The sequence below is a fragment of the Homo sapiens genome, chromosome 10 (genome assembly GCF_000001405.40).
Source record: "Homo sapiens chromosome 10, GRCh38.p14 Primary Assembly".
NCBI lineage: Eukaryota > Metazoa > Chordata > Mammalia > Primates > Hominidae > Homo > Homo sapiens.
Window position 1 is genome coordinate 27,496,629 of NC_000010.11, and position 72,089 is coordinate 27,568,717.

Below are 72,089 nucleotides of genomic sequence, written 5' to 3' on the forward strand. Positions count from 1 at the left end.
TGTAATGTACAAGACAGCCATAACAGAAGAGGGGGAAGTTACAGGAATCTATGAAATAAATGAAAATATATCATATTTAAATTTGTAGGCTGCAGCTACATCAGTGCTTAGTGGAAATTTTCTGCCATTAGATACTTTATTAGAAGAAAGATCTCAAATCAATAACCAAACTTCCTTATGTAAAACTAGAAGAACAAGAACAAAAAGCAAGCAGTAAGAAGGAACTAAGAAAGATAAGAATAGATATCAATGAAATTGAAAACAGAAAAGAGAAAAATCAATAAAAGTTGGTTCTTTGAAAAGATCAATAGGATAAATCTCTATCTAGCAAGAGTGACACACAAAAAAAGTGTGAAGTCCAAATTACCAATATCAGGAAAGAAATAGGGGAAATCACTACATACCCTGCATACTTTAAAAAGATAATAAACAGCTTCACTCACATAAATTTGACAGCTTAGTTGAACAAGAATAATTTCTAAAACACACAAACTGCCAAAACTGAGCAAGATAAAATAGATAATTCAATAGTCTTGTGACTATTGTAAATCATTAATTCTCCGTTGAAAATTTTCTGAAAAAGAAATCTCCAGGCTCAAATAGTTTTGCTGGTAAATTCTACCAAACATATAAAGAAGGAATAAAACCAATTCCATGCAACTTCTAAAGAAATTAAATCAATAACAAATAACCTTTCAAAAAATAAAGCACCAGGCCCAGATGCCTTCACTGGTAAATTTTACAAACACTTAAGGAAGAGTTAAGTTTGAATTTAGGTCAATTTTCCAAAATCTCTTTTAGAAAATAGTAAAGAAAAGACTTCCCAACTAATTTTATGAGGTCAGCATAAAATATCAAAATTAGACAAAGACAATAGACAGTAGGCCAGGCACTGTGACTCACCCCTGTAATCCCAGCACTTTGGGAGGCTGAGGCGGGTGGACCACAAGGTCAGGAGATCGAGACCATCCTGGCTAACACGGTGAAACCCCGTCTCTACTAAAAATACACACACACACACACAAACATTAGCCAGGCGTGGTGGCGGGTGCCTGTAGTCCCAGCTACTCAGGAGGCCGAGGCAGGAGAATGGCATGAACCCGGGAGGTGGAGCTTGCAGTGAGCTGAGATCACGCCACTGCACTCCAGCCTGGGTGACAGAGCGAGACTCCATCTCAAATAAAAAAAAAAACTCCTTCCCCCTCAGAGTGTTATATTTGTTACAATTTATGGAGCTACACTGACACATCATTATCACCAAAGAACATAGTATATATTAGGGCTTACTCTTGCTGTTGTACATTTTATGGGTTTGAATAAATGTATATGGTATGTATCCACTATTACAGTATCATGGAAAGTGGTTTCACTGACCTAAAAAATCCTTTATTCTATGCCTATTCATCCCTTCCTCCCTACTAACTTCTAGCAACCACTGATCTTTTTACTGTGTCTATAGTTGTACCTTTTCCAGAATGTAATATATTTGGGATTATATAATATGCAGACTTTTTAGATTGGCTTCTTTCACTGAGTAATATGCATTTAAGTTTCCTCCATGTCTTTTTATGACTTGTTAGTTCATTTCTTTTCCATGCTGAATAATATTCCATTCTCTGGCTCGAACACAGTTCACATATCCATTTTCCTACTGAAGGATATCGTGGTTGCTTCCAAGTTTTGGCAATTGTGAATAAAACTGCTATAAACATATGAGGGCAGGTTTCTGTGTTAAAAAAGTTAAAACATAAATTTTAAACTTCTTTCGGCAAATACCAAGGAGAACTGAATTGCATGCTGAATTACATGGTAAGAGTCTGTATATGTAGTAGTATAAGGAACCATCAAACTGACTTCCAAAGTTGCTGTACCATTCTGCATTTCCACCAGCAATGAATCAGAGTTCCTGTTGCTCCATATCCTACTCAGCATTTGGTGTTGTCAGTGTTCTGGATGTTGGCCATCCTAATAGGTGTATAGTGGTATCTCATTGTTTTCTTTTTATTTCCCCAATGACATATGATTTGGAGCATCTTTTCATATGCTTTTTTGCCATCTGTATATCTTTTTTGGTGAGGTATCTCTTAAGGTCTTTGGTCCAGTTTTTGGTCGGATTGTTAGTATTCATATTATTGAGTTTTAAGGTTTTTTTGTACATTTGGATAGCAGTCTTTTGGCAGAGGTGTCTTCTCATTCTTTTAACATTGTCTTTCTCAGAGAAAATTTTTAAAGTTTTAATTATGTCCAGCTTATCAGTTTCTTTCACGGATCATGAAACGTCTTCAGTGTTGTATCTAAAATGTCATTGCCATACTCAAGGTTATCTAGATTTTCTCCTATGATACCTTCTAGGAGCTTTATAGTTTTGTGTCACACATTAGGTCTGTAATCCATTTTGAGTTCATTTTTGTGAAAAGCGTAAGGTCTGTTTCTAGATGCATTTTTTCATATGTGGCTCTCCAGTTTTTCCAGCACCATTTGTTGAGAAGATTATTTTTTATCCATTGTATCGCCTTTGCCCCTTGTCAAAGATCAGTTGACTATTTATGTGGGTGCCAGGCTTTTATCATATCGACTCTGCCATCTTTTCCTCCTGCTCATGCTATCATGGATTGATGCCTTTTGCCCACAAAGCCTCTTAAAGTTGTGTAATCAGAGTTGGGTATGGTGGCATGCACCTACAGTCCCAGCTCCTGGGGAGGCTAAGGTGGGAGGATCCTTTGAGCCCAGGAATTAGAGGCTGCAGTGCTTTATGATCATACCTGTGAAGAGCCACTGCACTCCAGCCTGGGAATTAGCGAGAAACCGCCTCTTAAAAAAGTTTCACTGGCTGGGCCCGGTGGCTCACGCCTGTAATCCCAGCACTTTGGGAGGCCAAGACGGGCGGATCATGAGGTCAGGAGATTGAGACCATCCTGGCTAACATGGTGAAACCCCATCTCTACTAAAAATACAAAAAATTAGCTGGGCATGGTGGCGGATGCCTGTAGTCCTAGCTACCCGGGAGGCTGAGGCAGGAGAATGGCGAGAACCCGGGAGGTGGAGCTTGCAGTAAGCCAAGATGGTGCCACTGAACTCCAGCCTGGGTGACAGAGCGAGACTGTCTCAAAAAAAAAAAAAAGTTTCATCATCATTGCTGATGGTAACTTTCCTGAAAACACTAATATTTGTGCCAAAGATGCTATCTCTTAATTCTTCCAAGGAAGTGAGCTTTAGGTGCTCAGGTCAATGAATAAATGAATAGAATGGTTAGTCAGGGTCCCAGCAAGAAAGAAAATCTAACTCAGATATCTCAAGAGAGTATAACCAAAAGACTATTTACAGCAGCATGGCCAGGTTAGGGCCACCAAAAAGTGAGGAACCCAGAAATTAACTTCAGTAGGCAGCCTTTTCCACCCTAGATCTGAGGAAGCAAAGGCAGAAAATAATGTTACCATAGCCCACTAAGTGCTAGGGCCAGGGTGGGAGTCACATAAGAGAAACATGTAATGATCCAGGAGGTCAGATGCTCCTCATTGACTGTGAATTTTATTAGGAAAACAGCATCATTTGTAGGTTGCAGGTTTAAAGTTTTTACTACATCCTATAGAGCAGCAGTGCAACCTTACAGAATATTATCTCCCTGCTGCCACCTTAACTGAGTGGGCAATGGGCCATCCCATTGTCTATCATACTAGCTGCTTCCTGAAGTGGGGTCTGGTGACAACACCAGTGAAGTCCAAGGGCATGCCTGAGCCCACAGCCACACTTCTGCTGTAAAATAAGTTCCTTGGTAGAAGGTGATATTATATAGATTGTAACAGAGAAGGTTGGAAAAGGGTCTTGGGTCAAATGGAAAAAATAGTGCAATGACCTTCTTCTCAGCCCCAGCTATCCTGTCCCACGGGCCCTCAGACAGAGTTGCTTGTGTCAGGCTGCAAGCCTAAAGTAGCTACTCCAGCTCTTGACCCTGACCCCTCTAATCATAGGGCTAAAACCCCACCCAAGTGGTCAAAATGACATTTCAGCTACCTTTTCCACAGAATTTACTTCTAACCCTTCTCTCAAATCCCCAAGCCTTCACCCAAATAATTAAACAACGAAATGAACTCCTCTTTAAACCAGGCATGGTATAATGTGCCTGTAGTCCCAGCCACTTGGGAGGCTAAGGAAAGAGGATCTTTTGAGCCCAGGAGTTTGAGTCCAGCCTGGGAAACATAGTGAAACCCTATCTCTAACGACAACAACAACAACAACAAAAAGTAATCTCTTCCTTGACTGCATACCAAAGCTCCTGTGCATATCAACCGAGGCAAGGAGAAGCAGTACCTGGAGAGGGTGGGGGTTGTTTCGGAACCTCAGCTCAGCCAGGGGCAATGGAGCTGGGGGCGGAGGTGGCAATGCTGTATGACTTCTCTCACTACCAACTCCTAAACTCTAGCCACAGACGCCTGTTACACTTGGACCCAAGCAGTCCTACATAAGCCATGAGTCACAGTGCTCATGTTGGTACCTGTTCACAGAATGTGAGTTCTGCAAGCAGCATTTCTCTTATCTTCATTACTGATGCCGAAGGATGGAGAAAAGTCAAAGGCCTGAATCTGTTTTTTTCTCTCATCTGTTGTCTATCTCTGGGGCTGCCCACTGTAGGCATGTTACTGACAGCAACATGGGATGGGCCTTCTCCATCACATCTCCAAGTGGTTTCGCCATTTCAATTTCTTCCTACATACTGGGCTTGCTCATTGCTCATCCCAAACTTCAGGTATTAAGAATATTGCCATAGACATTCCTTTATGAGGTGATCATATATTTGGATATGGTAAAAATAATTAATACTAGAAGATGGATCCACAGGGAAAAGGGCAGTCAGTTATGTCTGAAACCTAAGAAAGGATTTGGCTGTGTTTTCCAGGGATGTAAGGATAATAGTATATAGAAGAGAACACCTAGGCCAAATTGTTGGTTAGAACACCTAGGCCATCTCCTTGGTTCATTTTTTTAGTGTCTTGCTATCTGTCCTGAATCTTGGAACCACTGCTCTAAAAGAGGTCTGAAAAATTTTGCCTTCAAGGCTCACCTTTACATAAAATTCACTATGGCTGAAACGAAACTCATATTCCTTCTTGTTTCTGTCTTGGGTTTTCTCTCAGATTGGTAGTGCCGAGGCTTGAAACATTAGAGAAATGTTCGATGTTTTTCTTTCCCTTTTCTTTCCCCTCTTCTTCACTAAGCATGGGACAGTTATTCATTGTGTCTTTTAAGTACATCTCTTTATTGCCAGCCCCCATGTGGGGATGTCTTGGCAGTTGTGTATGTTGGCCTGAACCTCAGGAGAAAAATCTCAGCCAGAGATGTAAATTCGGGAGGCCGAGGCAGGGGGATTGCTTGAGCCCAGCAGTTTGAGACCAGCAACATAGCAAGACCCCATCTCTAAAAAAATGTTTTAAAAATTAGTTAGGCGTGGTGATGCATGCCTGCAGTTCCAGCTACTCAAAGGCTGAGGTAGGAGGATTACTTCTTGAGCTCAGAAGTTAGAGACCACCCTGGGCAGCATAGCAATATCCCATCTCTTAAAAAAAAAGAAAAGAAAAGAAAAGAAAAAGAAAGAGAGGAAATGGCCAAGAGATGGAGGAAATCCAAGAGAAAATGATATTGCCAAAGTACGTCAACAGTATTACAGGTTGCAAGAGATAGCCCTGGATTTATTGATGAAGTTTTTGTTTTTGTATTTATCTTGGTGTGAATAGCACAGTGCAATGGTTCTCACACTTTTTGGTTGTACAAATTATAGTATACTCTTAAAAATCATTGAGGACCTGAAAGAGCTTTTGATTGTAAGAACCCCAAAGAGATTACATCTCTTATTTATCCTACTAGAAATTAAAACTGAGAAAATTTCAAACATGTTAATTTACTTAAAAACAATAATAAACCTATTACCAGTTAATAGAAATGTTTATGAAAATAACTACTTTAAAACAGAACAAAATTGAGAACAGTGGCAATGTTTTACATTTTAGGAAATCCCTTTAATATCTGGCTTAATATCATAGAAAACCAGTAAGTTCACATATCTTGTTCTGCCTTCAATCTGTTTTGCTATTACATGTTATTAATATATAGCCTCTGGAAAACTCCATTATATTATCATCAGAGAATGTGCATGAAAAAATAACATATTAACTATGAAAATAGTTTGATCTTGCAACCCCCCTGAAAGGTTTTCAGGGATTTCTAGGGATCTCGGGACCCCAGGGCAGGAGAGCTTGACAATACTGTGAACCTCATAAATAAGATCTTTTTGTCATAATGAAAAGTAAGCTAGATAGACTTGACTGAAGTTTCAAGGGCTATCTGATGAGAAGTGGAGGTTGTTTCATTGACATTATTCTCTAAGGTTAGGAATGGACTCTACAACATTCATTCAATTAATTCATTCAGCATACATTTATTTAGCACATATTATGTGCCATGAAGTACTCTAGATACTGAAGACATACCAGTAGACAAAACAAAATATCCTTGCCTTCATGAGACTTCTAATAAAGTAGTAAAATATATAGTGTATCAGAGAGTGGTTAAATCCTATGCAGAAAAACAATGTAAAGAGGTCTAGAGAATGCTGGAGGGATTTGCATATTTCAGTAGAATGGACAGGGAAGGCCTCTTTAAGAATGCAACATTTGAGCGAAGACCTGAAGGAGGAGAAGCCATTGGGATATCTTTTGAAAGGGCTTTTCCAGCTATTTAACAAATTAATTTCTTAACATTTGAAATTTTATTTATATGTAGTCTTTAATCAAATATCCATTGTATATGACATTAGCTGCAGGTATAAGGAAATAAGACAAGAGAACTGAGGTTTATTGAGTGCCTGCCATGTACCAGGCACTGTGCTAAGTATTATGAATGAGGTTTGGTACCTTCACTAAGATTTACAACTTAATGCAGGAGGCAAGGTGTAGACATACACTTCCTGCAGTATGGGTGTAGCAGTTCTTATGAGGAAGGAGAGTTGACTTGAAGTTGCACCGCCAGAAGTAATGCACCTGACCTACCTGAAGTCTACGCCTCCCTTTCAAGATGAATTAGGGTGCAGAGGGTGCTCTCCACTATAACAGAGGGGAAGCCAGCAAGATAATACCTGATCACACCTTTTATAGAGCACTTTGGTTAACAACATGTCTTCACAAATTAACTCACTTAACCTTCATAACAATAAGAAGCAGATGTTCTAAGAAGTGTTACTGTGTCTCTCAGAGATGGAGAAAGGCTAAGAAAGCTGGGTAGTATGACAAGGCAGTTATAAGGTAGAGCTGGACCTAAATTTAAGATAATCTGCTTCAAGCACAGTGCTTTTCCCACCGCAGTGCAGCTGTTATGAGCAGCTGCCGAAATAAAACAGCTTGATATTCTCCTGACTGAGTCCTCCCACTGACTCAAAAGGAGGGTTAGGTTGAGGCTGGGGCGGAGCTAGACCTCAAGAAGAAGCCAACAAAGTCACACACAGCGCTCCCCACCTGCGCTTGCGCAGGGGAGGAACACGCAGTCCGGAAAAACGCCGGGGATTCTGGGTCGCGCAGCCGTGGAGCTACCTCAAGGCGGAACTGGGGAGTCCAGGGCTTCGGCAGCCTGAACACCCGGTGTGAAAGGAAGGTGGCAGACGTGGAGCGGCGCGCATGCGCAGCAGCTCACTCTGCTGAAGGGCTGAGAGGCGCACCCGGGCGGCCAGCTGGGCTCGGAGCGGAACGGGGTCAGGATGGACGAGGACGTGCTAACCACCCTGAAGATCCTCATCATCGGCGAGAGTGGGGTGGGCAAGTCCAGGTGAGGCGGAGGTGCGGGTCGTGACGAGGGTGGCTGGGCTCTTTCTGCCCCGGTGGCTGCTGTCTCCTGGGCCGCGACGGGAACTGTAAACTGCAGCGGCGGGCTCGGGCCGGCTCCGCTCGCGCCCTCCTCGGCCTCTGGGCCGCGCTCTCCCGCGACGTTTGCTTTCCTCTCCCCACCCGCGCCTGCCTGGTTCCCGGCCTTTGCCAGGCCCAAGTTCTCTGGGTCGCTCTCCCTCCTGTAGCGCCGAGAAAACACCATTCCGAGGGCCGCCGCTCGGCCGGCAGGTTTGCTGCGCGGAGCTCAGGGCGTGGCGGGCTGGTTTGGGCCCGAATCCGGCCGGGGGCGCCTTGCCTCGAACCTCTCGGGGTTCAGGCTGCCTGCCACCCCGAGACCCGGGAGACATAGCTTTCCCACTTGAGGGTTTCTGTGGGGCCTTCTCTAAATACATAATGTCCTCGGGAAGTTTCGTGACGCCTTAGGTCCCATTCCTGGCCTGTTTGGGCGCAGCTTAATGTCGATTCTTTTACTTTTTTATTAGTCGGCTGTGAAAGAACTGGATCTTGTGACTGCTGGAAAATTTCGCTTTAGTGTAAGGTCCGAGTGCTTCAGCCGTGGGCCACCTTTGAAAATAAAATGTAATTGTTATTTCTCATTTTGCCACATCCTGTGGAGACAGAAGATTAGTGTTGTGCTTTCATTTTTTACTTTTTCCTTGGGGAAAATAATATTGACAGTGGAGTTGAGTATAAGGTAAGACATGGATCTAGGTGGATGTTGCTAGAGGGCTGTGATTTCATCCAGGTCTTGGAAGAGAGTTCTCCAGCTGATGTCATTCTTGCCATCTGATTATGAGTAGGTTATGTTCAAGGCCGTCCTGATCCTTAAACCACATTTGCACTCCAGGGGCTGTAATCAGTTTCATATTTTAGCTATACCTTCTGATACACGTATCTTTCAAATAATTTTTTGTATTTCATAAATTGAAATAGCCTTAATTCTACAAACTAGAATGAAAGCTCTCCTCAAATAACTTGTAAAAGTCACTTCATAAAGTCTTACTTTTTAAAAGCTTCTTCAGAATTTGAAAGCTTATGTAATATATTCTGATATTATTTACTTATTTATTTATTTATTTTTTGAGACGGAGTCTCGCTCTGTTGCCAGGCTGGAGTGCAGTGGCGCGATCTCGGGTCACTGCAACCTCCGCCTCCCGGGTTCAAGCGATTCTCCTGCTTCAGCCTCCCGAGTAGCTGGGACTACAGGCGCGCACTATCATGCCCAGCTAACTTTTGTACTGTTAGTAGAGATGGGGTTTCACCATGTTGGCCAGGATGGTCTCCATCTTTTGACCTCGTGACCCGCCCACCTCGGCCTCCCAAAGTGCTAGGATTACAGGCGTGAGCCACCAGTTTGACAACACATTTTCATAGTGTTCCTCATGTAATGTCCTCTGTGTCTACTGGAATGAAGGATTTGCACATACCAAGGAATAGAATAATGAAATACTATGAGTTAGCAAACCAGCATGATTTGTCTGTGTGTGTGTAAAAGGCATGAGTAAAATTATTTACATGATCATCTATTATTGCACATACATATTTGAGTGTTAAAAAGTTAAACGTTGTCTTAATAGGAATTTCACAGCCTTGTGATCTTTCTTTTTCTTTTCTCCTTTTTTCCTTGAGATATCGTTCTCATTTAAGTTCAGGCATATGAAATTAGTGTTTTTGAAGTCAAGAATGGTTGGTTGTCATTTCATGTAGTTCAACCCAATACATGGTTGGTTAGCACTTTTTCTAAATGTATTGCATGGATGACAAGTTAGGGTATGTTAAAATTTTCTGGAAGGTTAACTGGAGTATATAAACAAAATTCCTCTGCTCTACCCGCTGTTTTTTTGAGACAGGGTCTTATTCTGTCACCCAGACTGGAGTGCAGTGGCATGATCATAGCTCACTGCAGTCTCAATCTCCTGGGCTCAAGTGATCCTCCCACCTCAGCCTTTTGAGTAGCTGGACTATAGGCACGAGTCACCATGTCTGACTAGTGTTTTTTTATTTTTTATAGAGAGGAGGACTCACTGTGTTGCCCAGGCTGTCTCGAACTCCTGAGCTCAACAGATCCTCCTGCCTTGACCTCCCAAAGTGCTAGGAACATAAGCATGAGCCACCACAACCGGCCCTACTTCTAAAATTTTTTTCATAGATGGGATTTTCCTATGTTGCCCAGGTGGTCTCCAACACACAGGCTCAAGCCAAACTCCTGCCTCATACTCCTAAAGTGCTGGGATTACAGACACAAGGCATGACACCCAACCGAGGTTCTCCTTGTAGAGTAAGGCCTGTTAAGTGGATTTATCAGTCTCCCTAGTTCATGCCACCGAAACAAAGAAACAAATTTACCGTGGGCCTAATCTGTTTTAAACTTTTTCCTCAATACGTAGCAATGGATTATCAACTGCTCGATGCAGGATTTTGTCACTTTATTTCTTTTGTGAAAGGATTACATATAGTGAGAAAGTTGTCTTATTTGTCTAGCTAGATATACATTATTGGCCTGTGTGATATGCTGTGGAAAACAATCTTAAACACTCTGGATAAGATGAGAATAAATGACTCCACTGAAATAGAAGTCTATGCCTTTTAAAGTGAATTAGTACAAAAACATTTGCTGTGGATATGATCTTAAAGGATTGTTTTAACCAAGTTTGTTTCTATTTCATTACAGAGCTGGAGCTAGTGGAAGTGAGATAGCACTTGTGCTGTTGGGGAAAACAAAGGATATGTTTAATCCGAATTAGTGGATTACTTTCTAGTGATTTCATAGTGTTAGAGTCTAAAGGGTATGTGATAGTAGTCAGGAGATCAGGATTATGAAACTGGGGCTGCCACTTGTGTGACCTTGTGTGTGATACTTGAATGCTGTAGGCCTTCATTTCAAAAGCGAGGGGGTTGGAATAGAAACCTCTCAGACCCTAAATGTGTAAGACTCCAATTCTGTGGCTAGGCCTGGTAAGGTAAAGAGTAGCAGAATATATCAAGAACTGGAAGGGATTAGAGAGACCTATTATCTAAATTGCTGTCCCTCCTTTGCCCCTTGCCTTCCCTTTTTTTTTTTTTTTTGGTGAATTTCATATGTAAATTTAAAAAATGCAGATTAGTTATAATCACACTCTGTTTATTATAAATTTGGTCACATCTAAGTGCCATGGTGGTAGTTACTCCTTCCATCTCTACTTCTGCATGGGAAACATTTTGCTCCTTTAACTTTGAAAATATGAGGGTGTAAATATACAATACTATAAGAATGGTGCTTCTGCCAGGTGCAGTGGCTCATCCTGTAATCCTAGCTACTCGGGAGGCTGAGACAGGAGGATCTCTTGAGGCCAGGAGTCCGAGACCAGCTTGGGCAACATAACGAGACCATGCCTCTAAAAAAATAAAAATAAAAAAATTAGCCGGCCATGGTGATGCACACCTGTCATGCCAGTTACTTGGGGGGCTAAGGTGGGAGGATTAGTGAGCTGTGATTCTGCCACTGCATTCCAGCCTGGGTGACAGAGTGAGACCCTCTCTCTTAAAAAAAAAAAAAAAAAAGTGTGCTTCTTAATTATTTTGAGATTGTCAGTTCTTTTCAAAATCTAATAGAGAAATGGACTCTCTGTCCCTTTCAAAGTCTAATAGAGAAATGGACTCTCTGCCTAGAAAAATGCACACATAGAATTTAGAATACTTTTTGGGCTACCAGGGTACCCCTGTCTAAGATCTGATGTATACCCAGAGCCTGTATTAAAATTTGTTGCTTCACACCATGCCACCAATTCCCTGCCTCTCCTTACAAAGTACTGTTAATAACAAAGGCCATTTAAGGATTAGCAATTATGAGAGAAAAACCTCTGGCTTTGTGTCTGCACATTGCCATATGTTCAATAAATAATACCCAATATCATCATTATTGTATTATTATTATGATATTATTACAACTAGTCTACAAGGTAATCTTATGTTTTTGTAGTAATATTTTCTGTGGTGACCACGTGTAGATATTATGTATCTTTTCTTAAATTATGGGTAACTGAGTATGTTGGGAGAGAAGAAAAATTTTATAGGTAGTCTTTAAGAGTCTTACTAGTATTGTTACCTATGTTCCAAGTAACTAAATATAGTCAAGATGTTAAGTAGATAAATCTAGAATTTGACTCTTCTTTTTTACTTTGATTTTATGATGCTGGTTTTATGGTAAACACAAGAAAACAAAACCAAGTAAGGGAGAGTTAATCGTTCAAATATATTTAATGACACTGGGTTTGGAAACTACCAGGAGGCCATTATGTTTTGCAGAAACTCTATGGACAAAACATACCTCTACCAGCAATAATCACAACCTATAGAAAGAGTCATAAGATTTTTCTATAATTTAGATATCTGATGGCTGTTTCTTTGATTTTATTCATGCAAACAGGTCAATTAGGAGAGTCTTATACTTCAGAAGTTAACATGAGGGAAGATTGAATGACTTTAAAATCAAGGGCTTTAACAAAAGCTTAGATTTTATTTTTGAAGAGTTTCTAATAACTGACACTTCTGCTTCATAGTAAGTAAAATAATTCTGGAAGATGTAAAATCTTAGAGTACCCTTCTAATCTGGTGTCTTTTGCTTTTATCCTTTCTTTCTAGTTTCTTACCATTTCCTAGGTTTAGTCCTTTGTTCTCTCTTGCCATAACCATGGCGGTTGTCTTCCATTGATTTTCTTCCATTTTTTGTTAGTATTAACTTTTCAAAACAAAGAGCAGTACTTGTCTTAACTTTCTTTAAAAGCCTCCAGTAGCCTCCAGTTGCCTACTTGGTTTTACACACTCTACCTAGTGTTTGCCCGAGTCTATCTACTCTGTCCTGTGATCTTTCTTTTAACCTCTCTTTTTACTGTATCTTCTCTTAGGTAGTAGCCGTACTGCGTGTTACAGAATGCTCGGCTTTGATATATTTCTGGTTTTGCTTGAATTCAGAGTGGATTACACAATCAGATTTTTTAAAGCTAGTTTGTTGCATTCTAAGAGACTTTATTTTTTCCCTTTTCATCTATGTCAGTTAAAGCATGACATGCTGCTAATATCATTTTCTCAGAAGGACATACCAGAACAGTTAAAAAACAACTACAACAAAAACCCCCACCTTTTGTACTTGGGGGATTGTGTAGGAGAGCACGGGGAATATATTTCATAGTAAACTACTTTGCTCTTGGGATTTTTAAATTGCCTTTCTGGTAATTTAATTTTTCTGTGTATACCTGCTCTGAGGCAGTATTCCTAGGAACAGGCCTACATCAGTTATTTTTATCTGCATCTAATAATTTGTGACCAAATAATCATGAACACATTTATCATATGATTAGAAAATTCAAGTTCCCAACCTGTCTTTTTAATATCTCTTTCAGCCTGCTCTTGAGGTTCACAGATGATACGTTTGATCCAGAACTTGCAGCAACAATAGGTAAGCCTGTGTTTAAAAATTCTATAGAAATGGCCAGTATTTTCTTGCCTTTGGCCTTTTTAATCTAAATCCTTCTACCTTCCTCTCACCACCCCACTGCCTCCATGTCTGTTGAAATCTTATTTGTCCTTCAAGACTTAATTTTGGTATCATTAAATCTTTGAAGCCTTTCTAGATCTTACCAAGAGAAAATAACTTCCTTATCTGTTGTCTCATGATACTTTATTAAAACTGCTAATGTGATTATCTGTACACACATTTCTCTCCTATACTATGGATTGTCTTTTATTTTGTAATATACAACAGTTATTTGAATACTTATTGTATGCCAGGGACTGCTACTAAGAGGAGGGGTTATAATAGTGAATAACAAACTTGGTCTCTGTCATCGTGGACCTAACAGAGTGTGTTAATTTTGTATGTTCAGCATTTGCTACAGTGTTTGACGTGTATTCTTATCTTCACATATGTATTGATACTAGTTATTAAGGATTGTTAGGAGCAATGATACTTAAATGCCTTTTAAGGATAAGATTTAGATCGCCTGAAAGTGGTTAGTCACACTAACTTATGAGAATATATGAGAAGATAGAGGTAAGTATTTTGGTATCATGTGTTTAGACTGCAGACAACGTAAAGGGATGAAGAGACCACTTGGAATAGTTGAAAGGTAGCTGAGCTGAGTCAGAGCTAGATAATAGTCTTGGTTGACTTTGCCTTGAATTACATGTAATCTTGATGAAGTCACTTAACTTACTAACTTCATCTGTAAATTGGGAGGTTTTGTTAAAATTTCATGATCTGATGAGGAGAATATAGTAAAGATGATCCTAGCATTATTGTTAGGGAAAATAAAGAGTTTCTGTTAACTGGCTTTATTTGTTTTCATTGATTGTATGTCTATTTTTAAAATTTTATTGTGAAACAATTTCAGACTCAAAGATTTGTAAAAATAGCACAAATAATTCTTATGTATCCTATTAAATTACTCCAGATGTTAATGTTTGTCACATTTGCTTTATCATTCTCTCTCTACACACAGTATTCTTTTTTAAAAAAATGAGAGTAGATTGTAGACATGATGTCTTCAACGTCTGCATACTTTAATGTGTATTTCTTAAATGAACATAGATACATTTTATTGTCTATACACAGATTTTATCAGTTGTCCCATTAATGTCCCATATAGCAAAAGACAAATAATTGTTTCGGGTCCAGGATCATACACTGATTTTAGTTATTTCTCTTTAGCCTCTTTTATTTCATTTAATTAATGAATTAATTTATTTTCGAGACAGAGTCTAGCTCTGTCGCTCAGGCTGAGTGCAGTGGCACCAACTCAGCTCAGTGCAACCTCCACTTTTCAGGTTCAAGTGATCCTCCTGCCTCAGCCACCCAAGTAGCTGGGACTACAGGCACATGCCACTGCGCCTGGCTAATTTTTTTTTGTATTTTTGATAGAGACGGGGTTTACCATGTTGGCCAGGCTGGTCTTGAGCTCCTGACCTCAAGTGATCTACCCACCTCGGCCTCCCAAAGTACTGGGATTGCAGGTGTGAGCCACCGCGTCGAGCCTCTTCAGCCTCTTTTAATCAGCAATTCTTCAGTCTTTATTTGCCTTTTCAGGGCCTTGACATTTTTGAAGAGTAAATAATTATTTTGTAGAATGTCTCTCAATTTGTGTATGTCCAGTATGTCCTTAACGGTTAGATTCAGGTTATGCAGTTTTGGCAGCAATTCCACAGAAGTGTTTTTCAGAACATAGTGTCAGTGAAGTTATTATTTTTCCCTTCATAACTAATATATTTCTTGTAGAGAGATACATTGAGACTGTATAGGTATCCTCCTTCTTACACTTTTTGCCCTCCTGTTGTAGCATCCATTGATAATTCTTGCCTGTGACAAGTGATAAGGACAGTATATGATCTTTTCATTCCAACTGTGATGGTTATCAAATGGGGATTTTTTTAAAATGCCATCACTCTGTCTATGTATCTTGTTTGGAATTCTGTAAGTAAGAGCTCTTTTTTTTTCTTTTTTTGTGAGGCAGTGTCTCACTGTGTTGCCCAGGCTGGCCTGAGACTCCTGGGCTCAAGTGATCCTCCTGCCTCAGCCTCCCAAGTAGCTGGAACTACAGCCATGTACCACCATGCCCAGCTCAGGAGGAGCTCATGTTTGTTTGTTTCTTTTTCTTCATATGAACTCATGGTGCCTCTAAATTTTCAATAAATTAGGCATTACTTAGCTTTTGCATGATATTAAGATTTACAGATTTACTCTTATTTGTGTCATAGGAAAGGGAATCATTTAAAACACGAATTCAAAATCCATTGTAATTTGGCTTTGTTGTATTATAATAATAATTATTATTATTTAATTTTATTTATTTATTTTTAGACACAGTCTTGCTCTGTTGCCCAGGCTGGAGTGAAGTGGCACAACCTTGGCTCACTGCAGCCTCCACCTCCCCATTCAAGTGATTCTGGTGCCTCAGCCTCCTGTGTAGCTGGGACTACAGGCATGCACCACCACACCTGGCTAATTTTTGTATTTTTAGTAGAGATGGGTTTTGCTATGTTGGCCAGTCTGGTCTTGAACTCCTGGCCTCAAGTGATCCACCCACCTTGGGCCTCCCAAAGTGTTGAGATTATAGGTGTGAGCCACTGTGCCCATACTGGTGTATTATTTACTCCTATAAAAAATTACTTAGTAGTAAAACCTTATTTTGGTCAGAACCTGCCTGAGTACGTATTGGTATTGGCTAGCCAGGAGGAGAGCAGTAGCAACTGGCAGGAAAATAAACTTGCCTAAAGTTAAAATTTTACTGAAGGAATGAACATACATATAATATTAACTGTCTTCATTACAAACCCAAATGGAATTTGGGGACTTGTGGCATGACAAATCGTGGGTTGTCTTTATTACTAAAAAGGCTTTGTCTTCTGCAAAGACAAATACTAAGATTATAGTATGCTGGTGAAAATATATGTAATTTGTTCCCCAAATAGGCCCTAGATCTTGAATATGTTGAACAAAATATCTTTTACATTGAAGCATCAGATTACTTTCAGCCTTAGGTAATAACATATATATATATATATATTTTTTTTTTTTTTTTGGAGACAAGAGTCTCGCTGTGTTGCCCAGGCCGGAGTGCAGTGGTGCATGATCTCAGCTCACTGCAATCTCCGCCTCCCAGGTTCAAGTGATTCTTCTGCCTCAGCCTCCCAAGAAGCTGGGATTGCAGGTGTGTGCCACCATGCCTTGCTAATTTTTATGTTTTTAGTAGAGATGGGGTTTTACTATATTGGCCAGGCTGGTCTTGAACTCCTGACCTCAAGTGATCCACCCGCCTCAGCCTCCCAAAGTGCTAGGATTACAGGTGTGAGCCACCACGCCCAGCCCACACATGAGTTTTAAACATAAAAACAATTACTTAATGGCCTTGTGAAAATTAGTGTTTTATGAAAATTGGTATTTTACCCCACAGTAAAATAGTAGTAAGGAAAGTGTATTGTTACCTTTTAGTAACTTAGTGAGACACTTAAGTTTCTGTCTTGCATAAAATACTCTTTTAAGATAATTGTTGGATTTGGGATTTGCAGATGGTACTATAAAGTTAGCATTCTTCTTTCTTGGCAATTAGCTAAAAACAACAAAGAGAGGGAAAAACTGACACACAAACCCAGCATTCCACTAAACTAGAAGACAGTTAAAAACCCCAAGCCACAAAATAGGTGGAAATGTTGCCAGGAGCAGTGGCCATCAGGCTGGCTGCATGTGGGAAGAAGTAGGTAGGATGCCGTGGCTGTGGAGCTCAGAGACAACAAGAAACACCCATGAAACTGCAAGGCCCCCCTGAGGTATAAAACCTAAACCCCTTGTTTACAAAAGTGAAGTGGGTTTCTTCAGCTCAAGGCAGGAGCTTTCCTGCACCTGGTTTAATTCTAAGAAGTCGGGGAAATGAAGCCAAACAAGGAGTCACATAAACAAGCCATTTTTGCAGGAAGTAATATGTGTCTATCTCTATAGCAGTTGGGGAGGAGATGACTGCATTGTGAAAAACCTCCAGACTGCCTGTCTGCATTGGCTGTTGAGAAGTAAAATGCTAAACTGTCTCTTAGGTAAATCTCTGAATCACGAAAAAGTTGTCAGTCCAGAACTGGAGGCACTCTGGCCTTCTGCATAAACCTCCTACAAATATCAGGTTCTGGACAACCAGCACTTCTTCAGAGATGAATAATCAAAAGGAATTCATTAAGCTTGACTGCCACAAATGTTTGGAAATAAAAAAGGAAGAAAGAAACAGAAAAACAAAGGACAGATGAAGAACAGTAACCTAAAATATTGCCATAAAGAAGATGAATATTGTGATCAAACATTTTGCCATGAGTTTAGAAAACTTAATGAAGTATTTACTGCTGAGAGCACAACGCACTTGACATAAGAGGCCGGGGAAGAAATAGAATGATTGCATGAGAAAATGCAAGGTAAGCTGATTGAGTGGAAAGAAAAATAAATGAAATTAGAAAATAAAACTATTACTGAAATGAAGATGAAATTGAAAGGATCACATAGATAATAGAGAACTGTGGAAAATACAATAAGAGACAGAGTCTAGAAATGGAAAAAGGTAGAATTTACCAAAATTAATGAAAATGTTAAAACGAATTAGAAAATGATAGATATGGAAATCAGAAAAGGAAATCCAACATATGCATATTTGAGACTAAGAAGGAAACATAATGAAACACAAATATTTAAAAATGTAGTACAAGATAACATTTCTGACATAAAAATAAACATTCATACACACAAAATTGCAAGTTTTTTTGTTTTTTTGTTTTTTTTTTTCTTTGAGGCAGGGTCTTGTTCTGTCGCCAGGTTGGAATGCAGTGGCACAAACATAGCTCACTCCAGCCTCACCCACCTGGGCTCCAGTGATCTGCTTGAGCCTCCTGAACTGGAACTACAGGCACGTGCCACCATGCCCGGGTGATCTTTGTATTTTTTTGGAGATGGGGTCTCACCAAACTGTTGCCCAGGCTGGTTTTGAACTCCTGGGTTCAAGCAGTCCTCCTACCTTGGCCTCCCAAAGTGCTGGGATTGCAGGTGTGAGCCACTGCTCTCAGCCTGCAAAAATATCTCGACCAGTTTTTTTGTTTGTTTGTTTGCTTATTACATAGGAGTGTTTGATAAAAGATAGTATTAGGTTTCTTTTTCTGCTGTGACAGGATCACATGGTGGTCCTTAGGTACTTATCTAAGTAATTGGTAGCATAGATGGAATTGGTAAGCATGGAAATTAGATCCTGTAGAAATTAGTTATACTAATTTTATATAATCTGATTAAATAGGCACAATTCGCTTTAAGTTTTTTATTTTTTTATTTACCCTGTTTTATGTACCTTTTGACTATAAAAAGGGTGCTTTAAAAACTATTTTCAAATAAAAACCTAGAAAATGAATGTAAAACCATTTTTCTACTTCAGACTGGGTCACAACATATTTCTTAATCTATTTTAAGACTTATAATTGTTAAAATATGTGAAAATGTCTTTTGAGGGTTGGTATATTTCAACTACAGTTAGACAAATTGTGGTTGTTATGGGTTGATGTTATTTCCTTAGTGAGCTTTCAAAAATACCTATGACTTCTGCTGGGCACAGTGGCTCATGCCTATAATCCCAGCACTTTGTGAGGCCAAGGCAGGAGGATCACTTGAGCTTGGGAGGTCAAGGCTGCAGTAAGCTGTGATCGTACCACTGTATTCTAGCCTGGGTGACAGAGCAAGACCTGTCTCAAAAAAAAAAAATTTTTTTTCATGACAAACTTAAATAATATTGGAATTATCTGTTCTTTAAAGGTTACATTTTACCTGTTGAATCAATCTGATCCTCCTTCCTTCTTTATCATTCCAACCTCTTCAAGTTTTCTATTCTTAGAATAGTCTTGGGAGTGTAACTTGGAAAGTATTCATTTTCTCTTAAGATAGTTGCACATAGTATTATTTTAAACTTTTCATTATCTGTGATCGTGGCTCTTCATTTCTAAAATTGTCTATTTTTGTTGTCTTTTCCTAAGGAATGTATCTATTTTATTGTTTTGAGGATTGCTTTAATTTTTTTCCCTCGTTCTTCCTGCTTTTCTTTTGGTGTTATTTTTTTGGTTTGTTAAGATAAATATTAAGTCCCCTTATTTTTAATGCTTATTCTTTGTTAAAGATGTTCTCTAAGAACCAATTCTGTGTTCCATAGGTTTTGGTATGGAGTGTTTCTTTGTCATTGCTCTGGATACTTTGAATTTTCAGTTTAGTTTTCCCCTTTGAACATTTGAAATCTTTGGGCCAGGCGCAGTGGCTCACGCCTGTAGTCTCAGCACTTTGGGAGGCCGAGGCAGGTGGATCACTGAAGGTCAGGAGTTCGAGACCAGCCTGGTCAACATGGTGAAACCTCCCATCTCCCCTAAAAATACAAAAATTAGCCAGGCGTGGTGGCAGGTGTGTGTAATCCCAGGTACCTGGGAGGCTGAGGCAGGAGAATCGCTTAAATTCAGGAGATGGAGGTTGCAGTGAGCCAAGATCGCACCACTGCACTCCAGCCTGGGTGACAGAGAGAGACTCCATCTCAAAAAGAAAAAAAAAAAAAGAGAGAAATCTTTGATTTCTATACCTTAGTCTATATTCCTTAGGCTATACCTTAGTCAGAAGGCTGGGGCTAAATCCAGCCTCCCAACTTCTAATTTGGAATTCTTTTAATTATTTCACAGTATATCAACCACAGATTTGACCTGAATGTCAAAGAATGCTAAATATAATTAAGAGGGAAGCAGTAAAAAAATATGTTAATTAATTAAATGTGCCTGGGTCCACTTCTCTTAATAATTCAAATTATCAGCTAGAGTTGAAAAAGAAGTAAGAAAAGGTTGAAAATAGATGAACCAGGCAAATGCAAAAATGCAAAAGTGGTATGGTAAAATGTAGCCTAAGTTAGGTAGAATTTAAGGTTAATGCACTGGACAGAATAAAGTGGATAGTATGTAATGCTGGCCCAGTAAATTAACTAAGCAGCTATAACAGTCATAAACAAGTAGGCACCAAACATAGAAGCTCTCTATAAAAGCTTCAAAACACAAGAAAAGAATTCAATGAGGGCCAGGTGCAGTGACTCACACCTGTAATCCCAGCACTTTGGGATGCTGAGGAGGGCGGATCACCTGATTTCAGGAGTTCAAGAACAGCCTGTCCAACATGGTGAAACCCTGTCTCTACTAAAAATACAAAAATTAGCCAGGCATGGTGGCTCACACCTGTAGTCCCAGCCACTCGGGAGGCTGAGGCAGGAGAATCACTTGAATCCGGGAGGCAGAGGTTGCAGTGAGCCGAGATTGTGCCACTGCACTGCAGCCTGGGCGACAGAGCAAGACTCTGTCTCAAAGAAAAAAAAAAGAATTTGATGAAAATACAGTAATATTAGATTTGCTGCATTTGTTTTGTAGATAGATAGACCCAAAAGATACAGATAAAGGCATAGGGAATTGGACTAACAAAATCAGCAAATCTTTTGAATAAAGACCTCACTACTTTAAAAGCCCATGGAACAATTATACAGAATCAATCTCAGACTTGACAACAACAAAGTAAATCCTCAATTGAAAAGAAGTAGAGGTTTTACAATACACATTCTTGATAATTTATTCTTTCAGAAAATATGTTTGACCTATTGTGTTTCTTACATATGAGTTCATAGCAGCATTTTTTAAAAAATTATACATTAAAGTTGATTTTTTTGGTATACAGTTTGATTTTTAACATATGTATTAAAACAAATGTTTATGGTCATATAATTGCCACCACCACAGTCAGCATACCAAATAGTTCCATCATCCCCAGAGCTACCTGGTGCTATCCCTTTCTGTTCTATTCTAGTCTGGTCCTCCTGCCTCTAACCTCAGCAGCCACTTACCTGGTCTCTAGTTTTATCTTTTTTGAGAATGTCATGTAAGTGGAGTCATATGGTATGTTACCTTTTTTTTTTTAATTATACTTTAAGTTTTAGGGTACATGTGCACCTCTGAGACTGCTTTCACTTAGCTTAATGCCTTTGAGCTTCATCCAAGTTCCTGTGAATTGTTTGTTCCTTTTTATTGCTGAGCTATATTCCATTGTGTGGATGTACCACAGTTTTAGTTGGTTTATCTATTCATCAATTGTGAGACATTTTTGTTGTTTCCAGTTTTTAGTGATTATGAATAGTCCTGTTGTAAACATTCAGGTATAGGATTTTGTATGAATACTAATTTTTATTTCTTTAGAATACATACCCAGTAATGGAATTGGTGGGTCATATGATAAATGCATATTTAACTTTGGAAAACAGTTTGGCCATATTTTTATAAAGTGGTTGTATCATTTTTACATTCCCACTAGCTTCATATGAGAATTCTTATTCTTCTATACCCCTCACCTATTATATATCTACGAGCAGCCTTATTTAAATTTTAACCATATTTTCAAATGAGTAAGTAGGTATGTGTTCAGATCTCATTGTGGTTTAATTTGAATTTTGCTAATGACTAATGAGGTTGAGTATCTTTTTAACGTCTATATGCACATTTATATAGGCTGTATATATGTATTTTTTTGCAGTGTCTGTTCAAGTCTTTCATTAATTTTTAAGTGGGTTTTTTGCTTTTTTGGGGGCTTTGAGAGTTTTTAAAATATATTCTGCATTTAAGTCTGTTATTAGATGATATATGCTTTGCAAATGTTTTCCTCCCAGTCTCTGGCTTGTTTTTTCATTCGTGTAAAAGTATATTTCTAACAGCATATGTTTTTTATTTTGATGAAATCTAACTTCTTAATTTTTCCGTTTATGGATGATGATTTCAGTGTTGTATCTTTTGCCTGACAGAAGGTTGCAGTGATTTTCCCCTATATTTTCTTCCAGAAGTCTTATAGTTTATAAAGTGTTACATTAAGTATAATTTTTTGAATTAATTTTTGAATACAGTGTGAGGTATGAAGTTCTTTTTTTTCCTTTTGCATATGGATATCCAGTTGTGCTAACACTTAGTTGAAAAGACTGTCCTTTCTACACTGAATTGCTTTTGCACTTTTGAAAAATTATCAGTTGATATGAAACATATGAAGAACAACACATAATAAACCAACAAAACGAAGTGGGGTTTATCCCACATAGGAAAAGTTGGTTTAACATTAAAAAAAAAATCAATGCATACTTCACTACTTTAAACTAAAAAAGAAATATCACGTAATCATCTCAATAGATGCAGAAAATGCATTTGAAAAAAATCCATCATGTATTCTTGATAACATCTTTCAGTAGACTGTGAATAGAAACCTGATAAAGGATATCTATAAAAAACATACAACTAACATCATACTTAATGATAAAATAAAGAATGTTTTCCCCTTAATATGAGGAACAAAATAAGAATATAAGCTCTCACCACTTCGGTTGTACTAGAAATTTTTAGCCAGGGCAGTAAGACAAGAAATGCATCCAGATTGGAAAAGAAGAATGTAAAAATCCACAGGAATACAAAATCCATATTTATAGTATCAATTGTGTTTCTGTTTATTAGTAATGAATAAAAGGAAGATGAAAAATTTAAATACAATTTTAGATAAAAATCTACGGAATACCCAGGGCTAAATTTACCGAAATTTGTCAAAGACCTGTAATACTGAAAATTACAAAATACTTTCAGATTAATTTTTAAAGACCTAAATGAATGGAAAGATATAACTTTTTCAGTAGCCATAAGATTTAATATTGCTAAGAGGTCAGTTCTCCCCAAAGTGATCTATAGATTCAACATAATCCCTATCAAAATCCCAGCAGGCTTTTATTTTTAAATCAACAAGCTGATTCTAAAATTCACTAGGAAATGCAAAGGAAGTAGACTAGCCAAAACAACTTGGAAAAAAACCAAAGCTTTATCACCATTGAGTATGACATTAGCCATGGGTTTTTCATATATGGTGTATATCATGTTGAGGAAATTCCCTTCTATTCCTAGTTTGTTGAGTGTTTTATCATGAAAGGGAATTGAATTTTGTCAAATGCATTTTCTGCATCAAGATGATGATCATGTGTTTAAAAACCTTCATTCTTTTAATGCGATGTATTACTTTGATTCATTTTTCTTAAAGTTCAACTGTTCTTGCATTCTGGGAATAAACTTGATTGATTACTGATTCAATCTTCTTACTAGTTATGGGTCTATTCAAGTTTTCTATTCATGAGTAAATTTTGGCAGATTGTGTATTTGTTAGAATTTGCCCATTTAATTATGTTATCCATTTCGTTGACATAACGGTTGTTCATAGTATTCTCTTATGATCCTTTTTTTTCTGTAAAATTGGTAGTAATGACCCTGTTTTCATATCTGAGTTTTGTAATGTGAACCTTTTCTCTCACTCTCTTTTTTTTTTGAAGTTAATCTAGTTTAAAAGTTTGTCTATTTTGTTGATCTTTAAGAAAAAACAACTTTGGTTATCAGTTTTCCTTATTGTGTTTTATTCTCTAATTATCTTTGCTCGTATTATTTATTACTTCTGCCCTGCTAGCTTTGCACAGAGTTTACTCCTCTCTTTTAGTTCCTTAAGGTATAAAGTTAGGTTATTGATTTGAAGTTTTATTTCCTTTATAATATATTCATTTACAGCTATAAATTTCTGTGCCGGGCATGGTGGCTCATGCCTGTAATCCCAGAACTTTGGGCGTCCAAGGCAGGCAGATTACCTGAGGTCAGGAGGTCGAGATCTGTCTGGCCAACATGGTGAAACCCCGTCTCTACTAAAAATACAAAAATTAGCCAGGCATAGTGGCGGGCACCTGTAATCCCAGCTACTAGGGAGGCTGGGATGAGTAAACCACTTGAACCCAGGAGGCAGAAGTTGCAGTGAGCCGGTATCGCACCACTGCACTCCAGCCTGGGTGACAGAGCAAGACTCCATCTCAAAAAAAAAAAAAAAAAAAAAAAAAGAAAATTTTTTTTTCTCTTAACATTTCTTTCACGGCATTCCCTAAATTTTAATATATTGTATTTTTATTTGTCTCAAGGCATTCTCTAATTTTTTTTCTGTGATTTTATTGGTTGTTTAAAAGGGTATTGTTTCATTTTCACGTATTTGTGAATTTGCCAGTATTCCTTCTGTTATTAATTTCTAGGTTTATTCCATTGTAATCAGAAAAATGGTTTGCATGATTTCGGTTTTTTAATATGTATTAAGACTTGTTTTGTAGCCAACATATGGCCTATCCTGGAGAATGTTTCATGTATACTTGAAAAAAATTTGTTGTTATACGGAGTATTCTGTTGGCTCTAATTGGCCTTCAAACCCTTTGTTTTCTGTTGATAATATATCTCAGTACACTATTCATAATTGGAAGTGGTGTATTAAAATCTCCGACTGTTTATCCTGTGAAAAAGACACTTTCACATGCATGTTTATAGCAGCACAATTCACAATTGCAAAAATATGGAACCAGCCCAAATGCCCATCAATCAATGAGTAGATAAAATGTGGCATATGCATACCATGGAATACCACTCAGCCATAAAAAGGAACAAAATAATGACATTTGCAGCAAACTGGCTGGAACTGGAGATCATTATTCTAAGTGAAGTAACTCAGGAATGGAAAACCAAACATTGTATGTTCTCATTTATAAGTGATAGCTAAGCTATGAAGACACAAAGGCATAAGAATGATACAGTGGAACTTGGGGACTCGGGGAAGGGTGGGAGAGGGATGAGGGATTTAAAAAACTACACATTGGGTACAGTGCACACTGCCCGGTTGATGGGTGCACCAAAATCTCGGAAATTACCCTAAAGAACTTATCCATGTAACCACATACCACCTCTTCCTAAAAACCTATTGAAATAAAAAAAAAATAGGATAAAGTATATGGGAGGATTTAAAAAAAAAACAAGAGGGTGATGTGCTCTGGTTCTGCAGGGAGAGGAAGGGGAGACGCATGGAAGCTCCGTGTTTGGGACCCTCCCAGACCTCATCCTTATGTGTTTCTCTTTTTGGTTGGTCCTGATATTGTATCCTTTGTAATGAAACTGTAATTGTAAAAATCTAAATAAAATGTAATTTGTGGGGAAAAAAAAGACGTTTTGGAATTCAGTCAGGCAATAAAAATAATCAGTATTTTCAGTGGAGGGCTTGTGTTTAGGAAAATAAATAAATAAATAAATAGAATCTCTGATGGTTGTAACACTATTTTTCCATTTAATTCTATCAAGTGTTTGCTTTGTATATATTGGACTTCTGTTCTGTGGTGTATATGTTTATAATTGTTGTATCTTCTTGAGAATTGGCCTTTTTATCAAAATATTTTGTTTTAGTCTCCTAACAGTTTTTGACTTAAAGTCTATTTTGTCTGATTTTAGAATAATTACCTTTGCTATCTTTTGGTTACTATTTGTATGGAATATCTTTTCCTGTCCTTTCACTCTCAACCTATATTTGTTTCTAGACCAAAAGTGAATCTCTGATAGAAAGCATGTAGTTGAATTTTTAAAAAGTATTCTGCCAATCTTTTGATAGGAGAGTTTATTCTATTTGCATTTAATATACCAATAAGGAAGGACTTCTGCCATTTTGCTATTTATTTCCTTAAAGAGTTTTTGTTCCTGAATTCTTACCATTACTGCCTTCTTATCTGTTTAGGGATTTTTCATAATAATATGCTTTGACTCTCTTCACATTTCCTTTTTTATCTATATTCTATATATATTTTCTTTGTGATCTATTTCAGTAAATTCTGGTAGCTTTTAATCTTTCAAGGAAATTGTCCATTTTTATCTGAATTGTCAAATTTATTGGCATAAACTTGTTCATAACATTCTGTCATTCCTTTAACTTCTGTACAATCTATAAATGGTGTGATTTTTTTCATCCTTTGTAATGATTTTTTTTGTCTTCTTTTTCCTGATCAATTTGACTAGAAGTTTATCAGTTTTATTGGTTTTCTTTTAGAAGCAACTTTTGGATTCATTGATTTTTGTTGTTGTTTTTCTGTTTTTAATTTCTGGTTTGAACTTTATTTTCTTTCTTCTACTTCTTCGGATTTAATTTGCTGCTTTTTCTATTGTCTTAGTTTAGAAGCCTAGGTCATTGATTTTAGATCACTTGTCTTTTCTAATATGGGTGTTTAGTGCTATAAATGTTCCTATTAAGTATTGCTTAAGTGGCATCATACAAATTTTGATGTTGTTTTTCTTTTTGTTTAAAATATTTAATTTAAAATACTTAGAACAATTTCATTATGATGTCTCCGAGTTTTTCTTCTTCTTTTTTTTTTTTTTTTTTTTTTTGCTAGGGGCTTATTGAGCTTTTTTGATCTGTGGATTTATATTTTTCATCAAATTTGAAATTTTTCAGCCATTATTTCTCAGATATATTTTCCCCCCTTCTCTCTTCTTTTTCCTCAACTCCATTGTTTGCATAATAGGCTGCTTGAAGTTGTCCCACAGATGATTGATGGTCTCTCATTTTCTTTGAACCTTTTCTTTCTGCTTCCTTTTGGGTAGTTTCTGTTGCTGTGTCATCACATTCACTGATGTTTTCTTCTGCAGCGCCTAATTTGCTGTTAATCCCATCCAGTGTATTTTTCATCTCAGACATTGCCATTTTTACCTTTTTTTTTTTTTTTTTTTGAGACAGGGTCTTGCTCTGTTATCCAGGCTGGGCTGCAGTAGCACAACCACGGCACATTTCAGCCTCGACCTTTCAGGCTCGATCCATCCTTGTACCTCAGCCTCCTGAGAAGCTGGGACTACAGGCGCAAGCCACCATGCCTGGCTAATTTTAAAAGTTTATTTTTGGCTGGGTGCGGTGGCTCACGCCTATAATCGCAGCACTTTGGGAGGCCGAGGCGGGCGGATCACGAGGTCAGGAGATTGAGACCATACTGGCTAACACGGTGAAACCTCGTCTTTACTAAAAATACAAAAAATTAGCCGGGCGTGGTGGCAGGCGCCTGTAGTCCCAGCAGCTTGGGAGGCTGAGGCAGCAGAATGGCATGAACCTGGGAAGCAGAGCTTGCAGTGAGCCAAGATCACTGCCACTGCACTCCAGCCTGGCCAACAGAGCAAGACTCCGTCTCAAAAAAAAAATAAAAATAAAAATTTATTTTTGTCAAGACGAAGTCTCGCTGTTTTGCTGGGGCTGGTCTTAAACTCCTGGCCTCAAGCGATCCTCCCACCTTAGCCTCTCAAAGTGTTGGAATTACAGGCGTGAGCCACTGTGCCCAGCCCATTTTCATCTTTAGAAAGTTCTGTTTGATCCTTTTTTATGTCACTCATGTCTACTTTTTGAACATGTGGTGTACAGTTGTAACATCTGTGTCAGTTCTGAGTCAGTTTCTATTGATTGATTTTTCTCCTCTTCAACAAGATGTGTGCTTCTGCTTCCATTAATATCTTCTGGTCTCCCATTCACATATATCTACTGTTGAGTTCATATTTTCTTTGGCCTTTTTCATGAAGGTTATTTTAGTTAAAACTAGATAATATAGTTAATGGAGCCTTTGAAATAAGCAGTAAGTGCAACATGAAAATTTACCAGTGTGCCTAAAAAAAGATTCTTGCAAAGAAACTGAATTAAAGATCATATTAAAAATGCAAACACAAATGAACAAGGAAAAGCTGAGATGACAGTTCTTCTGTTTCTGTTGTGAGCTCCATGTTATCCACATGAAGAGATTGAAGACACAGTTTAATCAAATTGGGTAAGAAACTGGCAAAATCAAATCTCTCAAAAAGACTCCCACTGCTGCTACCAATTAAGATAAATTATCAGCCACTTAACAAAAGAGAAGCATGATGAAGAAGCAGTTTTAGCATGTGAGATCTGAAGAGCTCAATTGCTGCATGTGAGATTCACCAGAGGAACCTAGGGAAGATGACTGGGGACTTTAGGGGTCTGGATTTAGATTAGGTGCCCCTTCAGGCTACCTGTGTCTGTTGGCTTTGATGGCAGGACGACAGTGTTCAGTGTCTCCTGTGGATGGGTATTGGTAAGTTTCAGATATAATATGTCAAAAGCATAACTTAGAGACATTGTTAGTTATCCACATGCAAATTATTCTTATGTCAGAGACAGTCATTAGACTGTTCACAACAAACTTGCAGAACCAGGAAATAATAATAGAGAAAGAGGAGTTGGGGTATGGGAAGAAAACACATACATTCTGGAAGCGGTGGGTTTCTTTTCTTGGGTAAACAAATTAGCTCATAGGAAAGATGCTTGTCTGCTCTTGAACATGTATCTGGGATTATTAAGGAAAAAAATTAGTTCTTTATATACTCCCTGAAAAACCTTGAGAATTTAACTGTAGAGTGTGCATGACAGAGGCTATCTCTGTGTAGTGTCTGCCAGTGGCTGTCATTTAGTACCTGCACCAAGTCAGAACCATTTTCCTCCTCTGAATTTTCTCAGGGTTTGTGCTTTGCTTTTTTTTTTTTAAAGCAATAGGAAGAAAATGTAGATAATTTCATGTTGTTTATGTAGATGGTTCCACTTTTAAAATGGCATAGTAACTTCTTTATTTAGACCTGGTTAATACAAGATTATTTAGCATGTGGGATTTTTTGTTTGTTTGGCTGTGAAGAAATTTTATATTTAGGTTTTTGTTGGGCTATGTAATCAACACTGTCCTTTTACTAATGGTTGCCCATCATTCTAGGCTTTATCAACTCCTTTATCACCCCAGCTCAAAACACCAAACTTAAAAATATATATATTTGGTATACAGAAAGACCTGGCATAATGCACATTTTGAATGTGCATTTTTATTACTGAATTTGTATATGTAATGGATCACCACAAGTCTTCCAAGAATTACAAATATATTTCCATATTGGTGACAGGTGTTCTATTAAGCATTTAGTATGTGAGGGTGCTGTTCATCTTAGTTGGGGCTGTTCTGAATTAATTGTGACAAGCTAATAAGATATTTTGAAAGTTTCTTTCCAAGCTTCTTGAGCTAATGTTTTCCCTCTGGCCAGTGGGGTAGACTGAACTCTTGAAAGACATGTGGGCAGTTGCTGTTCATTTAAGCCAGATGGCATGTGTCAACTCCTTTTCCTGGAAAGGGAGAGGTTTCTTTTTTGGCTGCTGTAATAAAGCCTTGTGGACTTCTTATGAAACTCTTTTCTTTACATAAATTAGTACTTATAGAAGCTTTTCATAGAACTTTGGGCACTCCTCTTTCACTTATGAAGATTCTTAGATGGTTGTATATAAATGTTTTCATGTATAAATTGTTTTATTGAAATTGTGCTGTAGCAAGTTATTGATTAGGTTATTACATAAAAATAGTATTTTTTTAGGATAAAAATAAAGAGATTATATGACAAGGAGTGAGTGGCCCTTTAATATTTTTACCGGTTCCCCAAGCTGCTTACAGTCAAGATCTGAGTTAGTGGTTGGCTGGCAGTGGACAGCACTCTTAACAGTAGCATGTGGATGCTTAGGGAGCCCCTGGAAGCTGCCATGACCCACAGTCAGCCATGGATAGTCTTCTTTATGTGAGCATTGTAATTGCAGCTCTTGACTTTTAACACGCATAGTGAGTTATCACCTTAAATTGAATTTCGTTTTTCCTTTTTGGAAGAATAGAAGGTAGGTGAGTGAGTGAATTCTACAAGCATTTGATTTTCATTTATCCTGATTAAATCCTAAGATCCTGGATTTTAATGACACTTTTTATCTCCACATCCAGAATTCTAAGAAGTTGGGGTGTGAATTGGGCATTTGATAATAGTGACTTTTCTGTTTTCTGGTTTTCTTGGTAATGGATTTTAAAAGTCTGTTTTACTGGGAGACTTATCAAAATTTTCATTTCTTTAAGGTGTTGACTTTAAGGTGAAAACAATTTCAGTGGATGGAAATAAGGCTAAACTTGCAATATGGGTAAGAGTTTTTAAAATGTATTTTTAAAATATTAAACTTTACTTTTTAAGGATGCAGAAATTGATTTGTGTAGTGTTCTAGAGGTGGTGAATGAACAATTTGTATTAAATAACTTTTGGGAGATTTGATACTGATTAAAGGATAAACAGTAATGTCTTATAATTGGGTAATTAGGCAGCTATGTTTTGTTTAAATTTTCACAATGCATAATTCTTTATGAATATTTCAAAACAGAACAGAATATTAAAAAATCATCTCATCTGCCAAAGAGAATCATAATTGGATATGTTTCTTTGAAGTTTTAAAAAGACCATCTAGACTGAACTAACACTAAAGACAATTTTTAAGGGGAGGAGGAATGACGTGATATTTAGGAAAAAATTTTATTTTTCTTGTTTGTTAGTATAGATATTTATAAAATTTGAGGTTTCAAACTTTGGGCTTATTTTTAATGCCTCGTTTTTCCTTACTGGCTTCTTTTCGTTTTCCTGTCAATCCAACCATTCTGATCCCCGTTACTGTACTAGCTAGACCGCTCATGCTAGTGTCAAATAAGGTAGCATTAACTGTCAAAAATATCCAAGATGCTTAGTGTCTATGTTTGTCTCTCTCTGTGTCTCCCTTTCATCAGTCTATTTACCCACCCACATACCGATCTATCTATATCTGTCTATCTAAATATGATCGGTTATATATATATATGTATATTCTAAATATATACTGTTTTATATATCTATTTTTCACATAGACTGTGATAATTATACATATATGTTTGTAATATAAGAAATCATATTAGAACTGATCAGTCATCAAATCGAGACTTATTTCCACATGGTGGTTAAATGGTAAATGCTGTTTGTACATCAGTCACAGATTGAAAACAGCAAGTGTTCATGCATTGTATGATGTCATATTTCTTGGCATTCTCTGAATGGCACACTGTTTCTAATACACATTTATCCCCAAATAACAAATAATTGTGTAAGTGTGTTTAATGTTTTTATGTCAGTTTTTCCTAACATACAATACTTTAAATTTGTTAACCTGTTTGCCCCTTTCCCCCAAATATGTTTAATATCAATCAGAACGGTAATGTCTAACAGAAAACAATTTGGAAAATGTTGGACTAGAGTATGGTAAAATGTGTTGAACGATATAAGAATGTTGGCTTTTTCCATACTAAAGTGGGGGCCTGATTTCCATATGCTTTTCATGGTTAATTTATTATCCCTTTCCGGCCTTGCTGCTGCTTTGTGAAATCCGTAGATTAGAGTAGTATCTGAGACTTGCTGGTTGCAGTGAGATTTTTCTCTCATAGTTTCGTTTTGTTTTAAATTTATTTTCTAGTTCCTGCCTAATAAAAAGGCTGGCAGGTATTATTGAAGAGACATTTTTACCATAGGCCTATAAACATTTTTTAAAGAAGAGAGGTTTTCCCCCTGGCTGTAAGAATAATACAGGGTCATTCTAAAAGGGATAATTGAGACAATAAGAAGAGCAGAGAAGAACATCTATAAAAGTATACCACTGAATACATTTTAGTGAGCATTCTTTAAAATATCAAGGGATATGTATACATACCACTATACATACCAGTATGTGAGTTTTCCAAAACAAAGGGATTATATTATATCTTACATTTTTAAACCTGTTTGTCCTCCTTTCCTACCACCTCACCCCCACTCATAGTATGTGCTGTATCCGTTTAGATGGCCAGCTAGTATTCCGTTTCATAGCTGTACTTTAGTCAGCCTTCAGTGAGAGATACTTACATTTTTGCCAGCTTTTCACAAAGATTACAGCTCTTTGAGCATCCTGATTTATACGTCTGTGTGTACTTGTCCAGTTACTTTAGAATGTGTAGCTGGAAGTAGAAATGAATATGAAGTCTTCACATTAATGTACACCAAAAAGCCTTTTTTTTCAGTTTATACTCCCACCAATTGTATTCATATTCATTCTGCCACATCCTTATCTCTACTGTTATCATTCTTTCTGTTTTTGCCTCTGAGTGTTGCTGTTTTACTTATATTTGCATTTCTTTTGATAAGAGATTTTTGCCTGTTTATTGATCATTTTAAAAAATAAGTTTTCTTTTTACATATTTTACCCATTTTATACGTTAGCATTCATCTTTTTCTTCATTAAAGTCTTTATATAATAAAATTATTAGCTCTTTGTCATGTGGTACAATTTTCTAAGCTATCATTTGCCTTTAAAATCATGTATCAGTTGAATATATGTTTGTGTTCTTGTGTGTGTGTGTAATACTGCCATATGCTACAGATTTTTTTTTCCAGTTTGTCATTTACCTTCCAATATTGTTAAGGATGAATATGGGGATGGGGAGGTGAAGAGGAGGTAAAGGGTGTTCTTGTCATTTCAAGGTTTTAATATTTATATGGTTGGATCAGCTATTTTCATCATGGCATTTGGGTGTAACGTATTTAGGAAGGCGTTTCCTCTGTATTAGAAATATATGAATCCATAGTTGCCTAATTCTTCTATAGTTTTATTTATAAAATGAGTTTCTCTCCTACTTGGAAGCTTCTTCTAGGATGAAATAGAATAATTAAGCATAGCCCTGCCCCTCCTACCTCCTGAAAGTGCATACTCATCATGACCTTGTTTTCTTCTACTGCCTTTTCCTATGTCCTTGCTTCACTTTCACTCCCTACATCTATTATTAAGCCTTTCTAGATCTTTCCTAGCCCTGAGTTTATCTATATATCTTTCAGTAATTTCTTCTCTCCTTCCCCCATCAGAAAATAAAACTACAGGATAGAGACAAAAAGCTGTGCTTCATTTATCTTACAAAGATGTTATTATACCTACCACATATTCCTGTTTTGAAAACAAACACAAGCAACAATCTAACTTCTATTTAAGCATATACACTTTATAGTTACTATAAATCCTGATGCGATGCTATTGCACATGGTTCCCTCCACCCCCTAAATTATAACACCTATTTAAACACTTTTGTAAGTGAATCCAAAAATGGCAAGCCTCTAAACATCTGGCCTAATTATTAATAAATATTCACAAGCAAAGTTTCAAAGTCAAGTGTAATATTTCAACATTAAAACTTTCTTGCTATGGTTTTTACTTTTAAAACATCAGGATTTATGGATATTTTAACTGGAATTGCAGTTCTGATTTTTATGTTGTGTTTCATTAAGGCAGTTTTTGAAGTTGATCTCAATGAAGACCAGAGAGAACAAAGTTCATGTTCACTTGTTTTTCTGCCAGCTCTGGAAGTTATGGATACAGTTTCCTTATGCAAATAGAATAAACTTTCTTCCTGTTATCAAAAAGTCTTGGGGCTAAAATATTTCATACTTGGTCCTTGCCTCAAACTATTTGTTATGAATATAGAACAGTGTTCCATGTATGGAAAAATAGCTGCTTCTTAAATTTCCAAATTCACTAATTCACTGTATAGAAAAATAGCTGCTTCTTAAATTTCCAAATTCAGTAATTCACTGTTCCAAATCCAAGGCTTGTCTTTTCAGTAATGGCTTTTCCTTCTTTTTTTTTTTTCTTTCTCTCTAAAACAGATAGTCTGTACTACTAAAAGTTAAATGCTTAACATGGTGCAGTTCTCAAAGTTATAATGTATCTGGATACTGAATAATTTGAATATTACTAATTTGTCATTTTTTGCATGTAAGCAGATAGCTAGGATACGTTCTCATAATGATTTGTCATTTAAAAATATACATTTTTTATTGAGTATGAATCAGATTGTCTGAAATAGGTACTAGTACAAGGCTATGAAGAGCATTTCTAGTTTCTTATTATATATATTACCAATTGCTTCCTAAAAGTGGTGACACTTTTACTGATACACATAGTAATCATTTTACTATGATATGCATAGTAGTTACATCTTTTGGCTTCTAGTTGATTACTTTTTTTTTCCCTGCAAATTTGGGTTTTGATTACTTGAGCATAGTGATCAAAAAAGATCACTGGGCATCCATATACCGTTTCATTAATGATTAATGGACTACAATATTGACTTGTCTCATGTTATCAAAGTTATAATCTGCTTTATATAGCAAGTTCACTTTGCTTTAAACAGCTTTTAATTTATATTATTGTTCTTGAAAAGGTGAGTAAATATGCAAATTGAATAATTTTAAAATCCAAGGCAGGTTTTGTAAGAAACTTAGAGGCAGAGAGAATTTTTGTAAAGAGAAAAATTATTTATTTTATAAATTTATCTGTTCAGAACATTTACTTTAAATCTGTTAATTCTTCACTTAAGCATGGCAGGGTGGGGATTAGTTTCTGTGGTGGTAAGGATCTGGAAGGAAAGGCTTTCAAATTTATGTAAGTGTATCTGTGGAAGAGTGGTGAATGTTCAAAGTGGTTTACATTGAAACGTTACTTTCCTCTTAAGTTTCTCTTCTGGGGTTATAAATGACTGCAGATCCTCCCTACTGTCTTGCTGAAGCCCCTCACGCCCCTGGTTTGAATTCTTCTCCAATCTTATAAACCTCTTACAGGTTATTCTAACATTTTTATATCTGGGGGAGCTTCTGCTTGTCCCATAACAAACCCTCATTTACAGCAGTGGGACTGGTAGCTAAGTTGAGGTTTGATACATGTTTTTACTTTTACTTTTCTTTAGGTTACTTTGCATCAGCAGACTGCAAACTTTTTCTTAAAGAGCCAGATAGGAAATAGTCCAATCCTGAAGTGGGCCATGTGGCAATACGTAAGCAAATAGGCCTGCTGTGTTTCAATAAAACTTTATTTAATAAAACAGGTGGTGGGCTGAGCTGCTTTGTATAATCTTAGGTACCTTGAATCCATAGTCCAAGGATGGTAGAAAGACAAGAGAGAGAAGGAATTGGGCCCGGAAGTAAAGGCTTGTTAAATAGGTTCATTCTTTTTTTTTTTTCTCAACAAATTCTGAGCAACTGCCTTTTTTCAAGAATTGGTCTCAGCACAATGGTTAAACTGGTGATTAAACAGATGAGTCCCTGCTTTATGAAATTTACATTTTCTACCTAGTGTACATTGTTCACTAACCCTAACATGAGTCAGAAATAACATGTAATAAAGAATGGCTTGGTTATATGCATTTTCTCAAAAGGAGATACATAGAAAACACTTAAAAGAGCCCAACCTAAAAATCTGTTACCTAAAGTAAGACATCCCATAATTTTCTTCAAATCAGTGGTTCTCAGCCTTGATTCTACATTAAAAGCACCTGGTAAGATTTAAAAAAAAAAAAATTCCTGTCATTACCTTAGACCAATTAAGCAGAAATTTTTTGGAAGCTAGACTCAAGATTCCCAGAAAATTTCATTGTGCAGCTGGAGTTTAGAACCATGGGTTTCATTTCATGTATGATAAAAGTCTTAAATTCAAAACAGCAGAAAACCTTTACATAGTTTCATTTTTCTAGAGATCAGTATTTATAAATAATTTTATTTTGTGACACTTGTCAGTAAGCGAACACATCTTATTTAAGTTCCAGTTTTTTAATGAGCTCATGCATTAATACTATTTTTAGTAATGCTGTTTGACTTTCTACTCTTAAACTAGTATATTGAAGGTCTATTTATACTTTGTTTAATTTAATAATAATGATCATTTTTAGGATACTGCTGGTCAAGAGAGGTTTAGAACATTAACTCCCAGCTATTATAGAGGTGCACAGGGTGTTATATTAGGTAAGTGTTTACTTTAATGTACTATTTAAAAATATTTATTGGAGTTTCTGATTGTCCTAGTCTGTGAAAGTTAATATGTCTTTGTTTTACTTCTCGTTAGAGCTACTTTTATGTAACTTGTAGTTGTATTAACTTCATGTAATATTAATGAATATTAAAACTTTTGATTTTAGTCTTGTCTAGCACTTAAAAAATAGACAAGGCTAATTTATTTGGTTTGAAAACACATGTCAATGAGAACGTAATTGAGGATTAATCAGCATATGTTGGACTGTCTTGGAGTATTACAGAAACTGGGCTTCTGTTATCAGCATATTAATATTTGCTGTAGTTTATAAAGGACGAAAAGTATTTGTTGATTAGTAGAATCTGCTTTATTAGTCCTAAAAATATCACAAAGCACTTAACACTATTGATTTATAATCAAACAAAATTTAGAAACCAGATGTGGATTCTCAGTGTAATTTGTTGAAAAGTGCTTGTTCTTGATATTCCTGGGAAACTGTTTAAAATGAATATTGATCAATTGTATTAATAGGTAGAATTCTCTTTTTTTAAATATTATGGCTTGGTAGTGACAGCCTTTTGGTTCAGCATCTCTTGAGTTTATAAAACACTTTAATAAGGTTTTTGTTATAATGCAGAATGACATAAGATGAAAGTGATAACAGGAAGACCACCAGGAACCCATCTACTAACTGTACTACAATTTTTTCAAAGCTGTAAATTTTGGTTCTTGTAATAAACAAATTAATGGGGTCATAGATGTTTACATTCATGTATTTTTTTTTTAATATTTTGCCACAGATTTGAATCTAAACACTCTGGTTTTTGGATAGACCTCATTCATCATTATGAATGGGAATAGCTGTTGTTTTGCTTTAATGGGTATTAAATGTGTTTTCACTTATTACACAGGATATAATTTCATTTCTGTGACAGTATATGTTAATAGGATTGAAATGTGTATGCTTTAAAAAAAAAACACTTGTTTCTTCCATTTGGATCAGTAGACACTCAATATTAATCGTTGAAGACAATAAAAAAAAGACTTGTCTATATTGCTTAGTAATGCTAACTCCTAGCTACATATCAGAAATACGCCATTGCTTCTTTCTTTAATGCTTATTTAACAAATGACTCCTTTTATTTCAGTTTATGATGTCACAAGAAGAGATACATTTGTTAAACTGGATAATTGGTTAAATGAATTGGAAACATACTGTACAAGAAATGACATAGTAAACATGCTAGTTGGAAATAAAATCGATAAGGTAAGAAGGCAGACACTTGGCATTTTGGTTCTATATTTTGGTAGCCTTTCTTAATCATTGCATTTATATTTTAGGAAAATCGTGAAGTCGATAGAAATGAAGGCCTGAAATTTGCACGAAAGCATTCCATGTTATTTATAGGTAGGTGTGTGAATGAATATCTGTCCTTTCATTATTAATGAGGAATTTTTGAATGGAGTTTTTGCCAAGTTTATTTCTTTATGAACCATAAAATGTGTTTAGAGTATTGTTCCTAGTTGCCTTGTGTTACAAAATCTAACTATATAACAAGGTTCTTTATTCTTCTTCCTGTAAAATGTATGATCATATTATGTGAAATCATATTAAAAAACAGTCAAATCATTCCTCACAGGATATAGTGGCATTCAGTAAAGTTTGGCACCCAGTGCTAAAGTTATGCCTTGCTGGTCCATATGCTGATACCATCAGCACCACCTGGGAGCTTGTTAGCAGTGCTTCAGCTCAGGCCCTACCCCAGATTTTCTGAATTAGAATCTGCATTTTAACAAGCTCTTCATATGGTTTGTATGCACATTAATTTTTGAGAAACATGGTCCAGCAAGAGTTGCCAAACTACAGCCTGGTCCAAATCTGGCCCCACCATTTGTATTGGTACACAGCCATGTCCATGTGTTTACATGTTGTCTGTAGCTGCTTTTGTGCCATATGGCAGAGTTTAGTAGTTACAACAGAGGCCATACGGCCCACGAAGCCTAAATATTTTCTATCTGGCCCTTTACAGAAAGAGTTTGCCAACCCCTCATCTAGAAAATTGGATGAGCTATGTCAGAATCACCTGGGCCCTGTGCCTTATTACAGGTTTGAAAGGCAGTTTATTGAAAGCACTCTAGTTGATTCTGATGTGAAGCCAGCTTTAGGAATTACGGATTTAACCATTCCATGGCGTTAGAAGCTACCAGGAATCTGCAAATGAAGTTGAGAGGACTTCATATATAGATAAAAACAGAATGGAATTAGTGGAAAGTATTGAGATTTTCAGAAAGGAATCGAGTACTTTTACTTGCTGTATGTCCCTCATTTCCATACATTAGTTTACCCAATATTTATTGAACACTCAAGATGTAACAGTGGACAAAACTGACAAACTTTCTGCCCACATGGAGCTTACATTCTAGTAAGGGAGACAGACTTAAATAAGTAAGTAGTGCTATGAAGGAAATAAAACATTATAAGGGGAGAGAGAATGACTGGAGTGGGGACTGCTTAGGGAAAGTTCTTAGAGGCTGTCCCATTTGAGCAGAAATCCCTCAGGTGAGGATCTAGAGCAAGCTTGTCCAACTCATGGGCTGCATGTGGCCCAGGATGGCTTTGAATGTGGCCCAACACAAATTTGTAAACTTCCTTAAAACATTATGAGATTTTGTGCTTTTTTTTAAGTTCCAGCTATCATTAGTGTTATTGTATGTTATTTGTGGCCCAAGACTATTCTTCTTCTTCTAATGTGGCCCAGGGAAACCAAAACACTGGACACCCCTAGTCTAGAGGGAGATCATCTCAGGCTGAGAGAGGAGCAAATATTTCCTGAGGTGGGAATCAGGCTACTGTGTTAAAGGAACAGGAAGAAAGCGTGTGTACTGGAGCATAGAGTGTGTTAAGGAGAAGGCAGATGGTGAGAGATGCCATTCAAATGGTAAAGAGATGGATTGTATTCCAATTGTGGTGGAAAGTAGGGAAGCAGCGGTGTGACCTGATACTCTAAAAAGATCCTGTTGTGTAGAAAATGGACTAGGGGAAACAGAAGCAAGAGACTAGTTCTTCTCTTGCAGTGGCCCAGATGAAGGAAGAAGCGGTTTGACTGTGTAGCCGTAGAGGGTGGTAGAAAATTGGCAGTTCTAGGAGATACAGTGAAGGTATAGCTGACAGGATTTGTGGGTGGATTGGGTATGGAGGATAATTAAAAAGAGCAATCAGGCGGGTGCAGTGGCTCACGCCTGTAATCTCAGCACTTTGGGAGGCCGAGGCAGGCGGATTACGAGGTCAGGAGATCGAGACCATGGCTAACACGGTGAAACCCCGTCTCTACTAAAAATACAAAAAATTCACCGGGCGTGGTGGCGGGTGCCTGTAGTCCCAGCTACTTGGGAGGCTGAGGCAGGAGAATTGCTTGAACCTGGGAGGCGGAGCTTGCAGTGAGCGAGATCACGCCACTGCACTCCAGCCTGGGCGACAGAGCGAGACTCTGTCTCAAAAAAAAAAAAAGAGAGCAATCAGAGATAACTCCATGTTTTAGGCATGAGCAGTGAGGTAGATTGTGCTGCCAATAATTAGGATGTGAAAGATTGAGATAAGAGCAGGTTTAGGGTAGGGAAGTGAGGAATCAAGAATTTCACTTTGACATAAGAATGAGACATTTTTCCGATAACCGGTGGACATGGTGGTCATTGGCATTTAGGTGGCATTCAAGGTCATGTGATTAGAGTGGTGACTTCAGGAAAGAACGTGGATAGAAAAGGGCTGAAGAAGCCTGGGCAACATAGTGAGACCTCATCTCCAAATAAAATCAGCTGTGTATAGTGGCATGTGCCTGTGATTCCAGCTGTTCTGGAGGCTGAGGTGGGAGGATCACTTGAGCCTGGGAGGCCAGGGCTGCAGTGGAGCTCCCACTGCACTCCAGCCTAGGTGACAGAGTGAGACCCTGTCTCAAAAACAAAACAAAACAAAGAAAATGGCAGAAGATTGAACCCTGGGGGATTCCAGCAATTAGAGGTCAGCAGAAAGAGGAAGTGCCAGCAAACAAGGCTGCACATGACATGTCAGTGGGCTCAGAGGATTTTCAGGCATGTTCAGTGTCCTGGAAGTCAAGGGAACAACTTGTTTAAAAGAAGAGGAAGTGATTAGCAGTATCAGATACCAAAGATGTCAAATAAAATTAGGATATTGGATTTGACAAGATAAAGGGTGTTGGTGGTCTTGGAAAAGAATGATTTCAGTGGAGTGGTGGGAATGAAAGCCTAATTAGAGTAGTTTGAAGAAAGAACGTGAGATAAGAAGGTAGAAACAGCTTATGTGGATAACTCTTTAGAAGAGGTTTCAAAGAGAGTGGAGAAATGGGTGGCTACAAGAAGGGCATGTGGCCTAGAGAGCAAGTTTGTTTTTTAATAGGATGGAAAATAATTCGGCAGACTTTTAGGCTGATTGGTATGATCCAGTAGAGAGAGCGTTTGGTCCTTCGGTGAATGAGAAGGGATGGGACTCCAGGAACAAAAGAAGGCGATGGCTTGGATAGCAGCAGGGACAGTTTATCCATTCTCACAGGAGGGAAAGCAGAGCATGAGGATACATATGCAGGTAGCTTGGTAAATTTATTAGTGGGATGATCAGGCAGTTCTTGCCAGATTGCTTCTGATTTTCTCAGCATAATGCAGCTAGATTATTAGCTGCGATAGAGTTTTGAGAGGAAGGAATAAAGTACTCATCTCAGACGGTGAGAAAGATCATCACTAAGGAAACGCAGGGTTGGAAGCAGTGCTGAGTGTCCAGTTGAGTTTCATGAGCAAACATTTGCTGTGGGACCAGTTTTCATGGTGGTTTGTCATTTTGTCCAGCTGCCTGGAGCTGCTTGGTTGAAGGCACAGAATAATCAGATTAATTGTTTAACTTGTATGAATTTCTTTATTTTAAAATAGGAATAATATCTGCCTTGGGAGCAAGTTGTAAGAGTTAACTGAAAGCTTAAGGAAAAAACTTTCGCTCGCTATTTAAGTAGGGCTTTACAAGTTACAATTCTATCACAGTTTTAAGATTATAAACCAGTGTTTTTTTGGTATAAAATTATATACTAGTATTCTTATGGATAGAATTTAATTAGCTCAATTTTGAGATTTGGAAATTCACTAGTTATTGACCTTTGGGGAAAAATTGCTGATTTGGATCTTAATATATTGTAGGCTGATATTTATGCCCTGATAGTTTCCCAGAAAAACATGAGAATATGGCCAGAAAGGAATATACTATGAATGACCTTTTTCCTTGAATTTCAGAGGCAAGTGCAAAAACCTGTGATGGTGTACAATGTGCCTTTGAAGAACTTGTTGAAAAGATCATTCAGACCCCTGGACTGTGGGAAAGTGAGAACCAGAATAAAGGAGTCAAACTGTCACACAGGGAAGAAGGCCAAGGAGGAGGAGCCTGTGGTGGTTATTGCTCTGTGTTATAAACTCTGGGAAATTCCATCTCTTGCATATTTGATCAGATAGTGACATCTTTCTGTATATAAACTCTTTAACTGCTATTTTAGGGACCTTGCAGTTTGCACATAATTGTTTTATATCATAGCAGTAAATATTTGCAAGAAATCCCACTCATCGACCCCGGGTAAAATGTTATGGTAAGCATGCACAGTTTGCAGTCTACAGTTTTTTTATGTAGCACAAAATAGGTGTACCTTTATAAGTACATTCAATTTTATGATTTACATTTATCATGTAATTTTTAAAAAAATCCATCTATCTAGGATATGTTGATACAAAGTCTGCTTTTGCTATTCTTTTTGCTTAAATACTCCTATCATTTTCTGAATTACTTGGTATTTAGAACTCCTAGCACCACGGGGAAGAATAGAGGTATCATCAAACGTGGCAAATTTTCTTTCAGGAATAATAAAGAGCATGATTCCACAGCTTTTCTGGGATGTTTGAGATTCTTTTTTAGTACTAAGCAAAATTCTCATCACAGAATGTAGCCCAGGCCAATTTATAACTAAATCTCTATTTGTTCGGATGATGCTTCTAAAACAGCATTGATAGGTTAAAGAAGCTTGGTATTTTTAATTTACTTCAATGATTAGCTCAGTTGCTTAACTGGAGTTTTAATCCTGTGATATGTACATTGGATTCATGACTGTGCAGCATTTTTAGTTATGTGGTGTTTGGCAGAATGACAATAAGGTTTTCCCCCATTTTGGTTTCAGGAGGACATGAATAGTGTGTTTATTGTAACTCCTCATACACTTTTAAAACCAACATCTTTTTTCATAAATGTTGGTAGTGTTTGTCCAGGTACCTTAACTGTAGCTTGTGTAATGTTGATGAATATCTGTATCTTACGGCTTCCATAATGGCTAGTTGATATTCAAAAACCTATTTCTGTGTTTTGAGGGGTGGGGAAAAAAAACACTAAGTGATAATTTGAAAAAGGCATATTGCTTCCAGATTCTGATGTGTGAGGGAAAATACTGTCACAATGAAAATCTTGACAATTTACTTAACAAGTAACCAGTAGTTCATCAAAACCAACTTGTACAGACTAATAAATCTTTTTCACAGTATTCAGTTTTCTCACCTCTTGCTATTGTATATTGTAGATTTTTTTCATTCATGTGTTATTTAATTTACACTGATCTCTGCTATTTTAACCCCCCAAATAAGTTATTTGTCCTTTAAGGTTGGTTACTATAATACCCCTCAGTAAGATTCCAGTATTAATTTCTGGGCAGTTTGTTCTCTGTATACAATTGCAAATGATAAGCATTTTTGTGAGTGACCACCTTTGCAATATGTTTGTTAATTTACTTCATGTTGGGTTCTTTCTGAAATGTACATCTTTACATATAAAAACCTCACATTCTACTTGATTTACACTTCCTAGTCTACATTACATGTGGTTGAAGGTTTTATACATTCTATATGCTTTTACTAAATATACAAGATTTACTACTAGAAATTTGGAGAAAGAACACTAACACATGTACTTGTGATTTGTTCATGTTATATTAAAACTTGAGATTTGTGTATTTATGTAGAGTCTGTATTGACAAGACTGTTGTTTTTTGCTCCTTGAGCTATATAATAATCTGTGTATTGGATTGTTGTCTTGATTTGGTCTAAATTTGAATATATATGAGTTACTTGAATATAACAAAAATGAATTTTGTTTGATAGATTTATATTGTAACCTTTTTCTAGTTCTTGAATAAATATAGCCTGCTTTCCCTAGATGCATTTGTGTAGGAAGTATATACATTTCCCTATTACTCTCATCAGCTGAAGAATATGTACTATTGTGTTACTCAAATTATGTGGCTTTCATTTTGTTGTTTTGTTGCAAGCTTAGTGTTTTGTAGTGGAGGTTTTGTAAATGAAACAGTTGTAATATCTAAGGTCAGGCACCTAGTAACAGGGTTTTGTTAATTCTTTTCAGAATCATTGAAGCAGTCTTAAAGGGTCTTTTGCAGATGGTACAAATTAGAACAATTAGAATATAGTATTTTGAGTTCTAGTAGTACTGAGATTGACCCAAACAAATAAAAAACTATTCAATTTCTGAGTAATAGTTAATATTTATTGAAAGCTTCCTTGGTGCCAGATGCCTTTCTAAGTGCTGAATTATCTCATTAAACCTCACAGCAACCTTAAGAGATTAGTACTCCTATTATGCCCATTTTAAAGGTGAGGACAACACAATGTAGGTATGTTAGGTAACCCCCAAAGATCACATAGCTACTCAGTCACTGAGCTGGATTCCAGTCATGGCATTTTTACTTCTGAGCCCATACTCTTCACCATCGCTCATTTTACAATGGGTAGTTAGTTACCAGCTTTTTGTAACACAACCAAGTTAAGGCAGTTCCACTATTTCTTTATCACTCTTTTGTTATATGTAATAGAAGTATTTCACACTTTTGGGTTATAGAGTAAATCCCATGATGTAAACCTACCTCATAAGTCATGTGACATAAAAGTTAAGGTAGTGGAGTAGGTGGTCTTATTTCTTTCACCTGCTCAGAGTGGACTGAAAATCCTGACTTAGAAAAGGTACAAAGTTAGGGGACTTATGGTACCTTCACTTTTTATGTGAGAATAGAAATTATGGAAACAGTAATTTGCTCAAAACTGAAATCTGGGGTGATGTTTTCATTTCATGTATTTGATTGCCATCCATAAACTCATACTTGGTGTTGACATTCTAGCTGAGTGTTGTGGAAATAGACTTGATTTTGATTCATCGTAGCTTGCATGGTCAAGAGACATGATTCTCTACTAAGGGTGGGGCTAGCACCATAGCTCATAAAAGAATCCTTCTTACACCAGTACTTGTTCTGCCTGTGAGTTGGCACAGACTTACCTAATAACCATAGTGTCTTTAAGTACAACTTAATACATATTTTTTCTGTGTATTTTTTTCAAATGAACTCAACAATTCTTCAGGTATTATAGATCAGAGATCCTCTCCATATTCAAGCATTATGCTTCTCTTTCTTGGGGGTACATTTCACTAGTAATACTTAGGAAGTTATTTTGTCTTTCCTGTATTTCCCTAGTTAAGTATAGGGGTAAAAACGTTATTCAGCTTTCAGAAGACATTGTTCTGACTCCGACCCTGCCGTGTATACTCAACTATATAGACTTCACCCTGGGTTTTGCCTAAACTGTTGAAAGACGAGAATAAATAGACATAGACAGGCTAGCTAAGTCAAGACTAGGGGCTAAGGAATATAGAATCACCCAGGTCTTTTTTTTTTTTTTTAATTTTTCTCTCCTCAGTTGGGAACATCTATCATGCTGGAGGACTACTGTGATGGGGCTTTACATTTTACTGTTTTGTTGCTAGCTTATTGTTTCATACTTGGGAATCAGTCATGTTTCTGATTGTGGTATAAAGTTTGCTTAAGTGCCCCTTAGTTAAAGCTGTTCAATGAATGTAAGCACACACACACCTACACACATATTTTGAATAGTCGTGTGTTCATGCCTGTTCTCAGTCTTGTCCCCTTTACCGTTTCTCATGCAGGTTATTTCTTGCTTTTTTTTTTTTTCCTCTTTTTTAACCGGAGAAGCAACAAATTACGTAGTTTTTTTTGTGTTTCTTTGATTACTAGTGAGCTTGAGTACTTTTAATATTTTATTGGATATGTTTGTGACTGACTTTAATTTCTTGTTTGTGTGTGCTGTGGCTGCCCGATCCAGCACCTACTTCCTTCTCCCACCATACCACCCCCACCCCCACCCCTGCAAACAATTGGCATGTGGTTTGGGTGGCATTGTCACACCCTCGGCTTTCTAGATTAACCCAGTTACCTTTTAGCAGTGCCCCACTTCCCCAGTAGCAATGGTTCAGGGGTAGGCACCTGACCCAGACCAGACTACTGAGATAAAGATGTTTGCCTAGGCTTTTTCAGGAGCAATTGAAGACATCTTGTTGGAGATAGTGTGCTGGGAGGAGTCACATTCTGAACTTGCTGCAGCTCGTTTTTCTAATATAAAGGAACCAGCCTGAGGCAGTACCAGGGTGAGAGGGAGTCTATTGGAGCCCTTGGGAACTTCTGGATCAAATTGGACCTGAATTGAGATCTATTTCTCAGCTTTCACTTATGTGAGCCAATAAATTCCTTTTTTGTTGAAGGCAATTTGACTTGGATTTTCTTTTTTCTTGCAACCAAATATAAGTAGTGTGAGAATGTGTGTGTTTTTCTTATTTACAGAGGTGCTCGTACGTCAAGTTAGTTACATCAGTAATAGATTGTTTGCATAAGGAAGAAAAAAAGTAAACCACTTGAAAAGCCACTACTCTTAAATAACTATTAACATTTTAGTGAGAATACTTTTACGTATTTCTTTATGGATATATACATAGAAAACTGTAAATGAGTTAACTTCATACATATATGATGTGGTTTCTTTTCATTTCCTCTGTCACCCGAGCATGCCCTCTCGTTCCTCTCCTCCCTGAGGTATCTGTTGCATCCTAGCCATATGCTCTTTCTGCATTTCTCGATGTTTATAATCATATGCAAATACATATAGATACATAAATATTTATATATAGTTACAGTTTTCTTTAAATATGTATTATAAATTGGAACCATCTGTATATTCATCTCTGCATGTTGTTTTTCTTTGTCTTTTTTTTATTTTTTTAGAGACAGGCATTCGCTCTGTCGCCCAGGCAGGAGTGCAGTGGTGTGATCACAGCTCACTGCAGCCTCAACCTTCCAGTCCCAAGTGATCTTCTCACCTCAGCTTCCCAAGTAGCTGGACTACAGGTGTGCACCACCATGCCTGGGTAATTTTTTAAACATCTTTTTGTGTAGACAGGATCTCCCTGTGTTGCCCAGGCTGGTCTCGAGCTCCTGGGCTTAAGCTATCCTGCCTTGGCCTCTTGAAGTGCTGGGATTACAGGCATGAGTCACCGCATCTGGCTGCTTTTCTTTCCTAACAGTAGATTGTGAAAATCCCTCCAAACCAATTTCTGGACATCTAAGATCCATTTCTGTGATGGTACAATATTAAAATTCTAAATGTGTCAGATACCACAATTTATTCAACTATTCCTCTAGTAATGGGCAATTATCTTGTTTCTATGTTTTTCCTGCTGTAGATAGTACCACGATAAATATCCTTGTACACATTTCCTTTTGTTAGATATCTATGTGTTGGATCCATAGATCAGACAATGCATTTTTTAAGTTTTGATATATTTTTTCAATAGCTTCCCAAAGTCTGTAACCTTCTACATTTCCACTAGTGTAATAACTATGGACATATCACTTTCCCTGCATTCCCCATCAGCCCTGAGGTGTTACCACATTTTAGTTACTTTGATACTTATAAGGTGTAATTTTTTTTCAACTTTTATTTTAGACTCGGGAGTACATGTGCATGTTTGTTACAAAGGTATATTGTGTGATGCTGAGGTTTGGAATACAAATGAATCTTTCCCAGATAGTATATATATATATATATTTTTTTTTTGAGACAGAGTCTGACTCTGTCGCCCAGGCTGGAGTACAGTGGCGTGATCTTGGCTTACTGCAACCTCTGCATCCCAGGTTCAAGTGATTCTCCTGCCTCAGCCTCCCAAGTAGCTGGGATTATAGGCATGTGCCACCATGCCTGATTAATTTTTATATTTTTAGTAGAGACGGGGTTTCACCATGTTGGCCAGGCTAGTCTCGAACTCCTGACCTCAGGTGATCTGCCCCCCTCAGCCTCCCAAAGTGCTGGGATTATAGGCACGAGCCATCGCGCCCGGCCAGGTGTAACTTTTGAGTGTAACTTAGTTTGCATTTTCTGCAGTCGTTTTCATGTTTGTCGACTCTTTTGAAATGATTATTTATATCCTTTGCCAGTTTCTCTGTTCAGTTTTTTGTGGTTTTATTATATGAGCTGTTTGTATACTACAGATATTAATCTAAATGTGTATGTTATAAGCATTTTTTCAAACCTAAGCCTTTTTAAATTTTGTTTATACTGTATTTTCCTTACAATTAAAAAAAATGTTTTATTGCTTCTGGGCTCCTCAACTCTTAAATTTGACATAGTTTCCTTAACCTCTTATGAGATTTTTATTTTATTTTTTCTTTTAAAATCTTGAATCCCTTGGAATTCACTTGTTTATGGCACAGGATAAGGAGCCATCTCATTCTTCATACATGTAGCTTGTTGTTCTGCACAAAACATGAAATAAGCCTGCCTTTTCCTACTGAGCTGAAGTACTGCTATTGCCCTAGATGAAATTCCCATAAGTACTGTAATCTACTTTGACCTTCTATTTTAGGGGCTCTTAACCTTGGAAAGTAATGTATTTTAGTATAATTGGTTTTTCTTTAATCCTGTGTATTTTATGTTTTAAAAAACATTCTTAAAATAGCTCTGCAGGTTTCATCAGACTGCCACAGGGGTTTGGTAAAGCAAAAGTCTTGATCATGGCTTTAGATAACAGAAAACATAGTATATGGCTTGTAAGGCAAATCCTTCTACGTGCTTTATTTTTTTTCTTCACATATGAATCTTCAAAATGATCCCTCACCCATTTTTCCTTTTGGTGGGTCCTTTAAAAAATATTCATATGAAGGAGGTTTATTTCTTTTAATGGAATATGGTTACTAATCTTTTGTCATTAATATGTATTGCTGACATCTTCACCCAGTGACTTGTCTTTTGAATTTGTTTGAAGTTTTGCATCCTTAAAAGTTTTAAAAACCAAAAATTTAATTTTTAGTTAGTTTTTTAAAATCAGGATTCTAATTAGGATTACATGATATTCCTGCATTAATTGTGAGAAAACTGATAATTTAGTTACAAGACTTGCCATGAGGTTACATGGGGTATCTTTCTGTATTCAGATTCTATGTTTTTAGTGGTTTATGGTTTTCTTCACATAGGACCTATACCTTCTTTATTAAAATTATCCCTATGAATTTTGTTTTGTCAGTGTGAATAGAACGTAGGTTTTCTTCATTTCAGAATTCTGTGTAGTTGTCACTAATAAAGAAAAGCTATAGACTTTTCTAAGTTTATTGAGACACCTAATTAATTTCTTTCATTTGGTACTTTGGTTTAACTAGGGTTTCTTTCATTTTCTAGGCAAAATAGCAAAAATGCAATTTGTAATTTTTCAGTGTTTATGTTTACTGCCTTAGATGAAATTCCCATAAGTACTGTAATCTACTTTGATTACATAAGGCTACATCTTGATGAGTTTTAATAAATATATGCACTTGTATAAATACTATCACAATCAAGGCCAGGTGTGGTGGCTCACGGCTGTAATCCCAGCAGTTTGGGAGGCTGAGGCAGGAAGATTGCTTGAGCCCAAGAGTTCCAGACAAGCTTGGGCAACATAGTGGGATCTCGTCTCTACAAAAAACTATAAAAAAAAAAAATAGCCAGGCATATTGTGGTGCAGCTATGGTTTCCACTACTCCAGAGGCTGAGGTGAGAGGATCGTTTGAGCAACCCAGGTCAAGGTGGCAGTGAGTTGTGATTGTGTCACTGCACTCCAGCCTGGCAAGAGTGAGACCCTGTCCTCCCCACTCCCTAAGGAACCACTGTCAGTTAAGATACAGAATATTTGTATTACCAGAAAGTTTCCTTGTGATTATGTCTGGTCTCCCTCCTCCCACCTCTACTATACCTGACACTGATCAGGGCTTTCCTGGCCACCCCGAGGCAGGTTGGCTCTCATCACTCTGCAGTCTCTACCTACGTGTTCTAGACTTCCTTTTTCTCTTCCTTTATCTATTAGAGGCCTCTATCTTGCATAAATCTGTAGAAATATCTCAGGATGATATTCTTCGCTGCCTTCACTATTTTATTTTTAGTTAGGATCTCACCCTGTTGCCCAGGCAGGAGTGCAATGCTGCCATCATAGCTCACTGCAGCTTCCTGGGCTCATGCAATCATCCCATCTGAGCCTCCCAAGTAGTGGGGACTACAGGTAGGCACTACCATGCCCTGCAAATTTTTCTACTTTTTGGAGAGATAGAGTCTCTATGTTCCCCAGGCTGGTCTTGACCTCCTGGGCTCAGGTGATCCTTCCGCCTCAGCCCTTTACTATTAAGATTTGTTCTTGTCTGGGCACAATGGTTCACGCCTGTAATCCCAACACTTTGGGAGGCCAGGGTGGGCAGTTCACTTGAGGTCAGGAGTCCAAGAGCATTCTGACCAACATGGTGAAACTCTGTCTCTACTAAAAATGGAAAAATTAGCCAAGCATGGTGGTGGTCGCCTGTAGTCCCAGCTACTTGGGAGGCAGGAGAATCACTTGAACCCAGGAGGCAGAGGTTGCGGTGAGCCGAGATTGCGCCACTGCACTCCAGCCTGGGTGACAGAGCAAGACTCCGTCACAAAAACAACAACAACAAAGATTTGTTCTTTTCTTTAATTTTTTTTTTTTTTTTTTTTTTGAGACGGAGGCTTGCTCTGTCGCCCAGGCTGGAGTGCAGTGGCCCAATCTCGGCTCATTGCAACCTCCACCTCCCAGGTTCACACCATTCTCCTGCCTCAGCCTCCCGAGTAACTGGGACTACAGGCGCCCGCCACCACGCCTGGCTAATTTTTTGTAATTTTAGTAGAGATGGGGTTTCAACCGTGTTAGCCAGGGTGGTCTCGATCTCCTGACCTCGTGATCCGCCCGCCTCGGCCTCCCAAAGTTCTTTAATGTTTAAAATATATTTTTAACATGTTCTCAGGGAGGGCATAAGAACCAACTCATGTCCTTGTCAGAGACAGAGCATTTGTTCTTGGCCGGGCGCAATGGTTCAGAGCAGTCATTTGGCTTTTTTGTTTTCGTTTTGTAGAGATGAGGATTTCACTGTGTTGCCCAGGTTGGTCTTGAACTCCTGAGCTCAAGTGATCCACTGCCTTGGCCTCCCAAAGTGCTAGGATTACAGGTGTGAGCCACTGCACCTGGTCAATCATTTGTTTTTTAACTATTAAATTTAATTATTTCACTTTTGTGTGGACGGCATTATTAATCCTTTATGGCTTTTGTGTTTCCCTTTTAGTTAAGAAGGCAACCCCATCCCAAGGTTATACAGCCATTCTCAAACATTTTTTTCCTACTATGTTCATAGTTTTGTTGTTTGCTTATTTGTCTTCACATTTTATTATGTAATCCATCTGGAATTTATTTGTGTTTATGGTGTTTTTATGATGTTTATTTTCTTCCAGGCAGATAGCAAACTGTGCCAACACAATTTAATCTTTTCTCCCCTGAATAGAAATTCCATAACTTGTTGATTTGTTCAGCAAAGATTTATTTCAGACCTCCTATTTGCCAGGCATGGTTCTAAGTCCTAGGGATAGAATGGTGAATAAATCGGAGTCAATGTCCTCATGTTAGTATATGTAGTAGGGTGGAAAAGAGAGTAAAAAGATTAATTACATGATTTTGAAATAAGAGTGGGAAGAAAATAGACCACACTAACTGGATAAAAAGTGTTTCAGTCTGAAGCAAGTCCTCTCTGGGCAAGTGACATTTGAGCAGAGACTCTAGTCAATAAGAAAAGATGTTGCTACGCATACGCCTACCTGTGGGAGAAGAGAGTTTACTGGAGAAGGACTGGCAAATGTGAAAGGGCCTGAGCAGATCCTGCTTGGTGAGTTCAGGGAATAACAAGGCCAGTGTTTATGTAGCACAGAAAGCGAGCAGGAGGGTGGTAGAAGAAGGAAGCAGGAGTCAGAACATGTAGATCCTTTGTGGAGTTTGGATGTTATGCTGAGTGTGATGGGAAACCACTGAAGAGCTTTAAATACAGAAGTTACAAACAGCAAAACATGATCCCATTAAAAAGTGGGCAAAGGATCTGAGTAAACTTTTCTCAAAAGAAGACATACAAATGGCCAATAGGTATATGAAAAAGAAATGCTCAACATCAGTAATCATCAGGGAAATGCAAATCAAAACCATAATGAGATATTATTTCACACGTTTTAGAATGGCAATTATCAAAAAGACAAAAATAAATGCTGGTGAGGATGCAGAGAAAAGGGAACTCTTCTACACTGTTGGTGGAAATGTAAATTAGCACAGCGACCATGGAATGGAGATTTCTCAAAAAAACTAACAATAGAACTACCATTTGATCCAGCAATTCCACCACTGGGTATTTATTCAAAGGAAAAAAAATCAGGCTATGAAAGGAATATCTGCATTCCGGTGTTTATTGTGGCACTATTCACAATAGCCAAAATATGGAATCAACCTAAGTGTCTATCAGTGGATGAATGGATAAAGAAAGAGGAATACTATTAGACCATAAAAAAGAATGAAATCATTTGCAGCAACATGGTTGGAACTGGAGGTTATTATGTTAAGTGAAATAAACAAGGCACAGAAGGACAAATATTGAATGTTCTCACTCATATGTGGGAGCTAAAAAAGTTGACCTAACAGAGGTAGAGAGTAGAATGATAGTTACCAGAGGCTGGAAAGGGAAGATGGGCAAGAGGATGAAGAGAAGTTGGTTAAGGGTTACAAAAATACAGATAGAAGAAATAATTTCTAATGTTCAATAGCACAGTAGGGTGACTATAGTTAACACTATATTATTGTATATTTCAAGATAGCTAGAAGAGGGGATTTTGAATGTTCTCACCACAAAGAAATGATAAATGCTTGAGGTGATGGGTAGTCTGAATAATCAGATAACTTGATTATTGCACATTTTATACATGTATGAAAATGTCACTTGTTTTCCATAAATACATACAAAAATTATGTACCAATAAAAAAGTTCTCACCACAGAAAAATAAGTACATGAAGTGGTGGATATGTTAACTAGCATGACTAAGAAAAAACAAAGGAATTGTATTATTTAGGATTAGGTTTGGGTGTATATTAACTGAAAATTCAGAATAATAATTGTTTAAATATGCAAGGATTTGTTTTCTCATACCAGAGAAGTCCAAAAATGATCATTCAGGACTGTTGAGAGTGACTCTATTGGCCATTTCTATCCATCCTCAAGACTACCTCATGGTCCAAAGTGGCTGCAGGGTGGGAGAGCTCTGTTTATCACATCCATATTCCAGGCAGCAGAAAAGAGAGGAAGACAAAAGGGCACACTCTCTACTGAGTCAGTTGTCTTTTGGGGGAACTTCCTGAAGATACACGTATACCATTCCCATTTATTTCACTGGCTGGAATGTAATCTCCTGGCCACACCTAACAAAAAAAGCTAGAAAATATAGTCTAGGTTAGGCACATTGCTGTCTCCAGTGGCAGTAAGGAAGAAGTGTTAGGTGGTTATTAGGAAGATAATTAACCAACTTTGCCATAGAAGTAATGTGATCTGATACTTGTTTCAAAATATTTGCTAAACTGGTATTTGGGAGTAAGAGTGAAAGGAGATCTATGAGGAGGGTGTTGCTTAAGTCTAACGAAGGGATGATGGTGGATTGGACTAAGGGTGGTAGTGAGAAGTGGTCAGATCCAAGATGTATTCTAAAGGTAAATACAATAAGACCTGCTAAGAGACTGGATGAGGAAAAGAGAGGAATCAAAGGATGATTCCTGGTTGTTTAGCATTAGCAACTGGGTAACGGTGCTCCATTATAAGATGGGAAATATGGAGGGAGAAACAGACTTGGGGAAAAATTATTTTGCACTTACTAAATTTGAGTTGCCTGTTAGATATCCTAGTGGAAATTTTGAATAGAGGTTTTTTGTTTTGTTTTGTTTTGTACTTATTTATTTATTTATTTTTTGAGATGGAGTTTTTGCTCTTGTTGCTCAGGCTGGAGTGCAATGGCGCAATCTTGGCTCACCGCAACCTCTGCCTCCCAGGTTCAAGCGATTCTCCTGCCTCAGCCTCCCAAGTAGCCGAGTGGCTGGGATTACAGGCATGTGCCACCACGCCTGGCTAATTTTTGTATTTTTAGTAGAGACAGGGTTTCTCTATGTTGGTTGGGCTGGTCTCGAACTCCTGACCTCAGGTGATCACCTACCTCGGCCTCCCAAAGTGCTGGGATTACAGGCGTGAGCCACCGCGCCCGGCCTTGAATAGATATTTGAATATAAGAGTATAAGAGTCTGGGGCTCAGGAGAGAATAGAGATCTGGAAATATATATTTGAGGATTATCAGCACAGAGATGAAATTTAAAGCCATAGACACATGAGATATATAGGAGATCACCAAGGGGAGAATATATCTATAAAATAGATAATAAGAAAGTGCTAAGTAATCCTAGAACCCTTTGCTGTTTAGACAGGAGAAGAAAGAGTCAGCAAATGAGACTGGGAAGTTGCCAGAAAAATCCGGGGTGTGTGGTATCCTAGAAGTCAGTCTAAAAAAAGGTTTCAAGAAGAAGCGAACAATCAATACTAATAATAGCCAACATTTATTGAATTGTTAAGTTGTGCCAGACAAGGTCTAAGTGCTCTATACATATTAAATCACAGAATCCTTCCACGACCCTATAATATAGTGTTAGAGTAGTATGAGCATCGTCCTTTTACAAATGAGGAAACCTTGGCACAGGGAGGTAAGTAACTTGCCCATATTTTCACAGTTGATTCAAGACCAGATTCTTGTCCTCTGGTGTAAAGTGCTTTTAGACACTATCCCCTGCTGCTGAGAGCTGAGACATATAGGAACAGGGAATTCACATTTAAATTTGGTAATGTGGAGGTCACTGGTGACTTTGACAGATTTCAGAGGTGGGTGGAATGAAAGCCTAGAGAGAGTGGGTTAAAGGAAGATAGGCAAAGATAGCTGGAAGTGAGGAGAGGGTAAGTGGGCCTAGGAAGAGAGAAAATGGGACATGTTACAGAATGCTTTTGTGTTGATGGGAATGAGACAGTGAGGTAGGCGGCAGGAATTTATTCTGGACCAGACTGAAGACTGGCTGTATGGAAGAGGTGAAAGCAGCTCTCCATAAGATGCGTCCACCAGTGCCATGTCAGTTTACCGTTGCCATGGCAACACTCAGAAGTTACCACCCTTTTTCTAGAAATGTCTAAATAACCTGTCCATTAATTTGCATATGATTTAAAGTTGGTATACATATGACTGCAGAACTGCCCCTGGGCTGCTGCTCTGGGTGCACTGCCGATGGGTAGCCCCGTTCCAAAAGGAGCAGTCCCTCTGCTGCTGCCGTGTACTCCTGCTTCAGTAAAAGTTACTGTCCAACATCACTGACTTGCTGTTAAATTCTTTTCTGGGCGAAGGCAAGAGGTCCCCTGGGCTAACCCCTAGTTTGGGGGCTCACCTGCCCTGCATCAGAAATGATCTACTAGAAAGAAAATAACAGTCATGAAAAGGGAAACTGGTAGGAACAAAGCTCTTTAGTAGGTAAGAAGGAATGGGATCTACTTCTTGAGTGGAGACAGTGACCTCAGACAGGAGCAGAGATAGTGCAGCCCTCATATCAGATGGCAAGACTGTGGGGGAGCACACATATGGACAGACTTGTAGGTTTGGGGTAGGAGGATGTGAGAGTTGTCTTCTGATTTCTTCTGTGTTATTCATGTAAAAAGCAAGATCATCACTAAGGTAAATGGAAGAAAGGATTTGAGAAAAGAAAATGGGAAATAATTATCTAGGACAATAGGAAAGAAACTCTATTAGGGTAATGTAATAGAACTTATCAGTAGTGCAAAGTGATTTTTTAAAATGTGTGGTCAAAAATAGAGGCCAGTCAGTTTAATTCTGTGTGTTTTTCTAGGAAGTTCATCTAGGGACACAGAGTGGGTAAAAAGTTGAATTTAAGCAGGGCTGGGATTTTCCTAAGGGAGCGAAATGGGGATAGGTCCATCCCCACAAGTTATCTAAAAGTAAACACAAGGGACAAATTATAATGATGCATTATGGAATCTCAACTGGATAAAGAGAGAAGTGAGGTCAGTGAGAAGTTGATGATGGAGGGCGAAAAAAGTAGATAGAACCAAAGGGTGGGTGTTCCTAATGTGGCCAAATATTTCGGCCTAGATATACTCAGGCAAGGGACCTGGAAAGAAATGTCAGAGAGATGTTTGACATTCAGACATTGAGGGTAGGTTCAGGTTATAACCTGGGATAAAGTTGAAAGGGAGGAGGCCCCGGTGCTGGATGAATAATTTTTTTTTTAAATTATACTTTAAGTTTTAGGGTACATGTGCACAACGTGCAGGTTTGTTACATATGTATACATGGGCCATGTTGGTGTGCTGCACCCATTAACTCGTCATATAACATTAGGTGTAGCTCCTAATGCTATCCCTCCCTCCTCCCCCGACCCCACAACAGGCCCCGGTGTGTGATGTTCCCCCTCCTGTGTCCATGTGTTCTCATTGTTCAGTTCCCACCTATGAGTGAGAATATGCGGTGTTTGGTTTTTTGTCCTTGCGATAGTTTGCTGAGAATGAGTTTCTGTTTCTTCAAAGAGTAAGTTCCCATATACAGTCGAGTCTGTTTCTAGATTCTGTTCTGTTCACTGACATAGTCCTATGCCAAAATCACAACCATTTTGATTTACAGTATATTTATAAATTAAGTTCTCTCACTATTTTTTTTTTTTTTTTTTTTTAGTAACTACTATTTTGGCAAGCATTTTGCCCAGTTACAAAATAAAGTCCTTTGGAATCCTGACAGGAGCTGCATTAAATTTATGTATTAATTTATAAAAGTGACATTTTAAAAAGTCGTCCTATCCAGAAACATGACATACCTTTCCATTTATTCAGTTCTTGTTTTATGTCTGTTAATACAATTTTAGAGTTTCCTTCATATAGACTGTCTAGCTACATTTGTTAATGTATTTCTAGGTATTTTATCATATGTGGTTACTATCGTGCGTCTAGGTTTTTTTCCATTTCCATTTCTCATTTATTTTTCTCCATAAAAAGAAAAAAATTACTGTTTATGTATTTCTTATAACAGCGTCTTACCAAATTTGCTACTAATGCTAATCTCTTTTTAGTGTTTCTTGTTTTTTAGGTTCATCACAATATGTGTGAGTAAAGATAATTTTGTCTGTTCCTGTTTTATAACAATAGTTTTAGTACTTTGTCTTTTAAGGTACCATTTGCTTTTTTTTTTCTTTTATTTCAAGAAACAGTCTTTACTATTTTAGAATATTGAGTTAACTGTATTATTTTAATATTTTACTTTAATCTTTTTTGGAATAGCAGCTAAATTTTTTCAGATTCTTTTTTTTTTTTGCCAACTATTGATATAATCAAATGGTTTTGTTGCTAGTTTATATAATGAATTATGTTGAAGATTTTCTATTTCAAAACGATCTTTACATTCTTGGAATGTATCTTGTCCATGTTGTATTTTTTTCAATGCACTGCTGGATTCGACTTACTCATATGTGTATTTATAGCTTTTGCATCTATATGCTGCAGAAAGGCATAGATGAGGTCTTGTAAATTGATCTACATTAAGCTCCTGTAATGAGGGCTGTTCATAGACACAGTTGTACTCCCCCTGTAGATTTCTAGTGGGTTCCATTGTGTTCTATGGGAATGGTGCCTCCTGGGGATTCCGTGAGCAAAAATTATGTGAATATCCAGGAGACCCTACCTAAAAACGTGTCTGGCCCATAGTAGATCAGTTTACCCTAAGTTTCTGAATGTATTGTCACTGAATTGTGTATATCATGTCTCTTACTTTTAGTATCAGCTGTAGTTGGGGTAATATCTTATTTCTTCTTCCTACTTGTATATTTTCCATAATCTCTCTTTCTCCCCCTTGTTCAGCCTTGTTGGAGGTTTAATCTGTTTCATTCATGTTTTCAAAAACCAAGATTTTATTTAAAAACTTTAAAATAAATTTTAAATACTTTTTATTTTAAAATTTCATCTTTTTTTTAAAAAAAATCTTTTTTTGAGCTAATTATAGATCCGTGAGAAGTTACAAAGATAATACAGAGCATTCCCATGTACCCTTGATCCAATTTTCCCAATGGTTATGGCTTACATATCAAAACTAGGAGGTCAACCTTAGTACAAGGCATGCATGTACTTCTGGGCCATTTGATCACATGTGTGGATTAGTGTAGTCACCACCACAATCAAGATACGGAACAGGCTCATCCCCACAAACGTCTCTCTTGTTCTGTCCCTTTACAGTCATGCTTCCTCCTCCTCTTACTTTCCCTAACCTTTGGAAACTACTAATTTGTTCTCCAGATAGATAATTTTGTCATTTCAAAATTATCATATAAATGGAATCATATAGTATGTGATTTTTAAAATTATTTTTTTCTTTTTAGAGACAGGATCTTGTCTGTCACCCAGGCTGGCGTGCAGTGGTGTGATCATAGCTCACTGCAGCCTTGAATTTCTGGGCTCAAGTGATCCTCCATCTTCAACCTCCTGAGTAGCTATGACTACAGGTGCATGCCACCATGCCCAACTAATTAAAATTTTGTTTTAGAGACAGGGTCTTGCTATTTTGCCTAGGCTGGTCTCGAACTCCTGGCCTTAAGTGATTGGCCTCTCGAAGTGTTAGGATTACAGATGTGAGCCAGTGTGCCCAGCCAGCATTCGATCTTTTAAGATTAGCTTTTTCCACTTGGCATAATGCTCATGATATTAATGCAAGTTGTCGGGCATATCAACAACTTGTTTTTTATTGCTCAGTAGTATTTCAAGGCATGTATGTTCCACAGATAGATTTAATCATTCACCTGTCATAGGACACTTTGATTGTTTTCTGTTCTTGACTATTACAAATAAAGCTGCTATGAACAATTGTGTACAGATACTGTGTGGCCAGAAGTGTGATTGGTTGGTCAATATCCTTGATTTTTCATTCTCTATGATTTTCTTTTGATTTATCGTAATTTTTAGAAAGTTCATTAGTTGGCTTACTTCATTTATTGTTAGTTTTTCTTTTTAGTAATAGAAGCATTTAAGATATTTCCTACTGTAGTATAGAGTTTACCTATGCCTAGATATTTTTATATCAAGTATTCTTTTTATTCGTAATATCGGTGTTTTTTTGTTTTTTGTTTTTTTGAGACAGGGTCTCACTCTGTTGTTTAGGCTGAATGCAATGGCACAATTATGGCTCACTACAGCCTCTACCTTCCGGGCTCAAGTGATCTCCCATCTCAGCCTCCCGAATAGCTGGGCTTACAGTCTTGTGCCACCACACCTGGCTAATTTTTAATTTTTTGTAGAGATGAGGTTTCACCATGTTGTCCAGGCTGGTTTCAAACTCCTGGTCCTAAGCAATCCTCCTGCCTTGACCTCCCAAAGTGCTGGGATTCCAAACATGAGCCATCTTGCCCAGACTGTAATATCAGTTTTAAGTACCTCTTTGGATAGGAACTATTTTGAAGAGTATGCCTTAATTTCATATTATTCTGCCTTTAGGCTATTATTTTCCTTCTTGTTGTAAACTTCTAGTTTATAATCCAATTATGGTTAGAAAACGTGAGACAAAATCTCTCTATTTTTTGAAATTCATTAAGGTTTTCTTCGTGGCCAAGAATTCAGTTTGTTTTTTTTTTTCTGACTGGCTTGTTAATATTTTGTGATTACTTATTTTAGACTTATAGTTGGATAATACAGCGCGGCTAAGGGCAAGACCAGTTCATTGGACATGCTGGTCTATAAAACCGCCTGACTCTGATTCGAAGCTGCAATGATGTTGGAGTATGTTGGGTAGCCCAGTTTGTGGCATCTAAAATTTTTCGAAGTAATAGAGAGGTGTGATATGAAGAAGGAGTGAAAAGTACTTAGCATTCAAGTTGGAGAAGATGACGACCAGGAAGAAATACGATAACAGAAAGAAAAAACACTGTTATTTACTGTTTTGTAAGTGCTAGGTCCCATGCTTGGCTTTTACTCCTATTAATCATTTAAACCTTCGCAAAAGTCCAGTGAGTAAGTGTGACAGTTTTTATTTTACAGAGACGGAAACAGGAATTTAGAAAGATTAAAGAACTTTTCCAAGGTCACAAAGCTAACAAATAGAGTTGGAATTTTGTCTGAATTTTTTTTTTTTTTTTTTTTGGGTGGGACGGAGTCTCGCTCTGTCACCCAGGCTGGAGTGCAGTGGTGCAATCTCAGCTCACTATAACCTCCACCTCCCGGGTTCAAGCAATTCTTCTGCCTCAGCCTTCTGAGTAGCTGGGACTACAGGTGCCCACCACCACCCCCCGCTAATTTTTGTATTTTTAGTAGAGATGGGGTTTTGCCATGTTGGCCAGGCTGGTCTCGAACTCCTGACCTCAGGTGATCCACCCGCCTCGGTCTCCCAAAGTGCTGGGATTCCAGGTGTGAGCCACCGCGCCCGGCCTTGACTGATTTTTAAAGCTACTTCATACATATAAGAAGTTTAATTTATAGGATTTGTGGAATACAACGTTTTATACAGATATGCGTATTAAGTAAAACACAGATTATTCACATCTTCTATAACATTGTAACTTTGTGTACTTTGTCAAATTCTGAAAGAGTTGTATTAAGGTTATTATCATGACAGATGATTTTATCACATTCTTATAGTTTTGGAATTTTTAGCTTTATGTTATTTAGTTCATGAAGAAATACAATGTGTATATTCTTTATCATTGCATCTTTTGCCACTACATAATATTCCCTCTTTTCCTTGTTTAATTAGTTTCAGCCTTGAATTGTGTCTAATACGATAATCTTACAATCATGTCTTTTTTATTTCATTTTTAATAAAATTTTCATCTTTATAAAAGAATATAGGTTACGTAGATACATTGTAAAGAGTAATATGATAAACACCCATTGAAGTCCTACTGTGTGTGTCTGTGTGTGTGTGTGCGCATCTATGCACATTTATGTGGTATAACCTATTATTTTATAACTTATTTTTGGAGGTTCCTTAAGTTTCTATGTAAACTCACCGTGGTGAAGAAATTGAAAGCAGACATTTTACTTTCAGATTTTCTCTTCCAACTTTCTAAATATTTGAAGGACATGTGAAATACAAATATGGAAATTCAGATTTGTTTTTAAACTTTACTAAGATTTGTTGAAGTGTGAGCCCAGAGTACAGAGCTGGGGTGGGATCAAAAGTAGGCGAACAAATTTGTAAATAACTTGCTTTTATCTACAAATTTCCTGGGGGACAGTAGTACCTGCTTAAAGCATTAAAAACAAACAAACAAAAACCATGGAAATGCCAAAACTCACCAAGTTTCAAATGATGAAGATGCGATTATTAGAAATCCCATTCTGTCTCCAGTGAAGAATATCATTCATAAAAATTACATTTTACACTTTGAGGTAATTTTTTCTAGATCAAAATCCACACAATGGCACTTCTACAAAAACACCCAACACGGTTTTTCTCTGCGAGTAAGATATAAAAGCTCCTTGGAAATGAATTTATAATTTTATTTTAGTTCTTGCGCTTGCCCATGTCTTCTTCTTCATTATTTTGAAGAATTGAGACAAGGTCTCACTTTTGTCGGCCAGGCTGGAGTGCAATGGCACAATCATAGCTCACTGCAGCCTTGACCTCCCGCATTTTTTTTTTTTTTTTTTTTGTAGAGCCGAGGTCTTGCTATGTTGCCCAGAATGATATTGAACTCCCAGCCTTAAGGGATTCTCCCACCTTGGACTTCTCAAGTGTTGGTATTACAGGCATGAAACACTGCACCAAGCTAGAAATACTTGCCCATTTCTATTGCTCGGGTCACGTGGCTTAAGATAGAACTTGAAAGTTGAGAGACGGCGGAGCGTGGTGGCTCACCCCTGTAATCCTGCACTTTGGGAGGCCGACGCGGGCAGATCCTTGAGGTCAGGAGTTTGAGACCAGCCTGGCCAACATGGCGAAACCCCGTCTCTACTAAAAATACAAAAATTAGCCGGGCGTAGTGGCGTGCGCCTGTAGTCCCAGCTACTCCGGAGGCTGAGGCAGGAGAATCGCTTGAACTCGGGAAGCGGAGGTTGCGGTGACCTGAGATCGCGCCACTGCACTCCCGCCTGGGCGACAGAGCGATACACCGTCTCAAACAAACAAACAAAACAAAAAAAAGTTGAGAGACAATAATACAAAAAACAAGAAGGAAAGATCTTTTGATTTTCAGTGAGGATGTTGCAGGGAAGGTGGAAAAGGAGCATCAAGACCCTTTTAAATTTTGTTATTCTCTAAATTTTGCAATTTAGCTATTAGCTTTGTAAAGTGTACATTCAGGGCAGAATTGTAGCCTGTCGGTGTTAGGTTATTTCTCTGCAGTCAGTTTGTGGAACATAATTTGACTGATGATAGATCTAAATCCACGCAGTAATCACTCAAAATGAGATGATATTTATTTCATATGCATGTGCTATATAATACTATGGTTATCAAAAATTGAATTAGGAGAATTGCGCCCAACGAGAATGGGCTTGTCTATGTGAGATTCATGTGGTTGTTATGCTTTCTTTTTAATAGTCCAACAAAAGAGAAAAGGCAAGATATAAATGAGTGATTCCGGAATCCATGCACCTAGAAAATGATTGTTTTGTCTATCTAGATTGGTTTTCTTTTGCATGTGAATTTCCAATTGTTCCAGCAACATTTGTTGAAAAGACTTTCTTTGCTTCATTGCATTACCTTTATTTTGACAAAGATCATTTGGCTATTAGAAACCCACGCGCTTGGAAAATGAGATCTCTCAGTTCTCCATGAGGTGGCAGCAGCTCCTCAGTAACATGAGAGACCCTGTGGTGAAGGTCAAGTTCAAAGACGCCTTAGGCACTGTCCAGCTGAGAATTTTCACAGGCTGTACTTTCTTTGGCCAGGTTTCCTCTGTGACTTTGTTTCTTTTATTTTCTTTTTGAGAAAATTCAGCAACAAATCACCTTTTGATTATATCTGGGCCTTCCTGTTGTAAGATGGACTGCTTATACTGGTCAACAGACAGATTTCACAGCAGTCCTGGGGCCAAATTATAGTTTAGCAGCCACAGAGATTGACTTAGCTGGAGGTGGAGGACATGGAAGCATAACCGATCTTGCAATTTTGGAGGAGAGAATTGCTTCCTTTCTATAGCATACATTTATCTTTTTATAGAGAAGTTTTAGGGGGTTGAGTAGAGGCATTACAGATAAAATGAGGATGCTACCAGTGTTTTATAAAACTGAGCCAATTTAGGGTTTTAAGATTACTTATTTATATATTTTTATATTTTTCCTTTAAAACCATTTTAGAGATTATACTGTGTTTCCTTTTGTGAGAGAGAAAACTGTTTTCTGGAAGCACTCAGTTAAAATAAAGAATTTAAAATTGCGCTTCATTTTCCATCAAACTTTTAAAACTAAATTGTTTGATGATTTTGACTCTAATATATTGAATACATTTAATTCTAATAGGCTTCCTTCTCCAAATGTTTCAAATTATAAGACAATCCTTTCATTGTATTCTTCATCAGAACCTGGCACTGTCCCTCTTTCTCTGCCTTTCTTTGCTTAAATTACGCTATTCTGGATGAGTAATGATAGACATACTTGATCTAAGTATATGTCTGTAATGTTAAAGTCATTTTTAGAACGTTCAGAAGCCCTTTTTCTGCTAACATTCTTTTTTTTTTTTTTTTTTTGAGACGGAGTCTTGCTCTTTCACCAGGCTGCAGTGCAGTGGCGCGATCTCAGCTCACTGCCACCTCTGCCTCCCGGGTTCAAGCGGTTCTCCTGCCTCAGCCTCCCGAGTAGCTGGGACTACAGGTGTGCGCCACCACTCCCAGCTAATTTTTGTGTTTTTAGTCGAGACAGGGTTTCACCATGTTGGCCAGGATGGTCTCAATCTCTTGACCTACTGATCCGCCTGCCTCGCCTCCCAAAGTGCTGGGATTACAGGCATGAGCCACCGTGCCTGGCCTCTGCTAACATTATTGATCACACTTACCACTTCAAAAATCTTGGTTCTAGTGATAGTCTACATTTTTATTGTTGTTGTTTCTATTTTCTTAATTTTTCTCCTAGAGTGATTAATTCCATTCTGTACTTTTTCACAAATAGACTGTTTTTAGAGTAGTTTCTTGTTTACAGCAAAATTGATCAGGAAGAACAGAATTCCCATATATCCTCTGCCATCACACATGCACAGCCTCTCCATTATCAACAACCTACACCAGAGAAGTGCCTTTGTTACCATCAATGAACCTATAGAGATGCGTGATTATCAACAAAGTCCATAGTTTACATTAGAGTTCACTCTCGGTGTTGTACATTCTGTGAGTTTTGACAAGTGTTCAATGACATGTATCTACCATTGTGGTATCATACAGAGTAGTTTTACTGCCCTAAAATTCTCTGTGGGCTGGGCGTGGTGGCTCACGCCTGTAATCCCAGAACTTTGGGAGGCTGAGGCAGGCAGATCACCCGAGGTCAGGAGTTCGAAACCAGCCTGACCAACAAGGTGAAACCCTGTCTCTACTAAAGATACAAAATTAGCCGGGCATGGTGGTGGGGGCCTGTAATCCCAGCTACTCAGGAGGCTGAGGCAGGAGAATCGCTTGAACCCAGGAGGCAGAGGTTTCAGTGAGCTGAGATTGTGCCATTGCAGTCCAGCCAGGGCAACAAGAATGAAACTCCATCTCAAAAAAAAAATTATCTGTGTCTATTCATCCCACCCTCTCCTTTAAGACCTGGCAATCACTGATTATATATATATATATATATATATATATATATATGTGTATATATATATATATATATATGTGTATATATATATATGTGTGTGTGTGTGTGTGTGTGTGTATATATATATATATATATATATATATATATATATATATATATATATGTATATATATATTTTTTTGAGACAGAGTCTTGCTCTGTCACCAGGCTGAAGTGCAGTGGCAAGATCTCGGCTCACTACAACCTCCGCCTCCCAGGTTCAAGCCATTCTCCTACCTCAGTGTCCTGAGTAGCTGGGACTACAGGCATACCCCACCACGCCTGGCTAATTTTTGTTTTTTTTTTTTTTTTTGGTAGAGGCAGGGTTTCACCAGGTTGGCCAGGATGCCTTCGATCTCCTGACCTCATGATCCGCCCACCTTGGCCTCCCAAAGTGCTGGGATTATAGGCATGAGCCACCATGCCTGGCCAATCACTGATATTTTTATCATATCCATAGTTTTGCCTTTTCCTGAATGTTGTATAATTGAAATCATTACAATATGTAGGATTTTCAGATTGGCTTATTTCACTTAGTAATATGCACTAAGTTTCCCCCATGTCTTTTAGTGACTTAAATCATTCACTTCTATTTTAGCACTGAAGAACATTTTATTCTCTGTCTATACCCATTTGTATTTCTGCTCATCTACTGAGGGACATCTTATTTGCTTCCAAGTTTTGGCAATCATAAATAAAGCTGTCATGAACTTGTGCATACAGGTTTTTGCATGGATGTAAGTTCTCAATTCATTTGGGAGAATCCCTGAGACTGCCAAGCTTTTACAAAGTGGCTTTTTGCATGCCCACTAGCAATGAATGCTAATTCCAGTTGCTTCACATCCTCACCAGCATATGATGTTGTCAGCATTTTGGGTTTTGGCAATTCAAATAGATGTGTCGTGTTAGCTTGTTGTTGTTTTAATTTGCAATTCTCTAGTGACATATGTTGTTGAGCATCTTTTTATATGCTTATTTACCATTCTTGTGTCTTCTTTGGTGAGTCGTCAGTTAAAGTCTTTTTTAGTTGGGTTATTTGCCTTCTTATTGTTGAGTTTTAAGAGTTCTTTGTGTATTTTGAATAACAGTTCTTTATCTGATAATGTCTTTTGCAAATATTATTTCCCAATCTGTAGCTTTTCTTTTTATTCTATTGACTTGTCTTCTGCAGAGAAGAAAATTTAATTTTAATGAAGTCCAGCTTACCAATTATTTCTTTCATGGATCATGCCTTAGGTATTGAATTTATAAAGTCGTCGCCATCCCAAGGTCATCTAGGTTTTCCCCTGTATTAGCTTCTAGAAGTTTTATAGTTTTGCATTTTACATTTAGGTTTATAATCCATTTTCAGTTAAGTTAGTTAGGGGTGTTATGTCTATCTAGATTGACTTTCTTTTGCATGTGGATTTCCAATTGTTCCAGCAACATTTCTTGAAAAGACTTTCTTTGCTTCATTGTATTGCCTTTATTCTTTTGTCAAAGATCAAAGTCTTCAAGTCAGATAGTGGCCATCCTCTGACTTTGTTCTTCAATATTGAGAAGGCCCTTCTGGGTCTTTTGCCTTTGGGATTTTGGAATTGTATTAGATTTATAGATCAAGTTAGAAAAACTGACATTTTGAAACCATTAATTTTTTTGTATCCATGAACATGGAATATCTCTCCATTTATTTTGTTCTTTGATTTCTTTCACAGAATTCTGTAGTTTCTCTCATATAGATATTATACAGATTTTGTTAGATTTACAGCTAAGTATTTCATTTTTGGTGGTGCTAATGTGAGTAATAATGTGTTTTTAATTTCAAATTCCACATGTTCCTTGCTGTTATATAGGAAAATGGTTGATATTTGGAAGGCAGCTCTGCTCACCACTATACCACTGAGACATGATTGACATTTGTATGTTAGCCTGTATCCTGTAACCTTGCTATAATTTCTTATTAGTTCTAGGCGGTTTTTTTTTTGTCAATTCATTCAGATTTTCTACATATACAATCATGTCATCTGAAAACAACCATAGTTTTATTTCTTCTTTCTCAATCTGTATACATTTTATTTCCTTTTCTGGTCTCATTGTATTAACTAGGACTACCAGTATGATGTTGAAAAGGAGTAGTGAGAGGAGAGCCTTACCTTTTTCATGATTTTAGTGGGAAAACTTCTAGTTTCTTGCTATTAACTATGATGTTAGCTGTAGGTTTTTGGAGATTTCTTCTTATCAAGTTGAGAAGTTTCCTTCTATTACTAGTTTTCTGAATGGTTTATCATGAATGCATGTAGGATTTTATTAAATGCTTTTTCTGCATCTATTTGTGTGATCATGTAATTTTTCTTCAGCCTATTGGTGTGATGGAATTACACTAATTAATTTTTGAATGTTGAAACTACCTTGCACACCTTAGATAAATCTCACTTGGTCATAGTGTGTAATCTTTTTATACATTGTTGCATTCTTTTTGTTAATATTTTATTGGGGATTTTTGTTCATGAGAGATATTGATCTGTAGTCTTCTTTCTTAATAATGTCTTCATCTAGTTTTCGTATTAAGGTAATGTTGGCCTCATAGAATGAGTTAGGAAATATTCCCTCTGCTTCTGTCTTTTGGAAGAGATTGTAGAAAATTGCCATAATTTCTTCCTCAATATTTGGTAGATTCACCAGTGAACCCATCTGGGTCTGGTGCTTCCTGTTTTGGAAGGTTATTAATTATTGATTTACTTTCTTTAATAGATATACGCCTAGTCAAAGTATTTCTTCTTTTGTGAGTTTTGTTAGATTGTGAAATTTCAAAGAAATGGGCCCATTTTTTAAAGTTATCACTTATACGTAAAGTTACATAAACATACATATATATATATATAAGCATAGATAATAAAAGACATTGTTTTTATTACTATTATTCTTATTTTGAGACAGAGTCTCACTCTGTTGCCTAGGCTGAAGTGCAGTGGTGTGATCATGGCTCACTGCAGCCTCAAGCTGCTGGGCTTAAGTGACACTCTTAGCCTCCCAAGTAGCTGAGGCCACAGACATATACCACCATACCCTTCAATTATTATTATTATTTTGAGGCAGGGTCTTGCTCTGTTGCCCAGCTGGAGTGCAATATTGTAATAATGGCTCACTGCAGCCTTGACCTCTGGGGCTCAAACAGTCCTCCTGCCTCAACCTCCTGAGTAGCACTACAGGTGCATACCACCATGCCAGGCTAATTTTGTGTTGTTGTAGAGACAGGGTCTCATTGTGTTGCCCAGACTGGTCCCAAACTCTTGGGTTCAAGAGATCCTCCCACCTCAGCCTTCCAAAGTGCTAGAATTACAGGTGTTAGCCACTGCACCCAGCCTCTATTATTATTTTGAACATTTATTGGTTAGAAAACTGAGTAATAAGAAAAGTAAAAGTTTTTGTCCAACCATATCTTATTCATTTTCCAGTGCTAATCTTTTCTTTATGTAGATCTGAGTTTCTGACCTGTATCAGTTTCCTCCTCTTTGAAGAACATGCTTCAACATTTCTTGCAAGGCAGGTCTACTGGCAACAAATTTGATTTTTGTTTGTTTGAGAAAGTTCATTTCTCCTTCACTTTTGAATAATTTCTCAGGGTACAGTATTCTAGGTTGGTGGCCTTTTATCTCAAAACTTTAAACACTTCCCTTCACTCTATTCTTGCTTGCCTACTTGCTGAGGAGACATCACATGTAATTCTTATCTTTGCTCCTCTAGAGATAAAGTGTTTTTTTTTCTTTTGCCTTCTTGAAACACTTTATCTTTGATTTTTCTTCAGTTTGAATATGATATGCCTACATGTAGGGTATGTGTGTGTGTGTGTCTGTGTGTGTGTGTGAGAGAGAAAGAGAGACAGAGAGAAAGAGAAAGAGAAAGAGAAAGAAAGAGAGAGAGAGATTTATCCTGCTTGGTGCCCTCTCAGCTTCCTGGATTTGTGGTTTGGTGTCTGACATTTATTTGAGCAAAATTCTCAATGATTATTGCTTCACTTAATCTCTTCTGTTCCTTTCTCACTTCTTCGTTTTCTGTTTTTCCAATTTGAATATTTCTATTGACATTTCCTCAAACTTAGTGATTCTATCCTCAGTCATATTCAGTCTACTAACAAGGTCATCAAAGGCTCTTCATTTCTCTTACAGTGTTTTTGATTTCTAGCATTTCTCTTTTTAAAAATTGTAGTAATAGCATTTAACATGAGACCTATTCTTTCAACAAACTTTTAAGTATTAGCTATAGACATTTAATTGTACAGCAGATGTCTGGAACTTATTCATCTTGTATAACTAAATCTTTATACCCAATGAATATCAACTCCCCATTTCCCCCTCCCCGCCGCCAGCCTCTGGCAACCAGTCTTCTTACTCTCTGTACGGGTTTGGCTTTGGCTATTTTTAGATACTTCATGTAAGTGGAACCACTTATATGAAGCATCTAAAAAAGTATTTGTTGTCCTGTGACTACCTTATTTCACATAGTGTAATGTCCTCCACATTCATCCATGTTGTCTCATACTGTAGGATTTCCTTCTTTTCTAAGGCTGAATAATACTTCATTGTTTGCATATATTTTCTTTATCCATTCATCTGTCAATGGACATTTAGATTATTTTCCACATCTTGGCATACATAAATAGAGTTCCTTATCCTTAGTTCAGGTCTTCGTTAAAACCTGAACTTCTCCATTACCACTGTAATCTGTAACATTAACATTCTCTAATGGATCTCTCTGAATCTGACCTTCCATCATTCAGTCTAACTATTACATTGTTAGTAGTGTATTTTTCTAAAAGGCAAAAATAATAATCCTTGGTAATAGATGAGTAGCTCATAAGAGGCTTAGTCCATTTTGTGCTGCTAAAACAGAATACCACAGACTGGGTAATTTATAATGAACAGACATTTATTGGCTTATAGTTCTGGAGGTCGAGAAGTCCAATATAAAGTACTAGCATCTGGTGACGGCCTTCTTATGCATCATAATGTGGTGGAATACATCATATGGATGAGAGAGACAGCAAGAGGGGACAAAACTCATCCTTTTATAAGAAACCCACTCCTAGGCTGGCGCAGTGGCTCATGCCTGTAATCCCAGCACTTTGGGAGGCTGAGGCAGGCAGATCACCTGAGGTCAGGAGTTCAAGACCAGCCCGGCCAACATGGTGAAACCTCATCTCTACGAAAAATACAAAAATTAGCCAGGCATGGTGGCATGCACCTGTAATTCCAGCTACTCAGGAGGATGAGGCAGGAGAATTGCTTGAACCCAGGAGGCGGAGGTTGCAGTGAGCTGAGGTCACACCACTGCATTCCAGCCTGGGCAACAGAGTGAGACTCCATCTAAAAAAAAAAAAGAAAAGAAAAAAAAGAAAAGAAAAGAAACCCACTCCTGTGATAATAAACCTACTCTCACAATAATGGCATTAATCCATTTATGAGGGCAGAGCTTTTACAAACTAAACACCTCTTAAAGGTCCCATCTCCCACCACCTCCACATTGGGGATCAAGTTTCCAATACATGAACTTTAGGGGACACATTCAAACCATGGCATAGGTTAATCTTTTACACAATTGAAATTCACTAGAAAGGTGAACAAACAAGAACATGGAATCCATAGTCAAGACAAACAAACGCTGAGATATTTGAATTACCAGACAAAATCTTGGAAGGAGCTATTATGGTCATCTTCAAAGACTTAAAGGGAAATGACCACAATGACTAAACAAACTTATAATTTTATTGGAGAAATGGATAAAAGAAATCAAATGGAAATTCCAGAAATGAAAAGTACTGTATCTGAAATGAAATGTTTTCTGGGTGGGTTTAGCCAGTAGACTAGAGATGGCAAAAGAAACTAGCATGAACTGAAGATGAGTGAACTGAAGGTAAAATCAAAAGCTAGAGAGAAAATTTTGAAAATAGCCAAAGGAACAAGGATACAGATGGTGTCTTATATCTCATTTGAGCAGTGGAGCCCAGAGATAATGGAACAACATATTAAATGTGTTGAGATGAAAAAAATTTGCTTGCCCAGAATATCATATCCATCTAGAATATCATTCAAAAGAGAATGAAGAAATTTTGTGATCAATGAAAGCTGAGAGATTTTTTTTTTTTTTTTTTTTTGCCAGCTCATCAACACTACAAATCTAAAGCTGAAAGCTCAGGGTACGGTAATGACAGATGGAAACTTCATTACAGAAAGCAATGAAGAACACCCAAGTGGTAAATATGTGGGTAAATATGGAATATCAGATATCTATTTTTATCTTACTTTAAAAAAAGAAAACTGTTTTTCAATAGCAAAATAACAGCTAGTGCTTATTGAGATATTTCAATGTTATTATGTCATTTCACACACATTAATCCACTTAATTCTCATAATAAACCTCTTTTATAGAACATTATCTCAACAGCTGCAAAATATGCATTCTTCTTTTTGTTTTTTTTAAAAACAAGGTCTTGCTCTGTTGCCTAGGCTAGATTGCAGTGGCATGATGATTGCTCACTGCAGTCTCAAACTCCTGGGCTCAAGCAATCCTCCTGCCTCAGCCTCCCAAGTAGCTAGGAATACAGGTGCGTACCACCATGCCAGACAATTTTTATTTTTTGTAGAGATGAGGTCTCACCATGTTGCCCACATTATTCTTAAAAGCATATGGAATGTTCACCAAAATGTATCATATCCTGAGCCATGAAACAAGTCTGAATACATTTCTAGTAATAAAATCTTACAGAGTATTTTTTCAGACTTTAACAGAATCAAAATAGAAATCAGTAACAAGAAAACTTCTTTATTCTTTTTATTTTATTTTAAGTTCTGGGATACATGTGCAGGACGTGCAAGTTTGTTAATAGGTAAATGTGTGCTATGGTGGTTTGCTGCACCTGTCAACCCCTCATCTAGGTATTAAGCCCAGCATGCATTAACTATTTTTCCTGGGGCTCTCTCTGGCCCTGCAACCGCCGGCAGGCCCCATTGTGTGTTGTTCCCCTCCCTGTGTCCATGTGCTCTCATTGTTCAGCTCCCACTTATAAGTGAGAACATGTAGTGAAAACTTCTTTATTCTCATCAAAAATTTCAGTAAGATGTATCTGCTATGAGTTTCTCCTCACAACTTCTGCTAGGGTTTCAGTGGACTTGTGTTCTCTATTTTCTTTGTCTCTTAACCTTTTCCCCATCACTTTATTACTTCTTATTTTGCACTGTATCCTGGAGGATCACTCAGCTTGCATTTCCAGGTCGCCACTTTAATCTTCACATATTTCCTTTCTGTATCTTAGCCCACAGATTGAGATTTATCTGTGGAGTTGGGGGATGACAATCATTTCTATTTTCCAACCACTCTGATCACTTTTTCAAAGAAACTTTTTCTTGTTGTGATAGCTTCTCCTTTCTCTGAGGATACTAATGATTATTTTGCAGTCTTCTCTTGTTTCCTTTGTAAATTCTGTTTCCTCATGTGTTAATTCTTTTTCACATTGTTATTTTCTCAGCTATCTGGTGATTCTTAGATGTGTGTTTATATTGATGAGGGAAGATTACCATTTCAGTACTTTTAAGTGAAAGGTATTCCCTCCGTAAGTTGAAAGTGCTTGGATTCCTGGAAGTGAATGTGGATTCCAAGGTTATACAGGGAGGGTCACAGAGGATGTGCATGAAGCTGAGCTTCCCTCTAGGGAAGTGGTACCTTGTCTTGTGGGTGCAGGTCTGCTATTTTTTTTTTTATCAGCTGCAATTCATGTGTGAAGTTACCTCATTTCTGTGGCCCCAGCGTTTTTGTCTCTGAATCTTTCAAATCAGGACTCGTAATTTGTTTAGAGGAATGTACTGTCAACATATTGAAAGAAAAAAGAACAACGTTTCCACATGGTCCCCTAGTTTGTAATCACAGAAACATGAACTTTGAGAACTGGAAGGGCTATCAAGAGTTGAGGGAATGGAGTCATAAGTCAGTAACTTCTCACCAGGGATGGAGACATGTGTTAGTTTCCTGTTGTTACCAAACAAGTAACC

General features: G+C 37.5%; 1 protein-coding gene and 2 long non-coding RNA genes across 7 annotated transcripts in view, besides 3 other annotated features; all 3 read left to right on the top strand.

The window, feature by feature from the left end:
• Positions 7,372-7,641: an enhancer, noted in NCBI's record as "active region_3187". NCBI's record gives its function as "activates an Ori minimal core promoter by ATAC-STARR-seq in GM12878 lymphoblastoid cells {active_cell/tissue: GM12878}" and the evidence as "EXISTENCE:reporter gene assay evidence [ECO:0000049][PMID:35858748]".
• Positions 7,676-45,611, top strand: RAB18 (RAB18, member RAS oncogene family). Of its 5 annotated transcripts, NM_001256410.2 has the most exons (8): positions 7,676-7,809; positions 13,247-13,302; positions 30,200-30,261; positions 34,901-34,987; positions 35,879-35,951; positions 37,107-37,225; positions 37,300-37,366; positions 41,248-45,611. In NM_001256410.2, the coding sequence occupies exons 1-8, from the start codon at positions 7,742-7,744 to the stop codon at positions 41,421-41,423; spliced, it is 708 nt and encodes a 235-aa protein (NP_001243339.1). In that variant the 5' UTR covers positions 7,676-7,741; the 3' UTR covers positions 41,424-45,611. The 5 variants fall into 5 exon arrangements, 4 of the variants coding, with proteins under 4 accessions (NP_001243339.1, NP_067075.1, NP_001243340.1 ...); NM_021252.5 differs by lacking the exon at positions 34,901-34,987; NR_046172.2 differs by lacking the exons at positions 30,200-30,261; positions 34,901-34,987.
• Positions 7,752-7,811: an enhancer, noted in NCBI's record as "active region_3188". NCBI's record gives its function as "activates an Ori minimal core promoter by ATAC-STARR-seq in GM12878 lymphoblastoid cells {active_cell/tissue: GM12878}" and the evidence as "EXISTENCE:reporter gene assay evidence [ECO:0000049][PMID:35858748]".
• On the top strand, positions 7,817-8,464 carry LOC124902399 (uncharacterized). The gene is made up of 2 exons (XR_007062097.1): positions 7,817-8,096; positions 8,351-8,464. It is a non-coding gene; the product is annotated as an uncharacterized LOC124902399 (long non-coding RNA).
• Positions 26,792-27,293: an enhancer, noted in NCBI's record as "H3K4me1 hESC enhancer chr10:27812349-27812850 (GRCh37/hg19 assembly coordinates)". NCBI's record gives its function as "activates a minimal SCP1, AML or CMV promoter by ChIP-STARR-seq in naive H9 embryonic stem cells {active_cell/tissue: H9 hESC(naive)}" and the evidence as "EXISTENCE:reporter gene assay evidence [ECO:0000049][PMID:30033119]".
• The window catches only part of LINC02680 (long intergenic non-protein coding RNA 2680), a 17,815-nt gene continuing 15,284 nt past the window's right edge, over positions 69,559-72,089 (top strand). The window contains exon 1 of the long non-coding RNA XR_007062094.1: positions 69,559-70,309. This is a non-coding gene — a long non-coding RNA (long intergenic non-protein coding RNA 2680). The remainder of the gene's footprint in view (positions 70,310-72,089) is intronic.

Bases quoted from the DNA above. Each gene is read 5' to 3' on its own strand.
- RAB18 (NM_001256410.2), top strand. From the start codon at position 7,742: ATGGACGAGGACGTGCTAACCACCCTGAAGATCCTCATCATCGGCGAG. The intron at 13,303-30,199 runs GTAAGCCTGTGT...CATTTCTTTAAG, and splicing joins AGAACTTGCAGCAACAATAG to GTGTTGACTTTAAGGTGAAA. The intron at 34,988-35,878 runs GTAAGCAAATAG...GATCATTTTTAG, and splicing joins AGTGGGCCATGTGGCAATAC to GATACTGCTGGTCAAGAGAG.